A 54,893-nucleotide genomic window follows, 5' to 3' on the forward strand; every position below is an offset into this window, starting at 1 on the left:
CGGCCGCTTCTCGAGTTGATTCGCGAGGAAGGCCGACTCCGAGTCGCCGCCCTTGATGCTGTGGACGAGAACCGAGTCGTCGCGAACATCGAGAGTAATCTCCACACTCTTCTTCTTTGAATCTCGCGTTCTTCTTGTTGCTGGTTCTTGTCTTGTTCGTCGTCGTCACCAATGGCCCGCTCAATTGGCCGCTGTATGCGATTCGCGATGTGCTCTCCGTGCTCTCTGTGTCCGATAACGAATCGTACTTCGTTTGGTTTTCTTGATGTTGAATCTCCATTGTTTTGGTTTGCTTTTTCTGTGCTCTCTGTGACGGAATAATTGTATATGGAAGGATATAATGAATGATTCCAAGGTTTAATTAGTGCTAATTAACTATGTTATACAGGTTTAAAAATGGGGAAAATATTTGGTAAAACAGCACAGAAAATGAGGCAATTTAGCCATGCATGCAAAAACAAGCAGAAAGTCCAAGACAATCTGTATATATATATACACAGAGCAAGTATTGAAAAAAAAAAACATTGCCTAGAGACTTGGAAAATAACGTGAGACACACAATAAAGAAGAAAGGGAAAATCAATCATTGATCATATTCAAAGGTGATATTGAAAAACAAGTTTAACTTACCCAGCTAATTGGGGACGTTCCTTAATTCTGTCAAGTTCTGTGGTACCAAAATATGATGGTTTTGGTATTCTTCCAAGAGAAAACTTTGGTGCAAAAAAAAAAAAGGTTTGAGAGTTGAGTTTAATGGGAAATTTGGAGTTTATATTGACAAGTTACTGGGCAAAATACTAGAAATTAGCAGAGGTATTGAGAAGAAGTCAAATTAAAGGCAGGAAAACCAAGGGGCGCATCTGGGATATGGTTGTGGGGTGTTTTTGTTGGTTGAATGGGATAGTTTGTTTGTTTGTTTGGTTTTCTTTCTTTTTTTTTTTTTTTGGTGCTGACAAATGGGATGGGAGTTGTTGGGGGCTTCAATTTGTTCTCAAACTTCAAACCATAATCTATTTGTCAAGCAAAAAGCTATATATGTTTGGAAGCTCCTTTGAAAATGTAGCAGGGACAACTTGACGAGAAACTATATAGATATATAATAATGTTTTTGTTGAAAAAAATGGGAAAATTAAGTTGGTGCCAGTTCAAATTCAACTGGGTTGTCTAAAATATAGCGTAGACTACCGCTTAAAATACATTTTGTGTTGTTTTTTTGACTACTAAGCATGTGGAGCAAAGGATAAGTAAATAAGAAGTAATTGGCTGTATTTATGTTTGGGGCGCTCAGGGGCCAGCTCAGGAGCCAGGATGTGTCAAAAATTTACATTTTTACTTATATTTTGTATTCTAAAATTAATATATGATTTTTAGGAATAAATGCAACAAGCGGCACCATTTTTTGATGAATATTCTATTTTTTATGATTTTCTTTAACTTTCGTTTTAAAAAAATATAATAAAATAAAAACGACGTCAAAAAATAATGAAATTTTACAGACACGATCCTTACATTTTTCTCGGCATGCCAGAAAAAAAATCTCAAAAAATGACAAAAAAATAAAACACTGTCAAAAAGCCCCCGGCCCGCGTAGTGGGGTGCCCAAGGGCCAGCTCAGGGGGCCAGGATGGGTCAAAAGTTTAGATTTTTATTTATTTTTTGCATTCTAAAATTAATATATGATTTTTAGGAATTAATGCAACAAGCGGCACCATTTTTTGATGAATATTCTCTTTTTTATGATTTTTTTATTTTTCGTCTTTAAAAAATATAATAAATAAAAATGACGTAAAAAAATAATGAAATTTTACGGACACGATCCATACATTTTCTAGGCTTGACAGAAAAAAAAATGACCTCAAAAAATGACAAAAAAAGTAAAACGCTATCAAAAAACCCTTAGCCCGCATAATGGGGTGCCCAGGGGCCAGCTCAGGGGCCAAGATGGGTAAAAAATTTACATTTTTATTTATGTTTTACATTCTAAAATTAATATATGCCATTTAGGAATTAATGCAACAAGCAGCACTATTTTTTGATGTATATTCTATTTTTTATAATTTTCTTTATTTTTCGTATTTAAAAAATATAATAAAATAAAAACGACATAGAAATATAATGAAATTTTGCCGACACAATCCTTACATTTTTCTAGGCATGCCAGAAAAAAAAATGGCCTAAAAAAATGGCAAAAAAGTAAAACGCTGCCAAAAAGCCCTCGGCCTGCGTAGTGGGGCGCCCAGGGGCCAGCTCAAGGGCCGGGATGGGTCAAAAATTTATATATTTTTTTATATTTTACATTCTAAAATTAATATATAATTTTTAGGAATTAATGCAAGAAGCGGCACCATATTTTGAGGAATATTCTATTTTTTATGACTTTATTCATTTGTCGTCTTTAAAAAATATAATAAAATAAAAATGACGTTAAAAAATAATGAAATTTTATAGACACGATCCTTACATTTTTCTAGGCATGCCAAAAATGGACTCAAAAAATGACAAAAAGTAAAGCGCTTTCAAAATTCCCTCGGCCCGCGTATTGGGGCACCCAGGGGCTAGTTCAGGAGCTACGATGGGTCAAAAATTTACATTTTTATTTATGTTTTGTATTCTAAAATTAATATATGATTTTTATGAATAAATGTAACAAGCAGCACAATTTTTTGATAAATATTATATTTTTTTTATCATTTTCTTTATTTTTCGTATTTAAAAAATATAATAAAATAAAAACGACGTCAAAAAATGATAAAATTTTAAAGACATGATCCTTGCATTTTTCTAAGCATTCCAGAAAAAAAATGGCCATAAAAAATGACAAAAAAAAGTAAAACGCTGTCAAAATGCCCTCGACCAGCGTATTGGAGTGCCCAGGGGCCAACTCAGGGGTCAGGATAAGTCAAAAATTTACATTTTTACTTATATTTGTATTCTAAAATTAAGATATGATTTTTAGGAATAAATGCAATAAGAAGCACAATTTTTTTATGAATATTATATTTTTTTATAATTTTCTTTATTTTTCATCTTTAAAAATATAATAAAATAAAAATGACGTCAAAAAATAATAAAATTTTGCAGACACGATCCTTACATTTTTCTAGGCATGCCAGAGAAAAATGGCCTCAAAAAATGACAAAAAAAGTAAAACGTTGTCAAAAAGCCCCCGGCCCGCGCAGTGGGGTGCCCAGGGGCCAAATCAGTTGCCAGGATGGGTCAAAAATTTACATTTTTATTTGTTTTTTACATTCTCAAATTAATATATGATTTTTAAGAATTAATGCAACAAGCGGTACAATTTTTTGATGAATATTCTTATTTTTATGATTTTTTTATTTTTCGTCTTTAAAAAATATAATAAAATAAGAACGACGTCAAAAAATAATAAAATTTTGCGGACACGATACATACATTTTCTAGGCATGCCAGAGAAAAATGACCTCAAAAAATGACAAAAAAAGTAAAACGCTGTCAAAAAGCCCTCGGCCCGCGTAGTGGGGTGCCTAGGGGCCAACTCAGGGGCCGAGATGAGTCAAAAATTTATATTTTTATTTATGTTTTGCATTCTAAAATTAATATATCTCATTTAGGAATTAATGCAACAAGCAGCCCTATTTTTTGATGAATATTCTATTTTTTATGATTTTCCTTATTTTTCATATTTAAAAAATATAATAAAATAAAAACGACGTAGAAAAATAATGAAATTTTACCGATACAATCCTTACATTTTTCTAGGCATGCCAGGAAAAAATAGCCTAAAAAAACAGAAAAAAAGTAAAACGCTTTCAAAAGGCCCTGGCCCACGTAGTTTGGCGCCCAAGTGCCAGCTCAGGGGCCATGATGGGTCAAAAATTTATATTTTTACTTATTTTTGCATTCTAAAATTAATATGTGATTTTTTTGAATTAATGGAGCAAGTGGCACAATATTTTGATGAATATTATATTTTTTTTTTATGATTTTCTTTCTTTTTTGACTTCAAAAAATATAATAAAATAAAAACGACGTCGACAAATAATGGAATTTTGTAGTCAGGATCCTTATATTTTTCCAGGCATAAAAAAATGGCCTAAAAAATGACAAAAGAAGTAAAACGCTATCAAAAAGCCTGTGGCCCGCATAGTAGAGCATCTTGGGACCAGCTCAGGGGTCGCGATGGGTCAAAAATTTATATTCTTATTTATGTTTTGCATTCTAAAATTAATATATAATTTTTAGGAACTAATGCAACAAACGGGCCATTTTTTGATGAATATTTTAGTTGTCATGATTTTTTTTTTGTGTTTAAAAAATATAATAAAATAAAAGTGACATAAAAAAATAATGAAATTTTGCAGGCACTATCCTTACATTTTTCTAGACATGCCAGAAAAAAATGATTCAAAAAATGACAAAAAATAAAACGCTGTGAGAAAGCCCCCGGTCCGCGTAGTGGGGAGCCCAAGGGCCAGCTCAGGGGACGGGATAGGTCAAAGATTTTAATTTTTATTTATGTTTTGCATTCTAAAATTAACAGATTATCTTTAGGAATTAAGGCAACAAGCGGCACTGTATTTTGATGAATTTTCTTTTTTTTTGTGATTTTCTTTATTTTTCATCCTTAAACAAATATAATAAAACAAAAATGACGTCAAAAAATAATGAAAATTTGTAGACACGATCCGTACATTTTTTTAGGCATGTAAGAAAGAAAGGCCTCAAAAAATGACAAAAAAAGTAAAACGTTGTCAAAAAACCCCTGGTCCGCGTAGTTGGGTGTCCAGGTGCTAGCTCAAGAGCCGGGATGAGTTAAAAATTTATAGTTTTATTTATATTTTATATTATAAAATTAATTTATTATTTTTAGGAATTAATGCAACAAGCGGCACCATTTTTTTGATGAATATTCTATTTTTTTATGATTTGCTTTATTTTTCGTATTTAAAAAATATAGTAAAATAAAAACGACGTCAAAAAATAATGAAATTTTGCAGATACGATCCTTGGAGTTTTCTAGGCATGCCCAAAAAAAATGGAATAAGAAAATGTGAAAAAAAAGAAAATCCTGTTAAAAAGCCCACAGTCCTTGTAATAGGGCCCCAGGGGCTAGCTCAGGGGCCGGGATGGGTTAAAAATTTATATTTTTACTTATGTTTTGGATTGAAAATTTAATATTTGGTTTTTATGAATTAATGCAACAAGCGGCACTATTTTTTTTATTTATATTCTATTTTTTATGATTTTCTTTATTTTTCATTTTTAAAAAATATGATAAAATAAAAACAACGTCAAAAAATAATGAAATTTCACTGGCACGGTCCTTACATTTTTTTAGGCGTGCTCGAAAAAAGAGGATTCAAAAAAAGCTAAAAAGAAGGAAAACGTGGTGAAAAAGCTCCCGGCCCGAGTAATGGGGCACCTAGGGGACACCTCAGGGACCGGGATGGGTCAAAAATTTACATTTTTATTTTATTTTGTATTATAAAATTAATATATTATTTTAATAAATTAATGTAACAAGCGGCACCATTTTTTTATTAATATTCTATTTTTTATGGTTTTCTTTATTTTTGTCTATAAAAAATATAATAAAATAAAAAATAACGTGAAAAAGTAATGAAATTTTGTAGACACGATATTTACATTTTTTTAGGCATGCCAGAAAAAATGGCCTCAAAAAATGACAAAAAAAAGTAAAACGTTATCAAAGAGACCCCGGCCCGCGTAGTGGGGTGCCTAGGGGCCAGCTCAGGGGCCAGGATTGGTCAAAAATTTATATTTTTTATTTATGTTTTGGATTCAAAAATTAATATATGGTTTTTAGGAATTAACGCAACAAGCGGCACCATTTTTTGATGAATATTCTATTTTTTATGATTTTTTTATTTTTCATCTTTAAAAATATAATAAAATAAATGACCTAAAAATGAAATTTTGCAGACACGATCCATACATTTTCTAGGCTTGCCAAAAAAAAATGGCCTAAAAATGACAAAAAAGTAAAACGCTTTCAAAAAGCCCTCGGCCCACGTAGTAGGGTGCCCAGAGCCTAGCTCAGGGGCCGAGATGGGTCAAAAATTTACATTTTTATTTATATTTTGCATTCTGAAATTCATATATGCCATTTAGGAATTAATGCAACAAGTAACACTATTCTTTTGATGAATATTCTATTTTTTATGATTTTCTTTATTTTTCGTATTTAAAAAATATAATAAAATAAAAAATGACATAGAAATGTAATGAAATTTTACCGACACGATCTTTACATTTTTCTAAGCATGCGAGAAAAAATGGCCTAAAAAAATGACAAAAAAGTAAAATGGTGCCAAAAAGCCCTCGACCCGCGTAGTGAGGCACCCAGGGGCCAACTCAGGGGCCGGGATGGGTGAAAAATATATATTTTTATTTATCTTTTACATTCTAAAATTAATGTATAATTTTTAAGAATTAATGCAACCATCAACACCATATTTTGATGAATATTCTATTTTTTATGGCTTTCTTTATTTTTATCTTTAATAAATATAAATAAATAAAAATGACCTAAAAAAATAATGAAATTTTGTAGACAAGATCCTTGCATTTTTCTACGAATGCCAGAAAATAGTGGCCTAAAAAATGTCCAAAAAAGTAAAACGCTGTCAAAAAGCCCCCATCCCGCGTAGTGGGGCTCCCAGGGGCCAGCTCAGGGGCCGGGATGGGTCAAAAATATATATATTTATTTATATTTTACATTCTAAAATTAATATATAATTTTTAAGAATTAATGCAACCAACAGCACCATATTTTGATGAATATTCTATGTTTTATTACTTTCTTTATTTGTCACCTTTAAAAATATAATAAAATAAAAACGACGTCAAAAAATAATAAAATTTTGTAGACATGATCCTTGCATTTTTCTAGGAAAGCTAGAAAATAATGGCCTCAAAAAATGACAAAAAAGGTAAAACGCTGTCAACACGCCCCAACCCGCGTAATTAGGCTCCCAGGGGCCAACTCAGGGGCCGGCATGGGTAAAAATTTAGATTTTTATTTATGTTTGCATTCTAAAATTAATATATGATTTTTAGGAATTAATGTAACAAGCGGCACCATATTTTGATGAATATTCTATTTTTTATGATTTTCTTTATTTTTCGTATTTAAAAAATATAATAAAATAAAAACGACGTCAAAAAATAGTGACATTTTGCAGACACGATCCTTACATTTTTCTAGGTGTGCCACACAAAAATAGCCTCAAAAAATGACAAGAAAAGTAAAACGCTGTCAAAAAGCCTCCGGCCCGTGTAGGAGAGCGTCCAGGGGTCAGCTTAGGGGCCGGGATGGCTCAAAAATTTATATTTTTATTTATGTTTTACATTCTAAATTAATATATGATATTTAGGAATTAATGCAACAAGCGGCGCCATTTTTTGATTAATATTCTATTTTTTATGATTTTCTTTATTTTTTGTCTTTAAAAAATATAATAAAATAAAAACCTTGTCGAAAAATAATAAAATTTTACAGACACAATCCTTACATTTTTTTTAGTGTGTCAGAAAAAAATGGCCTAAAAAAATGACAAAAAAGTAAAACGTTGTCAAAAAGCTCCTGGCCCGCACAGTAGGGCGTCCAGGGGTAAGCTCAGGGGCCGTGATTGGTTAAAAATTTATATTTATATTTATCTTTTACATTCTAAAATTAATATATGGTTTTTAGGAATTAATGCAACAAGCGGCACCGTTGTTTGATGAATATTCTATTTTTTATGATTTTCTTTATTTTTCGTCTTTAAAAAATATTATAAAATAAAAATGACATCGAACAATAATGCTATTTTGCAGACACGATCCTTACACTTTCCCAGGCATGTCAGATAAAATGGCCTTAAAAAATGACAAAAAAGTAAAACGCTGTCAAAAAGCCTTCGTCCCGCGTTGTGGGGAGCCAGCTCAGGTACCGAGATGGGTCAAAACATTATATTTTTATTTATGTTTTATATTCTAGCATTAACATATGATTTTTTAGCATTAATGCAACATGCGACACCATTTTTTGATGAATATTTTATTTTTTATGATTTTCTTTATTTTTCGTCTTTAAAAAATACAATAAAACAAAAACGATGTTAAAAAATAATGAAATTTTGCAGACACGATCCTTACACTTTTCTAGTCATGCTAGGAAAAATGGCTTCAAAAAATAAGAAAACAAGTAAACGCTATCACAAAGCCCCCGGCCCGCATAGAGGGGCGCCTATGGGCCAGCTCAGGGGCTGGGATGGGTCAAAAATTTATATTTTTATTTATATTTTGCCTTCTAAAATTAACATATGATTTTTAGAAATTAATGCAACAAGTGGCACCATTTTTTGATGAATATTCTATTTTTTTTATCACTTTGTTTTTTTTCGTCTTTAGAGAATATAATAAAACAAAAATGACGTCAAAAAAAATGAAATTTTGCAGAGACGGTCCTTACATTTTTCTAGGCATGCTAGAAAAAATGGCCTCAAAAAATGAACAAAAAAAAAGTAAAACGATGTCACAAAGCCCCCCAGCCCACGTAGTGGGGTGCCCAAAGGCTAGCTGAAGGGTCGGGATGGGTCAAAAATTTATATTTTTATTTATGTTTTTTATTCAAAATTTAATATATGATTTTTAGGAATTAATGCAATAAGGGGCACCATATTGTGATGAATATTCTATTTTTTTATGATTTCCTTTACCTTTCATCTTTAAAAAATATAAGAAAATAAAAAAGACTTCAAAAAATAATGAAATCTTGTAGAAACGATCCTTACATTGCTCTAGGCATGCCAGAAAAAATGGCAAAAAAGTAAAACGCTATCAAAAAGCCCCCGGCTCATGTAGTAAGGCGTCCCGGGGCAACTCAGGGTCCGTGATGGGTCAAAAATTGATATTTTTATTTATATTTTGCATTCTTAAAATAATATATGATTTTTAGGAATTAATGCAACAAGCGGCACCATTTTTTGATGAATATTCTATTTTTTTATGATTTTTTTTATTTTTTGTCTTTAAAAAATATAATAAAATAAAAACGACGTCGAAAAATAATGAAATTTTTTAGACACGATCCTTACACTTTTCTAGGCATACCAAAAAAATGGCCTAAAAAAATGACAAAAAAAGAAAAACGCTGTTAAAAAGCCTCCAGCCCGCGAAGTGGGGCGCCTATGGGCCAGGTCAGGGGCCGGCATTAGTAAAAAATTTACATTTTTATTTATCTATTGTATTCTAAAATTAATATATAATTTTTAGAAATTAATGCAACAAGCGGCAACATTCTCTTATGAATATTCTATATTTTATGATTTTCTTTATTTTTCATCTTTAAAAAATATATTAAAATAAAAATGACGTCAAAAAATAATAAAATTTTGTAGACACGTTCCTTACATTTTTTGAGGTATGCTAGAAAGCAATGGACTCAAAAAATGACAAAAAAGTGAAACGTTGTCAAAAAGCCCCAGCCCGCATAGTGGGGCGCCCAAGGGCCAGCTATGGGGCCGGAGTGGGTAAAAAATTTGTATTTTTATTTATGTTTTGCATTCTAAAATTAATATATGATTTTTAGGAGTTAATCCAACAAGCAGCACCATATTTTGATGAATATTCTATTTTTTATGATTTTATTTACTTTTCGTCTTTAAAAAGTATAATAAAATAAAAATGATGTCAAAAAATAATGAAATTTTGCAGACATGATCCTTTCATTTTTCTAGGCATGTCAGAAAAAATGGCCTCAAAAAATGATAAAAAAACAAAACGCTGCTAAAAAGCCCCCAGCCCGCATAGTAGGGGTTCTAGGGGCCACTTCAGGGGCCGGGATGAGTAAAAAATTTATATGTTTACTTATGTTTTGCATTCTAAAATTAATATATGATTTTTAGAAATTAATGCAACAAGCAGCACCATTTTATGATGAATATTCTATTTTTTATGATTTTCTTTATTTTTTGCCTTTCAAAAATATAATAAAATAAAAATGACGTCGACAACTAATGAAATTTTGCAAACACGATCCTTAAATTTTTCTAAGCATGCGAAAAAAATGGGCACAAAAAATGACAAAAAAAGTAAAACGCTGTCAAAAAGCCTCCAGCCCATGTAGTGGGGCGCCCTAGGGCCATCTAAGGGGCCGGGATGGGTAAAAAATTTATACTTTTATTTTTGTTTCACATTCTAAAATTAATATATGATTTTTAGGAATTAATACAACATGCGGCACCATATTTTGATTAATATTCTATTTTTTATGATTTTCTTTACTTTCGGACTTTACAAAATGTAATAAAATAGAAACGACGTCGAAAAGTATTAAGCTTTTGCAGACACGATCCTTTCACTCTTCTGGGCATGTCAGAAAAAAAATGGCCTCAAAAAAAGTAAAATGCTGTTAAAAAGCCCCCGGCTCGCTTAGAAGGGCGTCCATGGGTTAGCTCAGGTGTCGGGATGAGTCAAAAATTTATATTTTTTCATGTTTTGCATTCTAAATTTTATATATGACTTTTAGGAATTAAAGCAACAAACGACACAATTTTTTGACGAATATTCTATTTTTTATGATTTTCTTTATATTTCAATTTTAAAAATTTAATAAAACAAAAATGAAGTAAAAAAATAATAAAATATTACAGACATGATCCCTACATTTTTCTATGCATGCCAGAACAAAATGGCCTCAAAAAATGACAAAAAAAGAAAACGCTGTCAAAAAGCCCCTGGCCCGTGTAGTAGGGCTCCCATGGGTCAGCTCAGGGGCAGAATGCGTCAAAAAGTTACATTTTATTTATATTTTGCATTCTAAAATTAATCTATGATTTTTAGAAATTAATTCAACAAGCGGCACCATTTTCTGATGAATATTCTATTTTTTATGATTTTCTCTATTTTTCATTTTAAAAACAAAAATGAAGTCAAAAAATAATTAAATTTTGTAGACACGACCCTTACATTTTTCTAGGCATGCCAAAAAAAATGGCCTCAAAAAATGACAAAGAAAGTAAAACGCTGTCAAAAAGCCCTCTGCCCTCGTAGTGGGGAGCCCAGGGGCCATCTTAGGGTCCGAAATGAGTCAAAAATTTATATTTTTATCAATCTTTTAAATTCTAAAATTAATTTATGACTTTTAGGAATTAATGCAACAAGCGGCACCATTTTTGGATGAATATTCGATATTTTATGATTTTATTTATTTTTCATCTTTAAGAAATATAATAAAATAAAAACAATGTCAAAAAATAATGAAATTTTGCAGACACGATGCTTACATTTTTCTAGGTATGCAAGAAAAAAATCGACTAAAAAAATGACAAAAAAAGTAAAACGCTGTCAAAAACCCCTCAGCTCGCGTAGTGGGGCGGGCGCCTAGGGGCCAGCTCAGGGGCCGGGTTGGGTAAAAAATTTATATTTTTCTCAATGTTTTGTATTCTAAAATTTAAGCATGACTTTTAGGAATTAATGCAACAAGCGGCACCATTTTCTGATGAATATTTAATTTTTTTTATGATTTTCTTTATTTTTCATCTTTACAAAATATAAAAAAACAAAAGCGACGTCAAAAAATAATGAAATTTTGCAGACATGATGCTTACATATTTCTAGGTATGCGAGAAAAAAATTACCTTGAAAATGACAAAAAAAGTAAAACGCTGTCAAAAAGCCCCCGGCCCGCGTAGCGGGACTCCCCCGGGCCAGCTCAGGGGCCGGGATTGGTCAAAAATTTATATTTTTATTTATGTTTTGTATTCTAAAATTAACATATCATTTTTAGGAATTAATGCAACAAGCGGCACCATTTTTTTTATGAATATTCTATTTGTTCTATGATTTTCTTTATTTTTTGACTTTAAAAAATATAATAAAACAAAAACGACGTCAGAAAATAGTGAAATTTTACAGACATGATCCTTTGATTTTTCTAGGTATGCCATAAAAAATGGCCTAAAAAAATGACAAACAAAAGTAAAATGTTGTGTAAAAGCCCCATGCCCGCATAGTGGGGCGCCCAGGGGACAGCTCAGGGGCTTGGATGGATCAAAAATTTATATTTTTCTCAATGTTTTGTATTCTAAAAGTTATATATGACTTTTAGGAATTAATGCAACATGCGGCACCTTTTTCGGATAAATATTCAATTTTTTTCATGATTTTCTTTATTTTTTGTCTTTACTAAATTCAATAAAATAAAAACGACGCCAAAAAATAATGAAATTTTGCAGACACGATCCTTGCATATTTCTAGGTATGCCAGAAAAAAATGACGAAAAAAGTAATACGTTGTCAAAAAGCTCCTGGTCTGTGTAGTGGGACACCCTAAGGCCAGCTCAGGGGTCGGGATTGGTCAAAAATTTATATTTTTATTTGTTTTTTGCATTCTAAAATTAACATATGATTTCTAGAAATTAATGCAATAAACGGCACCATTTTGGTATGAATATTCTATTTTTTAATGATTTTCTTTATTTTTCATCTTTAAAAAACTATAATAAAACAAAAACAACGTCAAAAAATAATGAAATTTTGCAGACACAATCCTTAGATTTTTCTTGGCATACCAGAAAAAAATGGCCAAAAAAATGACAACAAAAATTAAAACGTTGTTAAAAAGCCCCCGGCCCGCGTAGTGGGACGCCCCGGGGCTAGCTCAGGGGGCGGGATTTGCCAAAAATTTATATTTTTATTTATGATTTGCATTCTAAAATTAACATATGATTTTAGGCATTAATGCAACAAGCGGCACTATTTTTTATCAATATTTCATTTTTTTTATGATTTTCTTTATGTTTCATCTTTAAAAAAATATAATAAAACAAAAATTACGTCAGAAAATAATGAAATTTTGCAGACATGATCTTTTGATTTTTCTAGGAATGCCAGAAAAAAAAATGGCCTAAAAAACTTACAAACAAAAGTAAAATGTTGTCTAAAAGCCCTCGGCCCGCGTAGTGGGGCGCCCGGGGGCTAGCTCCGGCGCCTGGACGGGTTAAAAATTTATATTTTTATTTATGTTTTTGATTCCTAAATTAATATATGAGTTTTAGGAATTAATGCAATAAGATGCACTATATTTTGATGAGTATTCTATTTTTTTATGATTTTCTTTATTTTTTGACTTTAAAAAATATAATAAAATAAAAACGACGTCAACAAATAATTAAATTTTGCAGACACGATCCTTACATTTTTCTAGACCTGCCAGAAAAAAGTCACCTCAAAAAATGGGAAAAAAAATTGAACGTGTCAAAAAGCCCCCGGCCCGCGTAGTAGGGCGTCCAGGGGCCATCTCAAGGGCCGGGATGGGCCAAAAATTTATATTTTTATTTATGTTTTGTATTCTAAAATTAATATGTGATTTCTAAAAATTAATGGAACAAGCAGCACCATTTTTGAATGAGTATTTTATTTTTTTTATGATTTTCTTTATTTTTCCTCTTTAAAAAATATAATAAAATTAAAACGACGTCAAAAAATAATGAAATTTTAGAGACGCAATCCTTACATATTTCTACGTATGCCAGACAAAAATTACCTCAAAAAATGACTAAAAACATAGAACGCTGTCAACAAGCCCCAGCTCGCGTAGTGGTGCGCCTAGGGGCCAGCTCAGGTGCCGAGATAGGTAAAAAATTAATATTTTTATTTATGTTTGCATTCTAAAATTAGTATATGATTTTGAGGTATTAATGCAACAAGTGGCATCATTTTTTGATGAATATTTTATTTTTTATTATTTTCTTTATTTTTTCGTCTGTAAAAAATGTAATAAAACAAAAACGAAGTCAAAAAATAAAAAAATTTTGCAGACAGGATCCTTACATTTTTCTAGGCTTGCCAGAAAAGAAGGGCCTCAAAAAATGAGAAAAATATCTACAACGCTGTCAAAAAGCCCCCGGCCCGGGTAGTAAGGCACCCATGGGCCAGCTCAGGGGCCGAGATGGGTCAAAAATAAACATTTTTATTTATTTCTGGTATTCTAAAATTAATATATCGTTGTTTCGAATTAATGCAACAAGCGGCACCATTTTTGTTTAAGAATATTCTATTTTTTATGATTTTCTTTATTTTTTATCTTTTAAAAATATAATAAAATGAAAACGGCGTCAAAAAATAATGAAACTTTGCAGACACGATCCTTACATTTTTCTGGGCTTGCCAGGAGAAAAGGGCCTAAAAATGACAAAAAAGTAAAACGCTGTAAAAAAGCCCCTAGCCCGCGTAGTATGGCGTCTAGGGGCCAGCTCGGGGGCTGGGATGGGTAAAAAGTTTATATTTTGTATTCTAAAATTAATATTTTATTTTAGGGAATTAATGCAACAAGCGACATCATATTTTGATGAATATTCTATTTTTTATGTTTTTCTTTATTTTTTTGAATTTAGAAAATATAATAAAATAAAAACCACGTCAAAAAGTAATGAAATTTTGCAGACACGATCCTTACATTTTTCTAGGCATCACAGAAAAAAATGGCCTCAAAAAATGGCAAAAAAGGAAAACGTTGTCAAAAAGCCCCCGCCCTGCGTAGTGAGACGCCCAAGAGCCAGCTCAGAGGCCGGGATGAGTCTAAACTTTATATTTTTATGTATGGTTTGCATTCTAAAATTAACATATGATTTTTAGCAATTAATGCAACAAGCAGAACTATTTTTTATTGAATATTCTATTTTTTATGATTTTCTTTATTTTTCATCTTTAAAAAACTATAATAAAACAAAAACAACGTCAAAAAATAATGAAATTTTGTAGACACGATCCTTAGATTTTTCTCGGCATACCAGAAAAAATGACCTAAAAAATGACAACAAAAAGTAAAACAATGTCAAAAAGCGCCTAGCCCGCTTAGTAGGGCGCCGAGGGCCCAGCTCAGGGGCTAGGATTGGTTAAACATGTACATTTTTTTTTATGTTTTTCATTCTAAAATTAATATATGATTTTATGGAATTAATGCAATAGGCGGCACCATATTTTGATGAATATTCTATTTTTGATGATTTTCTTTATTTTTTGACTTAAAAAAGTATAATAAAATAAAAACGACGTCGACAAATAATGAAATTTTACAGACACAGCCCTTAAATTTTTGTAGGCATGCTAGAAAAAAATGGCCTCAAAAAATGAAAAAAATAAAGCCCCCGGCCCGCGTAGTAAGGCGTCCAGGGGCCAGCTCAGCGGTCGGGATGAGCCAAAAATTTATATTTATATTTTTGTTTTGTATTCTAAAATTAATATATGATTTTTACGAATTAATGGCACAAGCAGCACCATTTTAGATAAATATTCTATTTTTTTGATTTTCTTTGTTTTTTGTCTTTAAAAAATATAATAAAATAAAAATGACGTAAAAAAGTAATGAAATTTTGCGGAGACGATCGTTACATTTTTCTAGGTACGCCAGAAAAAATAGCATAAAAAAATGACAAAAAAGTAAAACACTGACAAAAATCCCCCGAACCGCATTGTGGGACACTAAGGGTAACCTCAGGGGCCTGGATTGGTCAAAAATTTATCTTTTTATTTATGCTTTCCATTCTAAAATTAACATATAATTTTTAAGAATTAATACAACAAGCAGCACTATTTTTTGACGAATATTCTATGTTTTATGATTTTCTTTATTTTTCATTTTTAAAAATATAATAAAACAAAAACGACGTTAAAAAATAATGAAATTTTGCAGACATAATCCTTACATTTTTTCTAGGCATGCCAGGAAAAAGTAGGCTAAAAAAAAGGTAAAAAAAAGTAAAACGTTGTCAAAAAGTCCCCGGCCCACGTAGTTTGGAGCCCAAGGGCCACCTCAGGGGCCATGATGGATCAAAAATTTATGTTTTTACTTATTTTTGCATTCTAAAAATAATATGTGATTTTTTTGAATTAATGTAACAAGCGGCACCATATTTTGATGAATAGTCTATTTTTTATGATTTTCTTTCTTTTTTTTCTTCAAAAAATATAATAAAATAAAAACGAGATCCAAAAATAATGAAATTTTGCAGTCAGGATGCTTACATTTTTCTAGGGATGCCAAAAAAATGGCCTAAAAAAATGACAAAAGAAGTAAAACGCTGTCAAAAAGCCCCCGACCCGCATAGTAGGGCATCTAGGGACCAGCTCAGGGGTCAGGATCGGTCAAAAATATATATTTTTATTTATGTTTTGCATTCTAAAATTAATATATGATTTTTATGAATTAATGCAACAACCGGCACGATTTTTTGATAAATATTATATTTTGTATGATTTTCTTTATTTTTTACCCTTAAAAAATATAATAAAATAAAAATGACGTCGAAAAATAATGAAAGTTTGCCGACATGATCCTTTTCTAGGCGTGCCAGAAAGGAATGGTCTGCCCAAATGATAAAAAAAGTAAAACGCTGTCAAAAAGCCCCCGGGTCGCGTAGTGGGGCGCTAGGGGCCAGCTCAAGGGCCGGGAGGGGTAAAAAATTTATCTTTTTTTTCATGTTTTACATTCTAAAATTAATATATAATTTTTAGGAATTAATGTAACAAGCGGCACCATATTTTGATAAATATTCTATTTTTTATGATTTTATTTATTTTTCATCTTTAAAAAATATAATAAAATAAAAACGACGTCAAAAAATAATGAATTTTTACTGACACGATCCTTACATTTTTCTAGGTATGCTAGAAAAAAAATGGCATCAAGAAATGACAGAAAAAGTAAAACGCTGTCAAAAAGCACCCGGAGGGCGTTCACAGGCACGCTCAGGGGCCGGGATGGGTAAAAAATTTATATATTTTTTTAATGTTTTGCATTCTAAAATTCATATATGATTTTTAGAAATTAATGCAACAAGCGGCACCATATCTTGATGAATATTCTATTTTTTATGATTTTTTTCATTTTATGACTTTGAAAAATATAATAAAATAAAAACGACGTCGACAAATAATGAAATTTTGCAGACACGATCCTTATATTTTTCTAGGCATGCCAGAAAAAAATGGCCACAAAAAATGACAGAAAAAGTGAAACGCTGTCAAAAAGTCCCCGGCCCGCGCAGGAGGGTGTCCAGGGGCCAGCTTAGGGGCCGGAATGGGTAAAAAATTTACATTTTTATTTATGTTTTACATTCTAAAATTAATATATAATTTTAAGGAATTAATGCAACAAGCGGCACAATTTTTTATGAATATTCTATTTTTTATGATTTTTTAATAAATATAATAAAATAAAAATGACGTAAAATATAATGAAATTTTGCAGACACGATCCTTAGAGTTTGCTAGACATGCGAGAAAGAAATGGAATAAAAAAATGTTAAAAAAATGTAAAACGCTGTAAAAAAGCCCACGGTCCTCGTATTGGGGCGCCCAGGGGCCCGTTCAGCGGCCGGGATGGGTCAAAAATTTACATTTTTATTTATACTTAGCATTCTAAAATTAATATATAATTTTGAGGAACTAATGCAACAAGCGGGCCATTTTTTGATGAATATTTTAGTTGTTATGATTTTCTTTATTTTTTGTGTTTAAAAAATATAATAAAATAAAAATGATGTAAAAAAATGAAATTATGCAGGCACTGTCCTTACATTTTTCTAGACATGCCAGAAAAAATGATTCAAAAAATGAAAAAAAAAATAAACCACTGTGAGGAAGCCCCCGGTCCGCGTAGTGGGGAGCCCATGGGCCAGCTCAGGGGACGGGATAGGTCAAAAATTTTAATTTTAATTTATGTTTTGCATTCTAAAATTAACAGATTATCTTTAGGAATTAAGGCAACAAGCGGCACCGTATTTTGATGAATATTCTATTTTTTATGATTTTCTTTATTTTTCATCCTAAAAAAAATATAAAAAAACAAAAATGACATCGAAAAATAATGAAATTTTGTAGACACGATCCTTACATTTTTCTAGACATGTGAGAAAGAAAGGCCTCAAAAAAGACAAAAAAAGTAAAACGTTGTCAAAAAACCCCGGGTCCGCGTAGTGGGGTGTCCAGGTGCTGGGATGGGTAAAAAATTTATAGTTTTATTTATATTTTGTATTCTAAAATTAATATATGATTTTTAGGAATTAATGCAACAAGCGACACCATTTTTAATGAATATTCTATTTTTATGATTTTCTTTATTTTTCGTATTTAAAAAATATAGTAAAATAAAAACGACGTCAAAAAATAATAAAATTTTGCAGACACGATCCTTATATTTTTTTAGGCATGGCCGAACAAAATGGCCACAAAAAGTGATAAAAAAGTAAAACGCTGTCAAAAAGCCCCCGGCCCGCGTAGTGGGGCGCCCAGGGGCCAACTCTTAGGCCATGATGGGTCAAAAATTTATATTTTTATTTATGTCTTTTATTCTAAAATTAATATAAGATCTTTAGGAATTAATGCAGCAAGCAGCACTATTTTTTGATGAATAGTCTATTTTTTATGATTTTCCTTATTTTTTGACTTTAAAAAATATAATAACATAAAAATGACGTCAAAAAATAATGAAATTTTGCAGGCAAAATCCTTACATTTTCTAGGCATGCCAAAAGAAAATGGCCTTAAAAAATGACAAAAAAAGTAAAACGCTGTCGGAAAGTCCCCGGCCCACGTGGCGGGTTGCCCAGGGGCTAGATCAGGGGCCGGGATGGGTCAACTATTTATATTTTTACTTATGTTATGTATTTTTGATGATTTTCTTTATTTTAGTCTTTAAAATATATAATAAAATAAAAATGACGTCAAAAAATAATAAACTTTAGTAGACATCATCCCTACATTTTTCAAGGCATACGAAAAAAATGGACTCAAAGAATGACAAAAAAAGTAAATTGCTGTCAAAATGCCCCCAGCCAGCGTATTGGGGCTCCCAGGGACCAGGTTAGGGGCCATGATGGGTCAAAAATTTATATTTTTATTTATATTTTACACTATGAAATTAATATATAATTTTTAGGAATTAATGCAACAAGGAGCACTATTTTTGGATGAATATTCTATTTGTTATGATTTCTTTATTTTTCATCTTTAAAAAATATAATAAAACAAAAACGACGTCAAAAAATAATGAAATTTTACAGACACGATCCTTACATTTTTCAAGGCATTCGAGAAAAAAATGGCCTAAAAAAAGATAAAAAAGTGAAACGCTGTTAAAAAGACCCTAGCCCGCATAGTAGGGTACCCAGGGGCCAGCTCAGGGGCCAGGATGGGTAAAAAATTTACTTTTTTATTTATATTTTGTATTCTAAAATTAATATATGACTTTTAGAAATTAATGCAACAAGCGACATCATTTTTTGATGAATATTCAATTTTTTATTATTTTCTTTTTTCATTTTTAAAAAATATAATATAACAAAAATGACGTTAAAAAATATTAAATTTTACAGACATGACCCTTACATTTTTCTAGGCATTCCAGAGAAAAAGGGCCTAAAAAAACAAAAAAAAAGTAAAACGCTGCGAAAAAGCCCCAGCTCGCGTAGTATGGCGCCTAGGGGCTAGCTCAGGGGCCAAGATTGGTCAAAAATTTTCATTTTTATCTACATTTTATATTCTAAAATTAATATATGATTTTTAGAAATTAATGCAAACAGCGTCATCATTTTTTTATGAATATTTAATTTTTTATTATTTTTTTCATCTTTAAAAAATATAATAAAATAAAAATGACGTCAAAAAGTAATCAAATTTTGCAGACATGATCCTTACATTTTTCTAGGCATTTCAGAAAAAAGTGGCCCCAAGAAATGACAAAAGAGTAAAATGCCATCAAAAAGCCCATGGCCCGCGTAGTGGAGCGCCCAAGGGCCATTTCAGGGGCCGAGGTGGGTCAAGAATTTATATTTTTATTTATGTTTTACATTCTAAAATTTATATATAATTTTTAGGAATTAATGCAACAAGCGGCACCATTTTTTGATGAATATTCTATTTTTTATGATTTTCTTTATTTTTCGTCTTTAAAAATATAATAAAATAAAAACGACGTCAAAAAATAATGAAATTTTGCAGACACGATCCTTAGAGTTTGCTAGGCATGCGAGAAAGAAATGGAATAAAAAAATGTCAAAAAAATGTAAAACGCTGTCAAAAAGCCCACAGTCCTCGTATTGGGGCGCTCAGGGGCCCGCTCAGGGGCCGGGATGGGTCAAAAATTTACATTTTTATTTATACTTAGCATTCTAAAATTAATATATAATTTTTAGGAACTAATGCAACAAGCGGGCCATTTTTTGATGAATATATTAGTTGTTATGATTTTCTTTATTTTTCGTGTTTAAAAAATATAATAAAATAAAAATGACGTAAAAAAATGAAATTTTGGAGGCACTATCCTTACATTTTTCTAGACATGCCAGAAAAAAAAAGATTCAAAAAATGACAAAAAAGTAAAATGTTGTGAGAAAGCCCCCGGTCTGCGTAGTAGGGAGCCCAAGGGCCAGCTCAGGGGACGGGATACGTCAAACATTTTAATTTTTATTTATGTTTTGTATTCTAAAATTAACATATTATCTTTAGGAATTAATGCAACAAGCAGCACCATATTTTGATGAATATTCAATTTTTTATGATTTTCTTTATTTTTCGTCCTTAAAAAATATAATAAAACAAAACTGACGTCGAAAAATATTGAAGTTTTGTAGACACGATCCTTACATTTTTCCAGGCATGTGAGAAAGAAAAGCCTCAAAAAATGACAAACAAAGTAAAACATTGTCAAAAAGTCCCGGGTCCGCGTAGTGGGGTGTCCAGGTGCCAGCTCTGGAGCCTGGATGGGTAAAAAATTTATAGCTTTATTTATATTTTGTATTCTAAAAGTAATATATGATTTTTAGGAATTAATGCAACAAGCGGCACCATTTTTTGATGAATATTCTATTTTTATGATTTTCTTTATTTTCGTATTTAAAAAATATAGTAAAATAAAAATGACGTAAAAAAATAATGAAATTTTGCACACACGATCCGAATATTTTTCTAGGCATGGCAGAACAAAATGGCCACAAAAAGTGATAAAAAAGTAAAACGCTGTCAAAAAGCCCCCGGCCCGCGTAGTGGGGCGCCCAGGGGCCAACTCTTGGGCCAGGATGGGTGAACAATTTATATTTTTCTTTATGTCTTGCATTCTAAAATTAATATAAGATTTTTAGGCATAAATGCAATAAGCGGCACTATTTTTTGATGAATATTCTATTTTTTATGATTTTCTTTATTTTTGTCTTTAAAATATATAATAAAATAAAAATGACGCCAAAAAATAATAAATTTTGCGGACATGATCCCTACATTTTTCTAGGTGTACGAAAAAAAAATGGACTCGAAGAATGACAAGAAAAGTAAATTGCTGTCAAAATGCCCCCAGCCAGCGTATTGTGGCTCCCATGGACCAGGTCAGGGGACAGGATGGGTCAAAAATTTATATTTTTATTTATATTTTGCACTCTGAAATTAATATATAATTTTTAGGAATTAATGCAACAAGGGGCACTATTTTTGGATGAATATTCTATTTTTTTATGATTTTCTTTATTTTTCATCTTTAAAAAATATAATAAAACAAAAACGACGTGAAAAAATAATGAAATTTTACAGACACGATCCTTACATTTTTCTAGGCATTCCAGAGAAAGAGGGCCTAAAAAATCAAAAAAAAGTAAAACGCTGTGAGAAAGCCCTCGGCCCACGTAGTATGGCGCCTAGGGGCTAGCTCAAGGGCCAAGATGGGTAAAAAATTTTCAGTTTTATCTACAATTTGTATTCTAAAGTTAATATATGATTTTTAGAAATTAATGCATCAAGCAGCATCATTTTTTGATGAATATTCAATTTTTATTATTTTCTTTTTTTTCATCTTTAAAAAATATTATAAAACAAAAATGATGTCAAAAAGTAATGAAATTTTGCAGCCATGATCCTTACAATTTTCTAGGCATTCCAGAAAAAAAGTGGCCCCAGGAAATGACAAAAAAGTAAAACGCTGTCAAAAAGCCCCCGGCCCACGTAGTGGGGTGCCCAGGGGCCATTTCAGGGGCCGAGGTGGGTCAAGAATTTACATTTTTATTTATTTTTTAGATTCAAAAATTTATATATGATTTTTAGGAATTAATGCAACAAGCGACACTATTTTTTAATGAATATTCTATTTTTTATGATTTTCTTTATTTTTTGTCTTTAAAAAATATAATAAAAAAAATGAGGTTAAAAAATAATAAAATTTTACAGAAATGATCTTTACATTTTTCTAGGCATGTCAGAAAAAAATGGCCTCAAAAAATGACAAAAAAGTAAGAAGCTGTCAAAACGCCCCCAGCCCTCATAATGGGGTGCACAGGGCCCAGCTCAGTGGCCGGGTTGAGTCAAATATTTACATTTTTTTTATATTTTGCATTCTAAAACTAATATATGATTTTTAGGAATTAATGCAACATGCGGCACCATTTTTGGATGAATATTCTATTTGTTTTATTTTCTTTATTTTTTGTAGTTAAAAAGTATAAGAAATTAAAAACGACGTCAAAAATAATGAAATTTTACAGACACGATCATTACATTTCTCTAGGCATGCTAGAAAAAAATGGCCTCAAAAAATGAAAAAAAGAAAAACGCTGTCAAAAATCCCCCGGCTCACATAATAGGGCGACCAGGGGCTAGGTCAGGGGCTGGGATGGGTAAAAAATTTACATTTTTATTTATATTGTGCATTCTAAAATTAATATATGATTTTTAGGAATTAATGCAACAAGCGGCATCATTTATTAATGAATATTCTATTTTTTATGATTTTTTTATTTTTTGACTTTACAAAATATAATAAAATAAAAATGACGTCAAAAAATAATGAAATTTTACAGACACAATGCTTACATGTTTTTAGGCATGACAGAAAAAAATGGCCACAAGAAATGACAAAAAAAAGTAAACGCTGTCAAATAGCCCCCGGCCCGCGTAGTGGGGCTTCCAGGGGCCCGTTCAGGGGCCGAAATGAGTGAAAAATTTACATTTTTATTTATATTTTGTATTCTAAAATTAATTTATGAATTTTAGAAATTAATGCATTAAGCGGTACCATTTTTTGATAAATATTCTATTTTTTATAATTTTCTTTATTTTTTGTCTTTAAAAACTATAATAAAAGTAAAATGACGTCAAAAAATAATGCATACAAGATCCTTATATTTTTCTAAGGATGTCAGAAAAAAATGGCCTAAAAAAAAAGTAAAACGCTCTCCAAAAGCCCCCGACCCGCGTAGTGGGGCGCCCAGGGGCCAGCTTAGGGGCCGGGATGGGTAAAAAATTTACACTTTTATTTATGTTTTGCATTCTTAAATTAATATAGGATTTTTAGGAATTAATGCAACAAGGGGCACCATTTTGGTGGATATTCTATGTTTTATGATTTTCTTTATTTTTCGTCTTTAACATATATAATAAAACAAAAATGACGTCAAAAAATAATGAAATTTTACAGACACGATCCTTACATTTTTCTAGGCATGTTAGAAAAAATAGCCTCAAAAAATGAAAAAAAAAGTAAAACACTGTCAAAAGGCCTCCGGCCCACATTGTGGGGTGCCCAAGGGCCAGCTCAAGGACTGGGATGGGTCAAAAATTTAAATATTTTTTATGTTTTGCAATCTAAAATTAATATATGATTTTTAAGAATTAATGAAATACGCGGCACCATTTTTTGATGAATATTTTCTTTTTTATGATTTTCTTTATTTTTCATCTTTAAAAAATATAACAAAATAAAAATAAAATAAAAAAATAATGAAATTTTGAAGAAACGATCCTTACATTTTTCGATGCATGCCAGAAAAAAAATGGGCTCAAAAACTGACAACAAAAGTAAAACTCAATCAAAAAGCCACCGGCCCGCGTAGTAGGGCAGCCCAAGGGCCGTGATGGGTCAAAAATATACATTTTTATTTATGTTTTACATTCTAAAATTAATATATGATTTTTAGGAATTAATGCAACAAGTGGCACTATTTTCAGATGAATATTCTATTTTTTTTATGATTTTCCTTATTTTTGTATTTGAAAAATAAAATAAAATAAAAACGACCTCAAATAGCTATGAAATTTTGCAGACACGATCCTTACATTTTTCTGGGGATGGCCGCAAAAAATGGCAAACAAAAATGACAAACAAAGTAAAACGTTGTCGAAAAGCCGTCCGCTTGCGTAGTGGGGCGCCAAGGGGCCGGGATATGACAAAACTTTACATTTTCATTTTTGTTTTGCATTAAAAAATTGATATATAATTTTTAAGAATTAATGCAATAGGCAGAACCTATTTTTGATGAATATTCTAATTTTTATGATTTTCCTTATTTTTCATATTTGAAAAAGAAAAGAAAATAAAAATGATGTGAAAAAAATTATGAAATTTTTCCGACACAATTCTTTCATTTTTTTGGGCTTGCCTCCATAAAATGGCCGCAAAAAATGACAAAAAAGTAAAACGCTGTCAAAAAGCCCCCGGCCAGTGTAGTGAGGCGTACACGGGCCAGGATAGGTAAAAAATTTGTATTTGTATTTATGTTTTGCATTCTAAAATTAAGATATGATTTTTAGTAATTAATGCAACAAGCGGCACCATTTTTTGATGAATATTATATTTTTTATGATTTTTTTATTTTTCATCTTTAAAAAATATAATATAATAAAAATGACATAAAAAAATAATAAAATTTTGCAGACATGATGCTTATATTTTTCTAGGCATGGCAGAACAAAATGACCACAAAAAGTGACAAAAAAGTAAAATGCTGTGAAAATGCCCCTGGCCCGCGTAGTGGGGTGCCCAAGGGCCAATTGTTGGGCCGGGATGGGTCAAAAATTTATATTTTTATTTATGTCTTGCATTCTAAAATTAATATATGATTTTTAGGAATTAATGCAATAAGCGACACTATTTTTTGATGAATAGTATCTTTTTTTATGATTTTACTTATTTTTTGAATTTAAAATATATAATAACATAAAACCAACGTCAAAAAATAATAAAATTTTACAGACAAAATCCTTACATTTTCTAGGCATGCCAGAAAAAATTGGCCTTCAAAAATGACAAAGAAAGTAAAACGCTGTCAGAAAGCCCCCGGCCCGCGTCGCGGGGTGTCCAGGGGCCAACTCAGGGGCCGGGATGGGTCAAAAATTTATATTTTTATTTATGTTCTGCATTCTAAAATTAATATAGGATTTTTCAAATTAATGGAACAAGAGACACAATTTTTTGATGAATATTCTATTTTTTATGATTTTCTTTATTTTCGTCTTTAAAAAATATAATAAAATAAAAATAGCGTCAAAAAATAATAAAATTTTGTAGACATGATCCCTACATTTTTCTAGGCGTACCAAAAAAATAGACTCAAAGAATGACAAAAAAAGTAAATTGCTGTTAAAATGCCCCCAGCCAGCGTATTGGGGCTCCCAGGCGCCAGGTCAAGGGCCAGGATGGGTAAAAAATTTATAGTTTTATTTATATTTTGCATTCTGAAATTAATATATAATTGTTAGGAATTAATGCAACAAGTAGCACTTTTTTTGGATGAATACAGTGTGTTAGTTTTGTTTCGTTAAAACTGTATAGTTTCTGAAATCTGCGTTTTACTGCATCATAGAGTCAGATTTCAAAAATGTGTTCTTCCTGACAATTCTTCATCTTATCGAGATCTAAAATTGTCATTTTTGGTGAAAGTTGAAATTCAACTTCTAAAGGCCTCGTTTGGCTGAAAACAGTAGCTGCTATTTTTTTTCTTTTGCTGTAGGAAATGCTACAGTAATCTTTTATAATGTTGCGGATGCTATAGTAATGTTGTAGCAAAAATTTTCTTTTTGAAACTGTGTTGGACAGCCTGTCCGTTTTTTTGTAAAATGGCTACAAACTTGCTTTTAGAGTTAAACTGAAAATGTTCAAAACATCGAGGGCTATAAGTTCAATCTTTGAAACATCAAAAAATCTCGCTCTATGGTCCTCATTTTCGCGTTCAAAATTTTTTCCTCCAATCGAAAATAAGCAACTTCAACTAAACATAAACATACCCCATATTGCTAATCAAACTAACCTCAAACTCACAAAACCAATATAAAACTCACACACCCTTATTACAACTTATTTCTTTGAGAATCATAAATTTACATCAATGGATTCTCAAACTTAAACTTTGCTAGAATGGAAAATAGAGAGTAAGGTTTTAGAATTTATACCATTGAAGAAAGTCATTGGTTAGGCTTCTCCTAGGGTCCTTTGATCACCTTCTTCTTCCTCTAAGGTTTGTTAATGGCTTGGAACTAGAGGAGTATAAGAAAATTTGAGAAGAATAGTTATACATCTCAAACTTCACTAGAACATAAAAAGAGAGGGTTTATAGTTTTTTTACCCTTGGGGGAATGCTTGACTAGTCTCCTCCTAGACCCTTTGATATCCTTCTTCTTCTTCTATGGTTTGCTAGTGGCTCAAGATTGGGAGAGTGGGAGAAAATATTTGAGAGAGAATGGAGGAGTGTGGTATGGCCGGATTTTAGTGTGGGAAAAATGAGAGGAGAAAAAATGAGGCTTATCCTATGATGGTTCCTTTTATAGGCAACTTGGAAATTATTTTTTATTAACACCACCTCAACTCCCTTAATCAACCAAATTTTGGTTCAATTCCCCTAAATCATGGCCGGTTCTAGGTGGAGAAAAATTGAAGCAAATATGCCATGATTTCCCCTTTAACCACCACCATCACATCACACCTTAACTTGTAACTTTCTAGCACACTCAACTAGCTAATGTTGGCTCTCATTTCCTAAGCTTGGCTGGTTCTAGTGTGGGGAAAAGAAGAGGAGAAATTTTATTACATAGGTCATGATTTCTCTTCACTAACTCCCATCAAATCACCTAGGTCATGATTTCTCTTCACTAACTCCTATCAAATCACATATGTCATGATTTATCTTCACTTACCCCCATCAAATCACATATGTCATCCTACCAAATCCTAACCTACCCCTTGTACTTTTGTCTCATCTCTTAAGTTTCCTTTGAATCAGATAAAAATCATACTGATTGTAAGGAAGTACTTTAAAAATTCTAGTTTCTGACGGTTTCTTTTCTACTGCTTATTTACAGTTCAATGTTAAATCCTTGATTACTTTGAGATCATATTAAATTCTTACTTGTGTAATATCTTGAATTGTTTCAAGTCTTGAAATTAATTCTAGACTGAACAAATTCTAAATTTAACCTTTCTGCATTATATCCCGGGAATGACATTGTTTCTGACGGTGTCAACTCCCGAGCTCACATTGTACCCTTTTGCTATGGGTATTTATCTTGTGACTTTAACCTAGCTGTCTGGCAATTAAGGATTTTCTCTTCTTTTAAAATGTCAGTGCGTTTCTTTATACGCTGCTAACATCATGCTGTACTTGGAGATTCTTGAAATTAAGATTCTCAAACTATACTTGTATTGAAAATTATTCCGCCTTAATGTACGGCAAGAATTTATCGATCGAATTTACTTGATCAAAACATGAACTTAACATGAAATCTGCTACAGAATTTAAGAATACAGATATTAATTCCATAAATCCTTCAGTCACATAATATTTTCTAGAAAAATCCTTAGCTTAAATAAATAAATTGTATTATTTAAAGTCTGAGATTTTCTCAGTCATTACATAGGGTTTTTGGGTTTGGGGTTTATCCCATGAAAAATGACGTTTTGTTTTGCTGCCCATGGAAAACGTCGTGTCGTTTTGGTGCCAATGAAAAATGATGTGTCGTTTTTCTTCCCATGAAAAATGACGTGTCGTTTTGATTAGCTAGAAAAACGACAAGTGTCATTTTGCTGCCCATGAAAAATGACTCGTGTCATTTTGCTTCCCATGAAAAACGACGTGTCATTTTGCTTCCCATGAAAAACGATGTGTCGTTTTGCTTCCCATAAAAATGACGTGTCGTTTTGCTTGCCAGCTTTCAGTATCCTCGTTATCATCATATTTTGTTGATTCGTTTCCTTAACACACACACGCATATACACATATGGCGGGATCATATTACAATTTATATGTAATAAATAGAAGTAAAAAGCGTAACATTTATCTCACGTAACACTTATGTTGAACGTGTTTAAGACCAAGAAATTAGCTATTCAAACCATTGTTTATACCTTTTAAACGTTTTAAGTTGAACAAATGTCACGTTACATTTCATGCTTCTATACGTTGAGTATTGGAATATATAACAGGATGTGCAGCAGAGGACAATCCGGTACAAATGTTTGAGAAAGCCTTGACCTGTTTCAATGACAAGTTTGTGAGTAGAAATTAATCACATATTTAGTTTCATTTTTTTTTCTTTTTTTAAAGAACATACTTGATTTTTCATTTTTGTTCCCTAACTTGATTCAACCATTTATTTGTTGAGATATATTCTGATTGTAATGAGGCCTATAGACTAGACCAGAGTGGAAGCATCAATGTCCCTCCTCAAGCACTTGACTTGTTCTGCAATTGACCTTGCCTGACTGAGACACAATTGGTGCTCAATTGTGTTGACAATATTGTCTCAAACTTCTTGTTCTAAATAAGGCCACTGTACGCGACAGAAGAGGCGCAATCAACCTTGGCTGCACCTACAACCATCAACGAGGTGAACGTTAAATGTATCAAAAAGAAATTCAGATCAAATTATCATCAAGTAACATCTTTAAATCTATTAAAAATCTTTATACTTCCAAGTTTTATATGGACTTAGGCATGGAAAAAGTTCTGGAAATTACTAGACAAGTTCACAAAAGTGAGATCTTAAATTTGAGGAGAGTTTCTTTGTGATGTAGGGATATTCAACTTTGGAGGATTTGCACAAGGTGAAACAAGCAATACAGGAAGGTTGAAGAGATCGATCATCTTCTATGTGTTGGTGATTTCAGGGTGGTCTGTCTTCATCTTGTTCTGACATTTCCAACAAGGTGAAGTGCAATCGCTTAACCTACTGCCAAGCTGAGCACTGCTCTCTAGGATGTACCGTTCCTGTTTCTCTAGCTGGGAAATCAAAAGGGTGCGCTTAGATTTATATACGGAGTTGACAAACATGCTTGGCTTTGTACTACATAAGAAACACAATGGAAATTATCAAGATACTAACTATCGAAAAATTTATATATGCTTACTTTGTGGTCTATTACTAGCTGGATTTTGGTGAATGTACAATGTGTACGTAGGAAGCCACAGTATATCGATAAAGTTTGATAAGTTCATGTCTTCTCTGAAAACGATAATTCTGAATTCCACAGTCAGAAAGTGCCAAATCACTATTCCTGATTCTGAAGTACTTTTGAGGTAAATAGTGCAATGTATCCTATTGAAAATTCATGAAAGAGATTATGGTTTAAATACATGCCTAACTTGTAAGCCTGAAACAGCCTCGAGAGGTTCACTGAAAGAATAAAACCGGACATTCATGACCCCAAAGAAAAGTTTCATACATTTTAGACCAGAAGAGAACACCATAGAGGCTATGCGACGCATACGTCTTCTACTTCCCAAATGTCAACTTTTTACACTGTTATGGTTGTCTCACGAGAAAGTAATGAAACAAATAACGACTACATGAACATTGAATTCCAGCCAAAAACAAGAGACTTTCATGTCACACAAGCATGTTTTAATCATCCGAACCCAACAGAACTTTGTCCAGACGCTTTCTTGACACATTTTTCCTTCATCAAATCTCTGACCTTTTCAACTTTATCCCATCTTCCTTCCTCTGCATACATATTTGACAACAAAATGTAATTACCAGAATTCCATGGTTCAAGATTAATAAGCTCGTTAAGTGCAATCTCTGCAAGTTCCAAATCTCCATAGGTACGGCAAGAACTGAGTAATGATCCCCATAAAGCGGCATTTGGCTTAATGGGCATGCTTCTGATCAGGTCATGAGCCTCCTTCACACATCCGCCTCGGCCAAGAATATCAACCATACATCCATAATGCTCAAGTTTAGGCCTAATTTTATGACGTCGATTCATCAAAGCAAACACATGCCGTCCTTTTTCTACCAAACCTGCATGCGCACAACATGCTAAAACCGCAACGAAAATCGCCTCATTGGGGTTCATCGCTTTCTCCACCATCTCCTCAAACAACTCGACCCCACGTTGACCCTCCCCGTTAAAAGCCAAACCTGAAATCATCACGTTCCAGGAAACAACATCTTTGCGATGCATTCGGTTAAAAATACTAGAAGCAGATCCTAAATCCCCACATTTGCAGTAGAAATCTACGAGTGAATTCCCCACAGAAATAACTTCTCGCAAAAGTCCTCTAGAATCTGCATAAGAATGTATCCATTGCCCAACATCAACAGAGCCTAAACGAGCACAAACAGGCAACACCGCCACCACAGTCGCCTCATCCGGTTCAAACCCCTGATCTCACATTTGACCAAAAAGTACTACAGCTTCACCATCCCGCCCACTCTGCGCCAAGCAAGAAATCATCGAGTTCCAAGAAACGACACTCCTGTGGCTCATTTGCCTGAAAAGATCCAAACCCACATAAACATTACCAGCCTTGCAAAATCCGCGAACCATCAAATTCCAAACAATCACATCTCTGCGAGGCATTTCATCAAACATCTTCTTTGCATCATCCATCCTCAAACAACTCACGCACAACTCAACAATCCCAATCTGTATTGACCCGAAACACTCGAACCCACCTCGAAAAACTTGGGAACGAACGCACTGACCTGTCCGGTACTCGCGCAGACTCGAACAAGCCTTGAGCAACGGCACAAAAGTGTACTCGTCGGGCCAAACGCCACGGCTTTTCATGACCGAAAATAATCGCAGAGACTGCTCAAACGGGCCGCACACGGAGTGGCCCTTGATCATGGAGTTGAAAAGCAACATGTTCGGGTTTTCGGAGCGGCTGAAGACGCTATTCGCGTACCGCATTTTGTTCACAGACCCGCAAACAGAGACGAAGTGGGCGAGGACTTGGTTGGACTGGTCGAGACGGTGGCGGAGGAAGTGGGCGTGAATTTCCGGGAGCTGTTTCCGGGTTTTGTGGCCGTGGAGGAGGCGGAGGATTCTCCGTTCGGCCCTGCGACAAGCCTTGCCCATGGCTTTTTCAGTCTCTCCTGGGCATGACTGGGTTTGATCAGAGGAATTACTTCCCACAGTTTTAACTGAAATTTGATATGTTGCCCAATGTTGGCCGGAACTAAGAGGACTGAAAATGAGAAGGCACAATTGCAATTGGACCATTGTAATATTTAGGATTATTATTACTGGTGTTTTTAAATTTTAAAATTATTTTTAATTTATCTTTTAAATTTTAGTATTATTCCTAATTTATTTCTTACATTTTGTGTTATTATTAATTTGTCTCTTAAATTTTAAAGTCATTTTTAATTTATTTTATTAACTCTAAACACTGTCATTGTCTTTTGAATTTTTTCTCACTTAATCACTTTTATTGTAATTTATGTTAAAAATAGATAAAAAAAAAAATGAGAATACAATCACATGACCTTTAGATTTTTGTTAAAAAAAAATAGATAAAAACTATATGATCATAGTTAATTTTTCTTTTTCTATATGTTTTTAATAAAAACTACATCAAAAGGAATTAATAAAAACAATTCAAAATTTCAAGAATAAAATGAGAATTTTTAAAGTTGAACAAAATAAAAACAACTCTAAAATTCAAATATTTTGCCAAAAAAGTCATAGTAGATACTTGTAAAAAGTTTTTTTTTTTTTTTTGGTAGAATAAGAATGTAGGGATTGTCTGTCTTTAGTAGTGATGCTGCTAGAATTTTCACAACAATTACACGTAACCATCAAATCTTTTATTTGTTTTTTTTTTTTAATCTTCTTTGCTTCTAATATTGATTATTTAATTTGGCAGTTCATTACACCATTACAAAATTCTCCTTTTTGTTTTGTTTTGTTTTTTATGAAAAGAAAGCATTGCATCCTCCTTTAAACTGAAGTAAGAAACGATCAAAAGAAACCATCAACTAAGCCCCTTATAAATTTAAAACAATTCTCTATTTAGTGTATGAAAAGTTTCTTTTCAAGCAAGAAAAAAAAAATGGAAAGTAACTATTTTACAAGTCTGCATTGCAATCTAGAATTTGGCTGTCTCTACAGAACATTGAGTTAACCAAGGGATAAAATACAAATAGTGCTATTGAAAATTGCATTGGCGAAAGCTATTCCTGAAATTACTTCTTCGATGAACCGAAACCCCCGAATCCCATCATAGCTGCAATATCAGGATCCACTTCTGGTTCCTCTTCTGCTGCCTTTTCTCTCTGGAACCAAGACAAACGAGGGAAGAAAAAAAAAACACGGGAAAAGTGACGAGAATCAATTCAACATTCTATGTTTTAACCCAAGTCTTTAATGAGCTCATTTCTTAACCAAAGCAGTAATGCTAACCTTCTTTTCTTTCTTCCTTTCTCGACGCTGGCGTTTCCGCTCCTCCTCTTCCTGCTGCTGCTTTAGAATCCGCTCATCAAGATCTAAGGGAAGAAAGCAAACAAAAAATGAATTATCCATTCTTTTCCGAGCCTCAGGCACCAAACTACTGGGGGTAAATCTATAATGTAAAAAGGTCTCTTTTTACTTCTTAAGAGTCTTACCTTGCTCTGAAAAGCTCCCAGGGTCTTTCCTCTTCTTCAGAACTTCAAATCTCTCCTGGACCTGCAGGCCATCCAAATTCACAGCTTCACATACATCATTCCCACACAAATGCGCAATAATAATAATTGACGTATCAAGGCAACATAATGACTAAACTTTTCAGTAAGCCTTCTCCCCATATAATAAAAATACACCTACTTGAAGGGGAAAAAAAAAAACCCAGGACCTAGAAGGGCATGCAGAACATGTATTTGGTAAAAAAAATAAAAAAAATAAAAAAAAACTCCATCTTCATTATAAATTAAATAAAAAAGTAAATAACATTTTCACCAAGTCTACCTGTTTAAGAGATGCCCTCTCTACTCGCATGGACATACCCAAAGCTCTTTGATCTACAAGATAGATAGACAGATAAATAAATAAAGAAATAGATAGAGTAATAAGAATCTAAAAGATTGAAATAACAAAAAAGAAAGAAAGACAGAAATTGAATGATCACATACGTTTCTTTCCATTTATATGATCCAAGTAGTTTGCAGAGTCCTTTACCACACATTCACAAACTGAACAGTAATATCCAGCCTGCAAAGAACCAAATACGTCCCAAACACATAAACACTGAGCAGATAGAAACGTCTAAATATAACAGCACTGCTGACATAACAACTAAACTCAACTCAACCAAATGATACCATAGTTCTTTCCTTACAGTGCTGCTAAAGACTGCATCATACGACCATCCTCACTCAGAGGAAATGCATCATCTTATGCTACTCTAGATGGTATTAGAAGCCAAACGACTTCACATACCACAAACGAAAAGGCCTACTAATTGCCCCTTATAAACCATCACTGTAACCAACAAAGTAACGATTCACTTATAAAAATCATTTGAAGATAGTTACCACTAAGGTACTATGGTCGACTGTCATCATGTCAGTTCATGCTTAGCTCTACTGAGAAGGAGAAAATATCCAGGAATATCTCTCTTCTAGATAGATCAACCTCATGTAGAGAGTACTAGAGAGATCCACATCCACAGGGAAGGAGAAAACATCTAGTAGTGTCTCTCTCTGAAAGAGATCTATCTCGCGCTATGTTTACCACAAAGCTACTGTGGTCCACCGTCATCATGTCAGTTAATGCACAATTTTAGTGGGAAGGAGAAAACATCCAGTAATGTTTCTCTCATAGAGAGATCTACCTCAGGTTATATAAGGAGGACAGAATTACATAATCTAAATAGATTTAATAGTATTTCAGGGGGAAAAAAATGGAGTAACAAAAACTAGTGCACAAATGAAAAGATACCTGTTGACTGAGAGGTGCTATAGGAGTAACAACCTGCAAAAGACAATTGAAAAATAAGAAAAGAACCACTAGAAAAATAAGTAACTAATTATTAACAAAAAGCAAATACATAATACGAACCATATGAAAGATCAGAGCAAAATAATAATAATAATAATAATAAATAAATAAACCCACAAGAAAGCTAATTTGAAACTATTAACCTCAAGCTTTGAAAATTCGAAAGGGAAAAAGAAAAAAACACACAAAATACTATATGGCAAATAAATCACCAAGCAAAATAGAAACAAAAGAGAACATAACAAAAAATATATTCAATTATATGCGCATAAAAAATTGGTTTACAGCGTCTTACAACTTGCGATTGCTACTTGGAAAAAGAAAAAGCATCCTAAAATCTTAGACCAGAGGTTTTAAACAGGACAGAAAAAAAAATGATAATAATGAAGAAAGAGGGCCTTGATAGACTAGGAAACCAAGCACGCATCTTTAAAACCTGGAGTAGACCATTAATCAATTTTATGTCAGGTTCATTGTGGTCCCAAAACAAAATCAACAAGCGCCAAAATTTCTTGCAAAGCTGTAGAATGCAACTTAAATTATAGTAGAGGTATTAAATTGAAGATATTTTACTTCCACCCAACCCCAGAAGGCATATCTAATTCCCAACACTTAGAACGGCAGAAAATACGAATTAAATGTTAACTCTCAAAACATTTTCTTTGGTAGTCTCCCTTCCTCCATCTAGGCATGTGTAGTTAGGCCCTTTAGAGAGGCTAGAATTTTGCTATAGTCTCACATGTGAATTAAAGCTTCCTTCAGATGAAGTAACAGTCATTGTAATACTAATAACCATCTCCAAATAGACGCCCCATTTAAAGCGTAGTAGCTCTTCATGTCCCAGCCGCTGGTGCACTATCTCAATTCTGAAGCAGCTATACTTGCTAGGAAAGATTAGACAACAGAACAACTCTCTGACCCCTCTATCAGTAATAATCAACAATCATAACTTCAGCATGTATGTTGCATACGAAAATGAAAAAAATGAAATCCCCGACTCTCTCATGAAATGAATTAGGTTCATTCGCATATCAAGCGGTGGCAGCGGCAACTAATTTACTCCTCAAGAAATTTTATTGCCGGTGCTAAAACTAATAGTTCAGCAATATCAACAAAATACATAAAATGAAGATCTAGCAACTTACTTGAGTTTTTCCCAAGCGAGATTCAAGGTCCACTTCATAATCTCTATGTTTCAATGGCTTTCTTTGCACTGGAGGGCCTTTGGATGCACAGAAGATATGTCAAAAACGCTTGAAACCCATCTTTCTACAGTCCAAATGGTTCATCAATCCGTTCCAATTCATATTTAAAAAAAAAAAAAAAAAAAAAGCTCAATCATGAATCAACTCACATTTGGATTGATTTTTCCCCTCTGCCTCCTAAAATTAAAATTCAGTTCAGCAAATTAGCAAAGAAATGTCACTAAGAGCCCCAAATCAATTGCAAAACCCCCAAAAAAAGAAGTAAAAAAAAGATAAAGCAAAACACAAATAAATTGAGAAACTTTGAAGTGAAAAAAAAAAAAAAAAAAAACCTCTGTCTTTCGCGCTCCGAGCTCGTTCCAAATATTCTTCTCCATCAAATTTCCTTCTAAAGGTGTTATCAACGCCAAGTGCCTAAACATAAACAATCAAAACCTTGAAATTCCGCTACGTAATTGTACACTAGATAATTTACAACCAAAAAAATAATAATAATCAATAAAAATAAGTCCTTTTTTGGCTAGATTTTGGGAGAGTAAAAAAACTCAACCCAAGTGCGATATGAACAGAGGGAAAAACAGAAATTAAGAATTTCATATTCACTAATAATCATCTAATAAAACCTAAGAAAATCGAAAGCCGGAGCTAGGGAAGTAAATAACCAAACGAAAAACTCGACTGACATTGTTGCTGGTTTGAGCCATGGCTGCGAAATTCCGAGACCTAAATTGATGTTCGGTTGAAATGTAATTGAAAAAAAAAAACTCCGAGCAAGCAGATAAAGACAGAATTTAAACTCCCAGAAAAAAAAAAAAAAAAAAAAAAAAAAAAAATGAAAAAAAAACTCCGAGCAAGCAGATAAAGACAGAATTTAAACTCCCAGGAAAAAAAAAGAAAAAAAAAATTTGAAGAATTTTAGCAATTGTCTCTGATTAGGTCGGGACGCTGGAGATTATTGAATATTGAAGGAAGATAAATGGGGTCTGGGGCCAAAAGAGAATATCCTCTGTTATTAAAAACGACATTGCGTTTCCTGAGTTGAAACGAACGATTATTTTCATAATTGCCATCGAACTGTACTCTGTTTTAAAGTGCCTGATTTTTTAGAAGCCGCCTCTAAACGACATATCGTTTATAGCCTAAAGCTTTGCCGTCGTTTATTTATTTTGGCTAGGACGTGTGAAAGAAGACAAAGGCAAGGATCATTCCATATCCCGGCCAAGCCCAAGCTAAAGAAAAATCCAAGGGAAACAGACTCTAAATAAGGGGAGACCAGACTGACCAAGAGCATTTCCGGAAAAAGAACAGAAAGAAAAATCAGAAGTGAGAATAAAAAAAAGGAATAATGTTGAGCTCAAAGTCCTTCTATGTTATCAGAACCCTAGCTTTGCTCTTTGTCTCGTCGGTTTTCGCTGACGACGTCGTCGTCCTCACTGAGAGCAACTTCGACAAGGAGGTCGGCCAAGATCGCGGCGCTCTCGTCGAGTTCTACGCTCTCCCTGGTACAGATTTTCTTTCCTTTTTTTTTTTTCTCTAATGTTTTCTGTTTGGTTTCTGAGGAAATACGATAGAAATGACAAGAAAGTGTTGTTGCTTTTTGAGGAGTTGTTTATTCTTTCTGACCGAACAGAATTTCGTACGTCTATGTGGTAGTTTGTGTTGACTTTTTCCGATTCGATCCGTTGCTGTGATTGCGTTTTAGATCTGTTTAACGAATCGATCGTCGAGCCATTGAAATTGTGAAAACTCTTGGTGAAATTCTGATCGATTTTTGGATAAAATGTTTCTGATGATCGTTGAAAAGCTAGATATTTATGAAATTTGTTCACGTATGTGTATTTTGTCTGCTTTATATATATATATATATATATATATGGTAATGCTAAAGCATAACGTAACTTGACGAGAAATTGAATAACATCTCACATTCTGCAAAATTGTCCACTATAGATGTCTATAGTTTTTAGTGTTTTTCAATTGTGTATATTAATTTATGTTTGCTAGAGTAGGCTGCTTTTGAATTATATCGTGATGAAATTGTTGTGGTATTATTTACGCTCTTCGCATGGCAGGTGTGGGCACTGTAAGAAGCTTGCACCGGAGTATGAGAAGCTCGGTGCAAGTTTTAAGAAAGCAAAATCTGTTCTAATAGGAAAGGTCAGATCCCAAATTAATTTTATCCCTGTCATATTGTTGATAATTTGGTTGATGCTAGATTTCCAAATTTAGGGTTCTTAAATGATTTTATTATTTCATGAATTGATGGGATGTATTCTGTATTTCATCTCAAGTGATACCCTTGTAATTAGTACCAAACCATTCTTCCAGCTAATTGATATGATTAGAGCCTTCTTCCTTGAAGTTCCTGAGAAGTTCATGTATTAACCCTTTTGTAATCGTGGATTCTCCTGTCAGATTTTAGTTCATGATTTTATTTTTTACAAGATATATCTGTGTGTGTGTGTGTGTGTGTGTGTGTGTGTGTTGGTTTTCGGTAGGTGGACTGTGATGAGCACAAAAGTCTTTGCAGTAAGTATGGTGTTTCTGGATATCCCACGATCCAGTGGTTTCCAAAAGGGTTCCTTGAGCCCAAAAAGTGAGTGCACTCTTCCTCTATTTCTCATGAAATGGTTTAATGGTTTCAGAAATTTTTAGCCAGAAGAATTGACTGTAAAATCGCGTACATTAAGATTTCATTATGTAAACATTCACCACACTCGTAGCTCTCAGTATTTGTAACCTAAGTATTTTCCGATCTCCTTTTACCCGTTTTAGGTATGAAGGTGCACATGGTGCTGAAGCTCTTGCTGAGTTTGTGAATAAGGAAGGAAGTATTACTCTGATCTTGTAGTTTACTTGTCTTCAATTATGCTTTGTTGATTAAGGTGGTTCTGATAGAATGAAGGTCCACTTCTTGTCTTGGTTTACTTTGGTGAATAGATCCTAATTCGATTCTAAAAACTTTCTCTTTGGCAAACATCTTGGAGTTCGAAATGTCTAGCAACTTTCTTCCGTGGAAACTCCAAAATGTGTATTTTCTGTGTGGAGGGGCGTGGCTTTGATTGTTTGTTTCTATCGTCTCTCCTATTATCCCGAATCATTTCATATGATTTTGATTTCTGCACACGATGGATCAGTGTCAACTCTAGCCCAGTTGCTTTTGCATGCACTCTTGACATTTGTCTATGTAGAATATGATTGATGATGCTTTGCAAACAGGGACCAATGTGAAGATAGCTGCAGTTCCATCTAATGTAGTGGTACTAACACCACATGACTTTGATGAAATCGTCCTGAATAACGAGAAGGATGTTTTGGTGGAGTTCTATGCACCATGGTAAGGATATATAACGTGTTCTTTTTTTCTTTTGCGGGTGTACTTATTCTGTATGGTTTCTTTCGTATACTGCATTTGAGAGAGTACTTTGAGACATAGTTGTTGACTAAACCAATGGAGGTGGAAAAAAAAATGTCAATATCGGCACATGGTGTTTGCTAAAATGCTTTTCCTTGGCTCTGATTTTGAAAATATTCCCTCTTCATTTCAGGTGTAGCCACTGCAAATCCCTTGCTCCTGTAAGTATAACTTGCTAACTGCTGAAAAAATTTGCTCGCAAACATCTTTATATTATTCTTGAACAACTGATTTGCTAATATATCTTCATTGTCCATTTCTTTTATCTAGATATACGAGAAGGTTGCATCAGCATTTAAGTTGGAAGATGTAGTGATTGCTAACGTTGATGCTGACAAACACAGGGACTTGGCTGAAAAGTGAGTAACAAAGTTTAAATGTTTTTCTTTTTTGATAATAATAAAATACTGGTGTGCTCTATTCTATCAAATTCTGTACCTATACTATGACAAGATGCCCAGTAAATAACTTCCTATTTAGAGAAAATAGATTTGTCTGATGTTAAGATGCTTTCTTATGCAGGTATGGAGTAAGTGGGTATCCCACGTTGAAATTTTTCCCAAAAAGCAACAAGGCCAGAGAAGATTATGATGGCGGCAGAGATTTAGATGATTTTGTAACTTTCATTAATGAGAAATGTGGGACTAGCAGAGATGGAAAAGGACAACTTACTTCCAAAGTTGGTTACATATTGATTCAATTTTTGACTGGATCATAATGTATTTCCATTTCCTTATCAATTTTTATCTGTCTTGATGTAGGCTGGTATAGTTGTAGCGCTGAATGACTTGGTGAAGGAATTTGTGAATGCTGGAAATGATGAGAAGAAGAAAATCCTCGCCAAGCTAGAGGAGGAAGTTGAGAAGCTTAAGGGCGCCACTGCAAGGTTAACACAATCGCTTGTTTTCTTGGGTAGTTGAAAATTACTTAAAAGCCGCATACCAGAAAATGTGAACATTTGGTGGCTGTCCCTTGTACTAATTTCTTTGTTATATCATTAGCAATTACAGTAGCGCAACACTGTTCGTGACATTGCAAGTTTTTACAGTTTTTTTAGTGTTGTCAGTTACCTTTTGTTTTGATTTACAGATACAGTAAGATCTATGTTAAGGCTGCCAAGAACAGTCTAGAGAAAGGTGCTGATTACGCCAAGAAGGAAATTCAGCGACTTGAACGCATGCTTGAAAAGGTATACTTGATACTTTTCTTTTTTCTTTTGTGTTAAGTTCATTTTTCAGACAAGTAAACTTTTACCTCATTACGGAACAATAAACCGGTAGGTTCAGAATCGGGACTCTACTGGATATGTTTGGAACTTTTCTGGTACTGATACTGATGACTGCAACTGGCATCAGGGTTTTTTTTTTTTTTTTTTTTTTTCCTCATCAAGCAACTGGCATCAGTTGTTCCTTACAGAGTTGTCCTCCTCGTTTCACAACTGTGTTGATAATGTAACTTTCATTAATTGATGAATCTTGATTCTTGTTTTATAGCACTTGGTGTGCATAAATGTCTTTCATTAATTGAAGATTTTTTTTTTTCTTTTCCAGCAATCAATCAGCCCAAGCAAGGCGGATGAGTTCACTCTCAAGAAGAATATTCTATCTACCTTTGCCTCGTATTAATCAGCCGTCGAAAGAAGTAGCGGATTCTGTGATTTTGCTTGGAGATCTTCATAATATAGTTCCAGAGATTTCATGTCTCACAATCTTCTTCTTTCTTAGCTTGGGAATGTAAACGTTATGCTGTACTCTATGCAAATCTGTTGCTAATCTGTACTCTATGCAAATCTGTTGCTAATCTTTTTGCGCTTTGAAGTTGAATAGTGTAACCAGTTGAGGATAGCTTTGGGTAAAATCAACACAACATTTGTATTCTTGAATGGAATGTCTTAGTATAATATAAACTTTTTTGGGCATAGCAAGGCATAACTTGATGATGGCAGATGTGGTTTTATTTATAATTGCCGGTTTCTAGCCGATACTCTGGGAACTCTCTGAATTTTTAAACGACCTAGGATTCTGTGTGAAATATTACATGGATCTTTTTCTTTTGCTAGAAATATCACATGACATGGATCATAAAACTCGTGCGTAATTCAACGCCCTTAATCAGAAAGTGGGGCCGACTTTTGGCTTTTGGCCCATGGTGGCAGAATACACTGCTGTAAGGTCCATTTAGTTTGTTAATTTGAATTTTTAATTCGAGTTGAGATGTGACTATATGAGAGTTTTTTGTTGTAGTAAAAAAATTAGATGTAACTGTTTCTAAGAGTTTTTTACTATAGTAAAATTTGAATCGGTGAAATGAACAGACTCTCGAGACTTTTTGTTCAAGATTCATGTGAGCATTATTCGGATTTTGGAAACAGACAATGGGGGTGCTTTTGTTTTTGACGACAATGGGGCTGCTTTCACAATCCTATCCACTATCCATGCTCCTGAGTTTCATGAGACGTGACTGTAGTATATAATTCTTCAATTCTTTCTTTTTCTTTTTCTTTATTTTTTATTTATTTTTTATTTTTTGGTTTTGTTTACCAGCTGGAATTTTTATTAGACGGGACGGTTTAATCTGTCCAATTCTTTCCATCATTCTGAGTTCCTCATTCGCACTTGCTTTGTCTTAAATTCATCAATAAATTACATGGCAGTGGCAGTGACATACAACACTTAAATTCTGTTTTAATGCGTCGCTGGTATTTATTTATGGATGAATTAAAGACAATGTCAAGTGATATAACACTAGGGGCCCTTTTTGGTGCATTAGATAAGGCATGAAATTGGGATAAGCAATCCCAATCGCATGCTTAGTTGCAAAATGGAGAGGGGATAATTAATCCCAAACTCCAAAGTTCGAAGTTGAAAGTTCAAAGTAATCCCTCCGTGGTACCGCTATTACGTGTCCCATACAAAAGGCTAAGTTTACTAATCTGGTTTTACAATTTTTTTTTTGTTTATCACGATATCGAAAATAAACTATATTTTGAAAATTCTGATAATTTAATCATTCTCAAATTTTTAATCGAAGGAAAATACAGTTCAATTTAATCCTAAACTAAACATAGAATAATATAAGTTATTGTCCAATGTAATCCAATAGAATTTAATCTTAGCAATAATTCTATCCAAACCCGTGTACCAATCGCAATCTTAAATTGGTGGCTCGTTTCTATACCTAATAAAATGTGTTATTTAAGTGGTTCCAATTAGTCTTGCAGCAATGCATTCCGGTAACGTATAAGGAACTGTGATATCTTGCATTATTTTGTGAACTTTTGATTATTAGTACTATTTTTTTAAAAATAATGATTTTGTTTTCATTTGATGGAACCGAATATTACAACTGTAGATCTAATAAAAATGCCAAAATCAATATAACAAAACTTTAATTATGATAAACAAAATAGTCAAACAATTGCTTGACTCATGGAGGATATCATTGTGCATTTCTTTCTGTTGGTATTATCACTGCATTATTTGCAGCCACCTCTTTTTCAATATCATGCATTTTTAGCTTTTCCACATTGTTACTTTTCTTTTCTCCTACAAGCGTGGATCATGGAAAAGGATTATGAGAGCTAATATAATGGTCATTTTTGTGTTTTGCTTTTGGGATGCTAGGCGAAATCAAAGTAGTGATGAAAATGACCAGATATTCAGATGGGGTCACAAGTGTGGAAATGGGATTGGGGACCAATTGTGAAAGGAGTTAGAAGTTTGAGCAACAAATTCAGAGTTCATATTGAAGGTGATAGATCAATGCATAGAATCTTGAAACATCTCTCTCCTGTACATCTCAAGCTATGTGCCATCTTTCTTTTTTTTTTTTTTTCTTTTTTTTTTTAAAATGGATTCTTAGAATTAAATTAGAAATTTAGATAAGAAACCCATGAACAATAATGGAGACGGGGACCATGACTGGAAAATTTTCAACTTTTTTTTCTTTTTTTCTAGGATAAATTTTATGAGATGTTTATTTTAAAGGTTTGTCTATGATTCTGAATCATAGTTCTTAATTCTCTACATTATTTTTCTCTCACAAAAAATTTAAATTTTAAAAATCAGAATTATAAATCACAGTTTTAAATTCATAAACTAAACGTCCCATTAAAATTCCCACCGCTGCTGATCATAATATAGGGGGCCTGGTTAGGTGGTCATAGACTTTTACCAAAAATTTCAAACTACAACAGTAACAAGAAAAAGGAAGTTTGGTTTTTTTTTTTTTTTTTCACACAATTTTTATCCGATCTTCATTTTTACTCAAAGTTTCCGTATTCTCTAAAGAATGCTAAATTGAACTTTATTTTGTATTGTTAAGATGATATCAACATGAAGTTGTGATTCACGGTTCAAACATTTTTGTTACAGTATATTTTAACAAAAATTTAAATTTCTGTTTGTTTAAATCTATGAATCAAAGGGCACCTGTGTAGATGAGCGAAGTCAAAAGAAACAGATGCTAATCCCCCACCGAACAAGATTGACGTAGTAGGTCTTAATTCTTCCATTGCGTTTTTCATAAAAACTAGATAGACAGATACCTAATAAACACATGCTAATTACTATATTCCAAAAGATAATCCCTGAAAGAGGCAAAACGACAACTTGATGTCCTCGTTTAATTAGAGAGTAGAATAAAAATCACGCCTCACAATCTCAAGCTCCTTTATGTCAAATCTTAGGATAAACACGTCCAATGTCGTAAAATACTCATAATTCAACTGCCTTTTCCCTAACTTCACCTAGATTTCAATCGTTAATTGGTGCGAAATTATAGCTCTAAGATAAGTAGCTTCTTATGCTCTCCAACCCTTCCCCATACTTAGGGCCGACAATATGGGTCACGACACGATGACACGACTCGAAAACGACACGAATTTTATGGGTTAGGGTTGAGAAAAAAAGGTTCGGGTCAGAATTGGGTCGACCTGAAATTGACACGAAAAATACAGGTCAATTTCGGGTTGGACCCGCCAAACCCGAACACGACACGAAACTCATAAAAAACTAAAAAATACATATATTTTTCATTACATATTTTAAATTTTATTATGAACTTGTGATATCATGATAGTTATACTCAAAATCTTATAATATTATTTACTTAATTTCAATAGATGTTATTGTAATTTAGTGTGTTATGAATTTTAAGTTATTTCTAATATGTAAAAAACTAAATAAAAGTATACAATTTTTATGTCAATTTCAGATTCACGGGTTAATTTCGTGTCACGAGTCATTTTCGGGTCGTGTCGTGTCAACTCGTAAAGTGGTCGTGTCGTGTTCGTGTTGCGATTTTTAAAAAATTTCGTGTTACGGGTCGTGTTCGGGTTGACTGCAAATTAAAAAAAAACAATCAAAACACAACACGAACACGACACGTGACACGAATTGCCTCCCCTACCCACACCTAACCCATAAACAAAAGTAACAAAAAAAATTCTAGTAGGATATATAAAATAAAAAAACAAAATATGAAATCAATTTTTAACTGCACATTGCATTAAATTTAAAATATATGGTAATGTAAAGATATTTAATTAAAATTTAATGGTTTAGAGCTACGCCTTACTATAGGGTATTATTTCGCACCCTACCCTGTAATTCTGAAAATAAAATAAATAAAGGAAAAAAAAAAAAAGAAAAGTCAAGTCAAATGTAAATAGGAATCTGGCATGTAAATGAGCATGTGAAGGCCACCAACTACTAACCAGCCATGTCCTTTAACCACCAAGGTTTTCTTTTTCACTTTCTTCAGTTTTCCAAAACCCCTAATGTCACCAACCCACATGGATAAAAATGTGAAATATAGATCGGTTTTTGGAAACTACATAGAAAATATATCATCAATCATACACACACACACACATATATGAATCTCTCAATGCAAAATTGATTCATGTGAGTACGTATCGGATATGAAAACAGAACACATACATGATCTAAATCATGATAAATTCCACTAATAAATAATGATAGTATACACTTTCCACACATCTTGTACAACGCAAATGGGGAAAAAGCATAATTCGACCAACCCATTTTTGGGGGACAACTCTTTTAAACAAAAAAAGCGAAGAAGACCCAACAACACCAAGTACTACAAAAGATTATCATAACATAATCTTCAAATCTCCAATCAAAAAAGGAAAAAAAAAATCTATACAGTTACATTCTTTTTTGGGCATTTCCAAATACAACCAAGAAGATCATATCATATCATATCATATCATATAATAATATCTACCTCGAAGATACCGGATTCAAGGTTCTAGCTAGGCCATTGACAGCTCCATAACCCTTTGAACTGAACCCCAGACACCCAAGCAAGCCTTGCCTATAAGGCAAGTAAGTCTTCTTCCTCATCTCCTCAGCTTGAGCTCTATTCGCAGTGTAGTGCATCTCATAAGTCTTCTTCTTCCCGACTCCATTCACCGCCTTTTTCGCCGAAGATTGCCCGCTTCTTTTCGCTTTCTGGGCATCCAATGAAACCTCATTAACGTTACTACTAGTACTAGGATTATTGGTGTTGTTATTGTTGTCGTTTTTAGTAGTATTCATGGGCTTCTTCTCTTTGGCTTGGGAAGAAAACGACATGGTGGACCAAAAGTACTTGTTGTTGCTTCTTCCTTCGCTTTTGCTTCTGAGAAACTCTTTCAGAAACAACCATCTCTTGGAGTTTCTACCGGCCGAAGACGACCTCGAAGACGAAGCCGAAACTGAAGGCGTGTTGTTAATACTAATCCCTTCTTCTTCTTCTTCTTCTTCTTCTTCTTCTTCTTCGTGATCGTCGTTCTTCTTCTGCTCCACATTATCACATACTATTTTCGCGTCATTTTCGAATGGAGAGCTCGGGCATCTCAGAGGCGACATGGACCGAGTTCTCCGCCGCAGCGATTTGTCTCGGAGCCTCAGATCTCTTCCTCGAACGGCTTCGAAACAAAGCTCCACAACTTCTTCTACGTCGTCGTTGAGATCCAGCAATGGAGCGAGGCTCTGCGGCTTTTCGAGATGGGTGGAGAGCTTCATCGGCCTGATCTTGCCGTTGAGGAAGAGCTCGTCGGCGGAGCTCATGGGCCGGGTCGGGCCCGACCCGGACGGGCCGAGCTCGAACTCGAAGCCGAGGGGGACGGCGTCGTTGGCGGAGGAGGAGGAGGAAGAGGAGGCGGAGTTTGAGGTCAGAACGAAGTGCATTGGGCTCGCCGGAGCGCTGTAGAAGAAGCCACCGGCGGCGGCACCGGAGGTACAGCGGCCGGGGCTGGAAGGAGCGCTGACGTAGGGAGTGGAGCAGGCGCTCTCGAAGTCCTCGAAGAGGGGGTGGGGATCGGGGGAGTCGGTGGTTTCGCCATTGTTAGGGTTTTGGAGGTCTGGTTTTGGGTCGCCATTGTTGTTGGAGTTAGGAGGACTTGATGAAGCTTGGAGGTTCATTGTTGTTTTGAGGAAGCAAGAAACGGAGATTACGGCGTGGAGCTGAGTGCAAAAGATATAGATGGAGAGCTTTTGGCAGTTTTTATTTTGCACTTGGAGTTCGAGTTAAATTTCCTCTATGCCATTGCCATTGAGCTTTTTTCTTTTTTTTCTTTTTGCCGAAAATTGTTCGTTTTGGAAGTTTATAATCGGGAGTAGTTATTTATTTTTTAATAATTAAGGTCACCGATTTAAGTTTTCAGTTTTAAATTTTTACAGTAAAAAAATCTCAGAAAATATCACATTTAATTTTTTTTGTTACAATGAAATACTCTCAGAAAATATCACATCTCAACTCAAATTAAAACTCAAATTCACAAAGTGGAGGAGTCCTAAATCTGTGTTAAAAATTATCAATTCTTTATAATTTTTTTAAATTGATATGGATTTAATTAGATTTTACGAGCCTGTATTCCGCACGTTGTTGCGGAATATAGTATTATATTATATGATAATTGTGTTTAAAATGTTTATATATACACATATATTATACATTGTTACATTATATGATGGATATAAAATTCGTACAAATATATTTACACAGATATAAATAGTATAATTATTTAATATATATACAGATTGTACAAAATAAAATACAACGTTTTTGTGTTTCTTTAGCATTTTTTTTTCAGCTGCAAATATAAAAATGAGAAAAATGTTTGTAAATGTAATTGTTAACAAAATTAAATATGTTTAAATTATTTAATATGAAATAAATATTTTAAAAATATTTATATTACCTTGTTTTTGGATGTTTTCCAGATTGTCTTGTTGTTCTTGATTTAGGGCTATAAAAATGAAATAATTTTTAGATATATATTTAAATAAGTTGATAATATTTGTTGTGTTGAACGTGTCTTACCTTGTACCAGGTTTTTTACATGTCGGAGTGCGTGGATCAAATGTGACTGGTATTGATAGCTACGCTGTTGCTATTAGTTGTGGGCTGAAAAAAATAGATTTTTAAAATTTTAATCAAAATAATATAAAGTTTTTTTATGTATAGTTGATAAAAGATAAAAGATATTATTTACCTTTCTAGATCTTCTGTTTTTGTAGTTAATTGTTTTGGTGGCGATGATGGAACATGGATGTCTTCAAATATTTTGGAAATTATTGTGCTCATTTAGGTGTCTCGTTGTTGAAAGAAGATTTTGAAGATTTTTGATTGTCCTCGAATCTGATCAATAGTTGGTGGTATTATAAATGGATCGGTAAAGCCTTCGTTAATTGTTAATGCAAAACATGTTTTTTTTATTAGTGCCTGAGCGGTTCTGCCAAAAACAATAACCTCCATGTCTCCAGTGTAATCTTCAATTTGGATCATTAATCTATACCTGTAAAATACATATAAATAATTTTTAAATGTTAGAAATATATTTTTTTAAATAATAAAGTTATATGGTAATTAAAAATAATTTTCTATTTTCCTTAGAAAAATGTTTTTCTATTTTTCTTTTACTGTCTATTAAATGAACGGATTATATAAATTTATTTAAAAAAAACATATAAAAATAAATAAATAAATATGGAGAAAAGAAGTTACATAATGAAGAAAAAACATAAATAAAAAACGTAAGACAAATAAAATTCATATATAATTTTGTAATTTACATGCTTACATGAATAAACGACAAAAAATAAAAGAATTTGTTCGAACACAAAAGGAAAGGGAAGAAAAAAAATAAAATTTAAAAAAAGATTGGGAGAATAATGGGGAACGATTTACATGTACAAAGCATGAATATACTCGGTATAATTGGTGTGAGGTATATGCACATCTTCATGTGAATTGGACCGTTTATTCTATCCAAAAAAAAAAAAAAATTACAATGTTTGTTGCTCACTTGGACCAAATTCTTAGGCCTCGTTTATTTCACCGATTCCAGTTTTCAGTTTTAGGTTTCTATAGTAAAAAGCTCTCAGAAAATGTCACATTAATTTTTTTTTGCTACAGTGAAAAGCTCTCAAAAAATGTCACATCTCAACTCGAAGTGAATGAGACTTTAGTCTCAGCCCATCAAAGAATAACACGTGGCCAAAATCCAAATGGGTGGAATTCACTCACTACAGCTCATGTGTAAGAAAGATAGGAAACCATGTATAAGAGAAAAGCAAGCATACGGAAAATGACCAAAACGCCCCAACAAAGATCAAATAAAAGAGTAATAAGTTGAGGGCAATATAGTAAGTACACTCAAAAGGACATAACGAAAATAAAAAATTCATCTGAAGAAATATGCAGGGATAAAAAAAAAGACACTGTTCATTACACTGTAACGTGAACAGTAAATCCGTCCTTTCCTTTAATATATATATAATGTGAGGCGAAAAAAAGTCTTTACTTTTTTATATAATAAGTTAAAAGGTAATTATATTCGCATTTTTTATTATTATTTATAGTTCATTTATTTTCTAATTACACAATTCATGTAAGTTTTAATTGAGTAAATTTTCTTTTTATACATCTGTTATTTTAAAATTAACCTTAATTATTATAATAAAATCATTAAAGATGATTTTATTTATCTTTTTTCTATCTCTCCACACCCATTTTTTTACTTTCCACACTCCTTTCCATCTACACACCACATAAATTAAATGATTATTTTAATATTATTTATTTTATTTATTTTTTGTTGAAACTTTAGGCACGGAGCGATTTTTTTCTTTTAGTTCAATAAGAAATTTCATTATCTGTGAATCTAATTTCGAAAAGTTTACTATTACTTAGTTTTAGAAAAATAAAAGACATAAATAATTTGACAAATCGAAACCATTTTACATATGCTAAAACTAAACACATTCGGACAAAAACACTTTGAATTGTCTTGGAACAAATAAATCTTCTCTTCCAAAGAATATCACATTTACTCATTAGTCATTTTAGAAGTGATACTAAGGTACTGACTTTAATTTAATGGCAAAATAGTTGGGCATTGTTGGATTGATAAGTGGTGTAATATCAAATCTTGTGTAGAGGTACTGTGTTTGTCAAACAAACCTTGCGGACTTGTTTGCAACCATCCTCATCCATCCAAGTAATTCTAAATCCAAACAAATATGAACACAAGATGAAAAACAAAAATTAAAAAAGAAAATCTTTACACATAATAAAGAAAATTGAACATACCTCCATCTAATTTTTTGTAATAGTCATTAAAGGTGAAAATTAATGTGCATGTTTGGAATCATTTTCAAAAATGTTTTTCACATTTGTCAAAAACAAAAAAATGAAAATGCTCTCACAAATGTGTTTGGCACCACATTTTCTAAAAAATAAAAATTGAAAAACGATTAAGCATCGTTTTCACGTTTAACAAATGTCGTCATATTAATTACCATATAAATAAATAGTATAATATACCTTCAAAATACCTATCAAATATATATATATATATATATATATACACCAATGAAAGAAACCGAGCCCATTTTTTTAAACTGAAAACAATTTCGGAATAAAACTACCAAATGCATTTTCAGAAATGATTCCAAAATGAAAACGTTTTCGTTTTTATTTTCATACAAAAAATAAAATCATTTTAAAACGAATTTTAAACGCACCAAATGTTTTGTTATGAGTTTTTGAAATAGAAATAGTTTATAATTTGATAATATGATATTGGCGGTGTGTGGAGAGAAAAAAAAAACTCTCTATTACTTTTTATTTTATAATAAAATTTAATTATATAATTAAGTCTATTGTTCTTTTTAATATTTTATTTAAAGGTCTTTTTGTAATAAGAAAATTTTAATTTGAGAAGGATGTAGAGAGTAAAAAAAAGTATGCCAATACAACCACTCTAAGTTAAATTACTTAAGCCCCTTTAGGTTTGACTTTTCTTTTTTAATTATTAAATGGTAAATAAATAAATAGATTTTTGGTAGGGATTATTGAGTAGAAAGTGGATCCACGTTTGATGCATTCAACTTAAAAATTGGACATTTTGGAGATAGGCAATACTAAAATACTAATATGGTACCTTAAAAAATTCTCAAATAAATTTGAGAATTCTGAGTTAGGAAACTTGAATCGTAAAAGATTTGAGCATTGTACATTTTTTTTAGTGTTGAATCACATTAAAATCATATTAAAATAAAAAAAATATGAGTATAATAATCATATTAAAATAAAAATACAAGTATGATAGGAATCAAAACATTTTAAGCTTTTGATACTACATATTTTTAAATTGTAAGAAATTTGTGATTGAGTTTGTAATGTTTGTCCATTATATGATTCTAATGATATGTGTATTACTAGTAAGTAACTCCATCTGTCATCAAAAGTTTTCTCAATTTTATTTAACCATAATAGAGGAGTACTTTATAATTTATGGTGCTATATACAACAAACGGGATATTGTATAATTCTCAACATTAATTTTTTTTATCAAATGTCGTCATATTAATTACGATATTCAGAAAGCCAATAAATAAATAGTATAATATACCTTCAAAATACCTATCAAATATATATATATATATATATATACACCAATGAAAGAAACCGAGCCCAGAGTTTCGATCCAGGAGAGAAGTAAAGAAAGCTTTATCATCGTTTATCCAATGTGATGTGACTTGTCCTTAAGGCTTAGAAATTAGAATAGTACTGAAAGGTAAGCTAAGCTATTAAATTAACAAGATATTTCGTTGGTATTCATAATTCACTCACCATAAGAAGTCAATAATTAGAACAATATTGGTATAGTAGTTTCCTTTACCCTTAGCACAACCTTTTCCTCAATAGTCCTTTTCTTTTTCAACGTAATATAATTCAAAAGTTTGTTTTTTAGTTCTTTTGGGCCAAATTGCGGGGAAATCCCATTAATTTAAATGAAAAAAATCGAAAGATTTATCATGGGTTTTTGTAAAATATTCAATTTATGTGCACTATTGGAGACAATCTTCAGCTCTAAACTTACTAAAATTCTAAATAAGCAGTACTTTTGAATGATTGGCTCTTCCAACTTAGTTAAACCAACAAAGTAAGTCAAATGGGGCAGTTCACTGTTTTTTTTTTTTTTTTGAAAGGTTCACTATTTCAAAACTATAGTATAAACTTCAAAGGGCATCCAAATAATTAATTTTCTATAGTAGATTATTAAAAAGAAAAAAGAGAATGATATACTGTGATCAACCATAAAAAGGATTAAAAAGGGGAACATTGAGAGAAGAATAGGGATCTAAGGTGGGAAAATGAGAAAGTTAAGGCAAAGCTATACATACAATAAAATAGTTGTTCTTGGCCCCCAAAAACAAATATAAAAACACAAATAGGCACTTATGCATCTCATTGTGGCTTTTTATGCTCCTCTATGATGTCACCCCACAACTTTTACCATGCAGCCCATTTGGTGTCAAGTGTGTCCCCACTTCAACTTACAATATTAGCCATTGGATGGCCTCCAAACTTGTGCAGGAAAAAAAAAAGGTTCTGTTTGGTTTTTAGGCATTGAAGTTGCTACACAGTAGTATACACTATTGTAAATGTTGTGATTGTCGTATCATCAATGTCTTCCTTCTATTCTGCCCTTGAAAATACTAAAATACCATAATGATGATTCTTATTATTAGCCATCCAATTAATCAAAAACTACTATGTCAAACTACATGAATCCTATATAATATAATTTATGAGTTTTTAATTGTTAAAAATAATAGTAATAATTACCAATGATAATAAATAAAATTATTTTAAATTCCGACATGAATTTTAAGTTGATAATAACTTAAGTACAATTATCATAAGCACATTATTGGACGCCTAAAACTATTTTTGGATATCCAGTTTTATTGTTTGTGGTAAATAGATAAAGGTAAGCGTTGAATATACAATTATGTCTCCCTTGATAGGATTCTAGAATATAGACAGCCGTTCCAAGGCTTAGGTGCAAACTCCCCACAAATTAATAATTAATCATTATAACAATAAACTGCTCAATTAAACTATTCATTAATCCTTGCAAAAGATAACATGCTAATCTGCATCCATTGTAGCTAGAAATGCAGTCTCTTTTTGCAGTTAGCTAGCTCTGCACTGTGCCCAAGAAATAAGAATATGGGTCAGTCCCAAAACAAAATAAAGCTAACACTGTAACACACAACAATAATTACTAATATACACAAAAGAATATTGGTGGTAACCAATAACCATACTTGGATGAAGTACAAGGAGAGGAAGTTGACAAGTGATTGGGCACCATGTGCTCTTGTCATACCAACTCTGCACATCCATGAGATGTGTTTAACAATTAATTGTACATTTTCTCTTTTAGAGTCACGGCAGATAAAAAACCCCGCTATTTACATAAATAAGTCTTATTGTATGGTTAGGTGTTATTCAATCTAACAGTAGTTTTTTTTTTTTTTTTTTTTGGTGAATGCTGGGGATGAGATGTGTTTGACAACTATGAATTTTCTTAGATTCACTGTGAGCAAATTTGTTTCTGCCCTCTTTGGAATCCAAGTTTGTGGTTGTGGATACAAATGTAACTCATGACTCATCTTATCTGATGTGATATTAGATTATAAATCCTAGTCCATTTAAGTGACACCAGAGACTTGGCCTATTAGCTCATGGACCGGTCCACATTTGGTCTCATGCCATTCCATCTAATGGATTTGTTAAGAATTTTCTATCTTGTTTTCACTAATTAGGTAGCATCTATTATTGTTGGTTTCATAAATTCCATTCCTGGTGATTCATGTGGTTGGATTTTTAACTTTTTTGTGCTATATGATTGTATGCTAGGCAGTGGCTAGCTAGCTGGCTTTTAATGAGTTGCCCACTACTTCATCCTTTGGAGAATATATATAGTAAGGTATAAAAAAGAAAAAAAAATCCCACTGTTGAAGCAGAAGTTTAATCATATTTTTATTATGTCCTATTAAATGTCATTTTTATTATATATAATTCTAACGTCATCTAACAGTTTTAAACCTTATCTTCACATATTGTCTTTGCTTAACTTCAAATTTTGCCAGGAAAACCCCTAGTTGGCTTAGTTTAATGTCCAATAGCCCCAAAAGTAAAACACGTGAGAGATGAGCTCAAATCCAATATCACTAACTCCAAATCTTCCAAATTAGCTTTCACAACTGGTTTGAGATGCAGAAGACTTTTCAATATAAGAAGCTGAAGAGCTATAAAATGTGTTGATCCCGCAAACAATTTGTTTAAATATCTGGGAAGAGGTACTCAAACCACCTCCCGTCGATACAACCTTCTTTAACAGCCCGAATAATATATTTATTTCAGACCCTCGACGCCACGACATTAGCCGTAAAAAATGGCCTGTCTGGGTTGCCGCTCGTAGCAGCCAAGGGGGCATCCGCCATTGAAGCGGCAACCCCACTTACGCTACCTCCCGTGAAGGGAATCTTATTTACTTCTCGCTCCAGCATACGGTCGACGCTGTTGAACTCGTCGCTGAAACCCTCGCTAGGTCCGCCCATGTATTCTTCTATTTCACTCAGTATTGAGTTGCCATCTGATGAAGAAGACGACCACGAGATCTCCACCATAGAAGGAGTGTCTGGTTGCACAACGGACGGGTCCTCTCGATGAGTAGGGTTTGAGGCCATTGTTCTGGTGGTGAAAAAGACAAAGGAGCTAAGTCAAAATCCTAAGTCGAGAGGAAGAGGCAAACAACGACCATACTATAGCGATGACTGCTCAATTACCACTAGCACCTCTTAGACATAACGTCGACCATTCATACAAAAATGGTGACGGCGAATGTTCATAAACAAACGAAGTTCATTTGAACCCAGGAGTTAGAAACCACAATCAGCTAGAAATCAGAAAAACTATCCTATATGGGTAAGGCAAAGCGAATGGTGTTGGTAACCGAATCGAATTCGGATGCGGAAGCGTGGCGGGGAGGCGGATCGTGTATAACAAAAATTTCATAAAACTTTTAAGATACTCTATAGATTATATTAATTTATGCACGAAAAAATTAATCACATTAATTTATATGTCAAGAACTCAATTAGAAAAAATACATGGCAGCCGACTCGGATGATAACTTCAGTTCTTTGACCACGAATAGTCCTTGCTCCAATCTTTGTGTTTAGAAAACTAAAGTCTTCCACGTCAATTTCTTGATTCCACGTAGACGTGTGTGTGGGCACACGTGTGACAAAACATGTTTCAAAAACACTCGAATTTTCACAAACACCAACGCATGCACGATGTGGAATTTTTTTGGGAGAAAAAATTTTCCTCTCTTTTCCTTTAGAGAAAATTCGGCCACTCTCAAGTTAGGGCAGAAAAAATGTTTTTAAAAATTGTGTTCACAATTTTCTATCATTCTCATATTTAAAGAGTAGAAGTCAAACTTAAAAAAGGAATCAAATCTATATCTCCTATTTGAATTTAGAACAAAAAATCTCCTACACCTTATCTCTAATGTGGCCGGCCACCCTAGGGTTTTTCTCCCTTGTGTGTGGCGCCAATTCTGGATAGGGAAGGAAGAGAAATCATCATTTATCCTGTAGTCTAATTTTAATTCAAATTCAAATTCGAATTTAAGTCAAACTTAAATTAATTTGAAATCTAAATTGAACAACTTATCAAATAAGTTTAAAAGGATAAATTTAAATTATGTTAACAATTCAAATACAAATTTAAATAATCACATCATTTAAATAATAATTAATTCTTAATTAATTATTTTTCGAGTATTTAATTTTAGAATTTCATAATTCTAAAATTCCCATTTTGTCCTTTGTGTCTAGTAGAATTACAAGGACGACGCGGGGACTTATGGACCTATAATCCCGAGCTC

The 54,893-nt window shown here is 32.8% G+C and overlaps 5 protein-coding genes across 5 annotated transcripts; 1 reads left to right on the forward strand and 4 right to left on the reverse strand.

Moving 5' to 3' along the window:
• Positions 1-29,638: 29,638 nt before the first annotated feature.
• On the reverse strand, positions 29,639-31,102 carry LOC112093410 (pentatricopeptide repeat-containing protein At1g09190-like). The gene has a single exon (XM_024171733.1). It carries the CDS (start codon positions 30,200-30,202, stop codon positions 29,642-29,644), a length of 561 nt encoding a protein of 186 aa, XP_024027501.1. The 5' UTR covers positions 30,203-31,102; the 3' UTR covers positions 29,639-29,641.
• LOC112093411 (pentatricopeptide repeat-containing protein At1g09190-like) lies at positions 30,447-31,119 on the reverse strand. Its single transcript, XM_024171734.1, has 2 exons — positions 30,727-31,119; positions 30,447-30,512 (listed from the first exon to the last, which is right to left on the reverse strand). Exons 1-2 carry the CDS (start codon positions 31,100-31,102, stop codon positions 30,505-30,507), a joined length of 384 nt encoding a protein of 127 aa, XP_024027502.1. The 5' UTR covers positions 31,103-31,119; the 3' UTR covers positions 30,447-30,504.
• An 872-nt stretch (positions 31,120-31,991) lies between these two features.
• Positions 31,992-36,005, reverse strand: LOC21394111 (zinc finger matrin-type protein 2). Its single transcript, XM_024171728.1, has 10 exons — positions 35,871-36,005; positions 35,554-35,622; positions 35,358-35,385; positions 35,149-35,225; positions 33,944-33,976; positions 33,136-33,214; positions 32,972-33,024; positions 32,632-32,692; positions 32,429-32,511; positions 31,992-32,301 (listed from the first exon to the last, which is right to left on the reverse strand). Exons 1-10 carry the CDS (start codon positions 35,910-35,912, stop codon positions 32,212-32,214), a joined length of 615 nt encoding a protein of 204 aa, XP_024027496.1. The 5' UTR covers positions 35,913-36,005; the 3' UTR covers positions 31,992-32,211.
• A 410-nt stretch (positions 36,006-36,415) lies between these two features.
• Positions 36,416-40,426, forward strand: LOC21394112 (probable protein disulfide-isomerase A6). The gene is given in 12 exon segments (XM_024171732.1): positions 36,416-36,703; positions 36,706-36,710; positions 37,281-37,365; positions 37,707-37,804; positions 37,984-38,039; positions 38,428-38,545; positions 38,757-38,784; positions 38,894-38,982; positions 39,146-39,302; positions 39,385-39,509; positions 39,713-39,812; positions 40,174-40,426. Coding segments are annotated over 12 exon segments (1,086 nt in total). The 5' UTR covers positions 36,416-36,553; the 3' UTR covers positions 40,249-40,426.
• A 4,445-nt stretch (positions 40,427-44,871) lies between these two features.
• On the reverse strand, positions 44,872-46,056 carry LOC21394113 (putative uncharacterized protein DDB_G0277255). The gene has a single exon (XM_010107364.1). The coding sequence runs from the start codon at positions 46,054-46,056 to the stop codon at positions 44,872-44,874; it is 1,185 nt and encodes a 394-aa protein (XP_010105666.1).
• Between the last annotated feature and the right edge of the window lie 8,837 nt (positions 46,057-54,893).

Source organism: Morus notabilis, unplaced genomic scaffold (genome assembly GCF_000414095.1).
Source record: "Morus notabilis unplaced genomic scaffold, ASM41409v2 Scaffold294, whole genome shotgun sequence".
In the NCBI taxonomy this organism is placed as follows: Eukaryota; Viridiplantae; Streptophyta; class Magnoliopsida; order Rosales; family Moraceae; genus Morus; species Morus notabilis.

What these genes read in the sequence shown, in the direction of transcription:
- LOC112093410 (XM_024171733.1), bottom strand. Translation starts at nt 30,202, where the DNA reads ATGCATCGCAAAGATGTTGTTTCCTGGAACGTGATGATTTCAGGTTTG.
- LOC21394111 (XM_024171728.1), bottom strand. Translation starts at nt 35,912, where the DNA reads ATGGCTCAAACCAGCAACAATGTCAGTCGAGTTTTTCGTTTG. An exon ending in TAGCACCTCTCAGTCAACAG is followed by an intron (nt 33,215 to 33,943) that starts GTATCTTTTCAT and finishes GGTTCTTTGCAG; the next exon opens with GCTGGATATTACTGTTCAGT. An exon ending in AAAGGAAGAAAGAAAAGAAG is followed by an intron (nt 32,302 to 32,428) that starts GTTAGCATTACT and finishes TCTTGGTTCCAG; the next exon opens with AGAGAAAAGGCAGCAGAAGA.
- LOC21394113 (XM_010107364.1), bottom strand. Translation starts at nt 46,056, where the DNA reads ATGAACCTCCAAGCTTCATCAAGTCCTCCTAACTCCAACAACAATGGC.
- LOC112093411 (XM_024171734.1), bottom strand. Translation starts at nt 31,102, where the DNA reads ATGGGCAAGGCTTGTCGCAGGGCCGAACGGAGAATCCTCCGCCTCCTC.